At 38.4% G+C, this 72089-nt stretch overlaps 2 protein-coding genes across 2 annotated transcripts; one reads left to right on the forward strand and one right to left on the reverse strand.

Annotated features, from left to right (window-relative positions):
- The first annotated feature begins 2349 nt into the window (after window positions 1–2349).
- On the forward strand, window positions 2350–10532 carry Pgrmc1 (progesterone receptor membrane component 1). The gene is made up of 3 exons (XM_047536976.1): window positions 2350–2770; window positions 6399–6554; window positions 9246–10532. Exons 1-3 carry the CDS (start codon window positions 2443–2445, stop codon window positions 9347–9349), a joined length of 588 nt encoding a protein of 195 aa, XP_047392932.1. The 5' UTR covers window positions 2350–2442; the 3' UTR covers window positions 9350–10532.
- A 4981-nt stretch (window positions 10533–15513) lies between these two features.
- On the reverse strand, window positions 15514–40114 carry LOC124972245 (A-kinase anchor protein 17B-like). Its single transcript, XM_047536517.1, has 5 exons — window positions 39735–40114; window positions 23031–23799; window positions 21425–21555; window positions 19605–19839; window positions 15514–17496 (listed from the first exon to the last, which is right to left on the reverse strand). Exons 2-5 carry the CDS (start codon window positions 23781–23783, stop codon window positions 15865–15867), a joined length of 2751 nt encoding a protein of 916 aa, XP_047392473.1. The 5' UTR covers window positions 23784–23799; window positions 39735–40114; the 3' UTR covers window positions 15514–15864.
- Between the last annotated feature and the right edge of the window lie 31975 nt (window positions 40115–72089).

Consider the following 72089-nt stretch of genomic DNA (forward strand, 5'->3'; position numbering starts at 1 on the left):
TGGCAGAGCACTTGCCTAGCATGTCTGAGGCCCTGGGTTCGATCCTCAGTACCACATAAAAATGAAAACAAAGGCATGCTGTTCATCTATAACCACAACAAAATTTTTTAAATGAATCTGGAATGATCATCTTAGTAATGAAACCTTTGCATTCTAAGTGTTTTCATGTGATATATTCTAAAATTCGAATTACTGGGTCAAAGAGTAGATTTCTAGAAGTGGAATGAATAACTGGAAAATATTTATGTGGATGGCAAAAGTTTATACCAATATCAAATCCCACCAATGGTACATGAGTCTCGCCACTCTGGCCAGCATTTTCCCTTTTATATTTCTTATAAGAAGGTGGTATGTCACAGTGGAATCTCCATGTTTTTATTTGTAGCAAGACTGAACATTTTTCACATGCTGATTTACCACTGGCATGCCCTCTTGCGAACAAACTGCTCCTGCTTTGTGCGTTAAAACAATTAAGTATTGTTTTCTTATCAATTAGAATGAGCTCTTAAAGGATATTCATCTTTTGTCATTTTAGCTGCAAATGAAAATATTTTTCACAAGTTTGTTGGTTTTTAAAAATGTCTTGGTTGATTAATAATATTGACATATGTAAAATTGTATGCAAAACTGAGAACCAAAAAATATTAATTAGAACTTAAATTATATTTACTGGTTATATTTGTATAAAATTATATGTATCTGTGTTGAAAAGAATCAAGACATTTAAGTAATTGCCGCTTAATAAGGGGTTCTTTTTCTGTAAAATATTGATGTGTAAAATAAAGAGTAAAAGATTAATTGTAAATTGGAAAAAATAGTTGTACATATTTTTTCTTTTTGTAAAAAACAAAGGATAATTAGATTCTAACTACAGATGAGTGCACTCAGTTTCGCCATGATTACATTGAAAATATTTGACAAAAGATCTGGGGGGCCATTTTAGCTAATCCTAAATTTAGCTCTGAAAGAAATGTGTGGGCCTAATATAAAGATTGCTCATTACACTTTAAGATGATTTAAGATGATGGAGGAGGGGCGGGAATGGAAGCAGTTGTTGTCAGAAATTTTTAGATTTCTCAGGTAGGAAGCCAATTCTTTTCTCAAGTCTCTTGTGTGTTGGGAGGGGGAGTAAATTATGTGCAAGTGAACGAAACCCTTGATGGAAAAGTACTGCTCTGTGCTGCAGATGTGTGCATGGCTTGGTTTTAATTATTTTCCCTTCTCTCTATCCTTTCTTCCGCTCCCCTCCCCCGCCACAATAAAAAAAAAGCGGCCAGATTAGGCCTCTAAAGGGTAGAGACTACCCTTCCGCCTGAGGGACCTGCTCTGTGCAGGCTGATAGCACATCAAAGGCCGGATGAAATACCTAGGAAAGGAAGGGACCGGGCCTAGAATACTTCCAAACTCCCGCCTTTGTCTGGGCTCCAGTTCAGGGTTATTGTGATTGCCAAGGGTTGCTTGAAAGACTTCAAATAGAATGCTGCCAAACAAAGAAACTTTGGACATTATTCTGAAGGAGGAAAAAACTCAACAAGAGAACGTTACTTATGAATGTCTTGTGACTAAGCAAATCAGTGATTGCAAAAGGGCTTATTTTTTTTAGAACAAACCCAAAAGTAAATTGTGTGATTTGATACCCAGATATTGAGAGAATTGACAGGCCTGTGCACTGACATTAGCTATATCGTGGGTGTCTGCTCCAGGGCATCTGGGATTGAACTGGGCAAAGGCTGTCAAAATGAGCGAATGGGGGTTCCCAAGGTGAAAAGGGAGAGTCCAAATCTCTAAGGAGGAAAAGGGAGTTAAAGAAATGAGTTTCCTAAGACAGCTTCGTGGTCCTGAGGGATGCTGGGGAGAAGGGGAGAATGAGAACGTAAGGAAAGGGAGACCGGAGAGAAGCAAGAAGCAAGGAAAAGGGAATCCGGTTTTGGCGCGCATCAGGTGGCGGAGGGGGCCTCAGACAGAGGCCGGCAAAACCAAGGCCTTCCTGTCGGTTGGTCTGCGTGGAGCAACCGGTGGTGCGGAGGAGCGCCGCGCGTAGCAACCAAGGGTGTGGAGGAGGGCTGCATGCCTGGTAGCGGTTTAGCTAAAGGATGGTGCGAGGGTGGCGTGAGGCTGGGACAAGGGCCCTGCAGGTAGAACTGACGGGTAGGCTCTGCTGAGCAGCAGAGAGGCAGGGCCGGCTCGGGGTACAGAGCCAGGATCCGGAGACTACGTGGGGGGCCTGAGCTGTGACCAGGCGGGACAGAGCAAGGGCGGGGCGCTTAGGTGGCCGCGGGGAAGGCGGGACTGGGAGGCTCCGCCCCGCCTGGCCCCGCCTCCTCCCCTGGGTAGTCCTCGTCCGCCGCTGAACCAGGCGCGCCACTTGCTAGCCGAGAGGGAGGAGAAAGCAGTGAGTTCCGGAGCTGTGCCTAGCCCGGCCCAACCTTTGCTCCAGAGATCATGGCTGCCGAGGATGTGGTGGCGACTGGCGCCGACCCGAGCGAGCTGGAGGGCGGCGGGCTGCTGCACGAGATTTTCACGTCGCCACTCAACCTGCTGCTGCTCGGCCTCTGCATCTTCCTGCTCTACAAGATCGTGCGCGGGGACCAGCCGGGGGCCAGCAGCGATAGCGACGACGATGAGCCGCCCCCGCTGCCCCGCCTCAAGCGGCGCGACTTCACTCCTGCCGAGCTCCGGCGTTTCGATGGGGTCCAGGACCCGCGCATACTCATGGCCATCAATGGCAAGGTGTTCGACGTGACCAAAGGCCGCAAGTTCTACGGGCCGGGTACGGCGGCCCGCGAGGGGGGCGCTCAGACAAAAGAAGGGGGCTCCAGCATGGGGCCGGGCCCAGGAGGGGAGGGGGGAGCGGGGCGCCCCCAAGGGGAGGGAGGAATGGCGGCGCGCCAGGAGGGGCGGGCAGGAGGAGAGTTGGGCGGTCGTGGCAGGGCGGCTCCCTGGGTCGGCAGGAGACGAGGGGTGCACTGGAGGGTCAGCGGGCCAGCGGGGGACGCAGATCCTCACCCTGCGCTGCCAGCACTAGAATGGGGGTGCAGGAAGAAGGCTGAGGTTCTGAAGCCCTGGGAGGAGGAGTGGAGGCAAAAGGCTCAAAGGCGACACACCAGAGTGCTGGGTGTTGGGGAGTTTTCGAAGGTACCAGGTTTGGGGGTTCCTGGAAGGAGGGGTTGGTGTCAGTTTGAGAAAGGAAATGAGAGTGTCTCGAGAAGGAGGGAAATCCAGATTTAGAGAAGACGTAAAGGCCAATGACGCCAAGAGTAGCCATGGTGGAATGTAAGGGTGTGGGAGAAAGAAAGCTCAGATGAGGATTAGCAGCAGGTAGAAGCATTGTGCTTGGCAGAGACTGGTGTGTGTGTGTGTGTGTGTGTGTGTGTGTGTACGTGTACGCGCGCGAGCGTGCGCACTTGTATCGTGTGTACGTATTCAGTGTATGTGATTTGTCAGGTGTGTGTGTGCGCGTGCGTGCGTGTGCTTGAAATGTGGCATGCGTCAGGTATGTGTGTGGCATGTGTTTGGTGTGCGTGTGTGTGTGTGTGTGTGTGCGCGTGCGTGCCGTGTGTGATAGATTGACCTGGAAAGGCTTGAAGGCGAACAAGGGAGGCCCCATAGCGGGTACTAAGCTGGTTGAGGAAAGAATGGGGCTGAATGTGGTGGACGATGGTAACATGGTAATGCTGTATTTAGACTGTAGCAGGAGAGGAATAACTAGAAGCCCCGTCCCCCCAAAAAAAATTTAAACGGAGGGAGGGACAAGTGGGAGGATTCTAGAAACAAAAGGGGTAGGGCTATGAAGGCTGCTGGGTGCAGGGATTTCAAGAAAAGCAACCAGAGGCGAAGTGAGGGATGGATGGATTGATGAATGACTGCTGAGCTATTGGAGGGGCAGTATTGAAAGAATCCTTAGAGATGAGGTTTTTCCAAACCTGGTTGTCTATCAGAATCACCTGATGCTCTTGAAGGAAAATGCAGGTTCCTGGCAATAACTGACCATAAGCACACGAGTATCTGAGAGAGGGCTAGGAATCTGCATTTTAACAAGTTCCCATAGGCAAATTCGAGAAGCCACCAGATTTGGAAGTCCTGACTTTATCGAATACTTGGAGAGAAGAAAAAAAAAATTTAGCTCCTCTAATATGGACTCCTCTAAACACAATGAACTGGGGGCAGGGCCGGTGGGGAGGGAGCCTGTGTGTCCACATCCCCACTGGTCTGAGAGGGGGAACAGTACCCATTTCTTTGTTTTAATCACCCAGTTCAAGTAATCAGAATCAGATGTGTGAAGGTTCTTAAGTAACTCTCCCACTTAGTTCTTCCTCATGGACATTTTAGAATACCTATTTTCTGTAGACATATAACTGCAAAATAATTTGCAAACCACACGTATATCATTTGTTATTATACTAGTTCATTATCAATAAACATTCATGTCAATACCTGTTATTACTAAGTCAAACCATAAAGTAGTCAAAACATGCACATGAGGTATCTTGTGGTTGTAGTTTGCAAAGTCATTCAGAGGAATGTTGGTCTGTGCACAGAACACAAAACTGGAGTCAGGCAACCTGCACTCTAGTCCTGGTTAGGTCACTGAACAGCTGTGACCTGGTACAAAGCATCTCTCGGAGCCTGAGTTTTCTTTCCCTCTGAAAAATTACCAGGATGGCCCATTGTGAGATCTCTAAGTCTCTACCTTCTACCATCAGTGAGTGGGCCCATGACTATGACAACATCATGGTGGAAATGATACTTTATGTTATAAAGGATTCCTAATAATTATTCGTTCAAATGCCTATTACTCTATGCAAGGCATTGTTGTAGGTGCTGGGAATGTAGCAGTGAGCAAAACAGACAAATATGTTTGTGAAGCTTCTGGTGAATGTACATTGTGGTGGACAATATGTATTCTCCAAGACATTTTAGTGCTCCTGCTAGACCTTGTTCAATTATTCAAAGAGGTTTGTTAGGTGAAGACTCCCTCTACCTGTCCAATAAGCATACTTTCTAAGTCGATGAGGTCCAAACCAGTACAATTTGCCTATCTCAAGCACTAGGTGCTACCATTTCCACTAGAGGTATACATTTTTGAAAAATGTGAAAAATTTTTTACCAGCTTTCATGGAAATGGCAGCATGTAATGATGATTAAAAACAGCCATTTGGGGGAAATCTTAATTATACTTAAAAGTTAATCATAAAATTCATCTAATTTGTATTTCTGGAGATCAGGCCACATTGAAACTTGATTCATTCTAGTACTTGGCATAATGGTTACCTACAAGCTTTTTAACCTCAGGGTTGCTATCCAGCCTGCTTTTGGGAAAACAAGACATTGTTTAAAGTACACTGGATCCTTTTCATTTACTTATGCAATAGTTAAATAAGTTTAAATATCCACTTTAAGTGCCTGCAGAATGATTCACTGCTCTTGGACAAAAGTTCAGTACAATATCATATATAATGGCATTCTAAGTTTTGTAGGACTATTTTGAGGGCATTGATTGCCTTTTTTCCATGAAAATTTTAATATTTTCACAGTCTTCAAGTCCACCAAAACCGAGTGATGAAGCTGATCTGTGTTATCTATTTATTGACAGTGAATCTTATGTAATATGTGGATAGGTTTCTGAACCACTGATACTCATAAAATGATTTCTCCTACAGATAACACAAGTTAATATTTAATTTAGTCTCACAACCAAAGATACCTATAACTCTGACTTATTAAAATATGTCAGAGGGACTGGGGATGTGACTCAGTGGTAGAGCACTTGCCCAGCACGTGTGAGGCACTGGGTTCAATCCTCAGCACCACATAAAAATAAACAAATAAAATAAAGGTATTGTGTCCATCTACAACTAAAAATATTTTTTAAAAATCTAAAATATGTAAGCAATATAAAATAAAATAATGTCAGAATACATTTATGAAGAAATGTTTTCATTGACACATTAGTAGTTATTATCTTAAAAGATCATAACCCTCACTGGCTTAACCCAAGGGCCTAGAGCAGAGCAGACTTCATGTTTAAAGTCCCTGAATTGAATTCTAACCTGTGGACTGTATTATCTTTGGTCATTCCTTAATACCTCCACCCCCACACCCCAAAGTAACCATTGATGATTTTTGCATTAACTAATTGCAAATCACAGAGATTGAAAGTGTAGAGCATTTTGATTTAGTTTTAGTTATTTAATAGTTTAATGACAACAGGTCTCTTAGTGACACCAACGTAATTATCAAAGTATCAGTATCACTTTATGGTTTCAGAATGGAATTTGATATTCAAAAAGCAGGCTTTCTGTGTTGGTGGGTAAAGAACCAAAAAAGTTCTTGTTTGTGAACTGCAGAGAAACTTACTATCTAATAAAGAATCGGTCTTTGGTCATTTTGTTTTAAAGAGGGACCGTATGGAGTATTTGCCGGAAGAGACGCATCCAGGGGCCTTGCCACATTTTGCCTGGATAAGGAAGCACTGAAGGATGAGTATGATGACCTTTCTGACCTCACTCCTGCTCAGCAGGAGACCCTGAGTGACTGGGACTCTCAGTTCACTTGTAAGCAGTTTTTTTTTTTTTTCCTTAATTGTGCCTGGATCAAATTTCTACCAGTAATGGGGATTCATGGCAGTACAATAGTTATTACTAAGCAGCCTGAAACTTTTGTGCATTTTGATAGGCTCCTGAATCTTGGACGGATCAAGTTCATGGCTTGAAGTAATTGTAGCAGTGCTGAGTCATTTGCAATGATTGCATACCAATTTTTAGCTTTTCTCTATCAAAACTTAGATTTCTGGTTTTTATTTTTAAATTTTTGCACAGAGGTTTGTATAGATTTTACACTAGGATTTGGGTCTGCACAGGAAAGGACAGTGGCCCTCTTGGCTATAGAAAGAGAGATTTTTATAAGCCCTCTCTTGTAGAGCTTGCTGTTTAAAAGCAGCCCACATCTCTGTTGAAGAATGGGAGACTTGTATTCTGCAAAACAGCTTCTCTTTGAATCTAATTGAGCCTAACTGTAGGCCTCATCTACAAATGATGCTTATAATCTGCCCAGCAACAATGGTGTCTGCATTTTTAGAAAGAAAAAAAACCGAGACACTTGTTTCTGGCTTGTGCTATGGGCTAAGGTCTTGGGAGGGAGTTAAATTCAAATATTGAAACTTCAGGAATTGGCTTCTGTCAGACCTAAGTCCTGAGCATTTAATTATCAGTACAGCAATATTTTACTGACACAAATTGATTAATACCATTTCCCAGATTTTATGAAAAGTATATGAAGACCATTACCATTTCTTTGAGAAAGATTTTTCCTTTAAAATGTAGCTTTCTTTGTTATTTGCTGTTCTCTATAATCAGTTAAATATTACATGTTCTTTTGGCTATATCCAACCCTTTTCTTTGAAAATAATGCTGACCTCACAGAGAGTTCTAGGTTAATAATTATTCAGATGTAGCTCTACCGTTGAGTTTAGGTCTCAAACAGACCACATATAGCTTTCAAATCTAGAGGCAAATATTTTTACTTTGAAAACATAATTCAGCTACCTGACATAGTCACTAATTGCAACTAAGGATATCTTTGTAATGATAAAAATCTTCTATATGAAAAAACTAAGGAATAATTTATAACTTTTGGTTAATGCTAACCTGGTTTAAGTAGACTCCATAGTTGTAAGAATTTGTAAGTATTATTTTATGAACAACTCGTTTTCTGTTTTCTAGGGCTCACTCTCACCAGTGGGAGAAAGATGATTTTCCCCCTTAAACTAAGATGAACCTCAAATACTGTTGTAACATCTCAGTCACACTCAAAGCTGGTATAGATTCCCCTTAAGGCAGGTTTCCCAGGTGCCACCCACCTTTTATTTGTCTTGCACAGTCCCGAACACCCCAGGGACCTTTATGCTATGTTCAAATAGGGAAGTTCTAATTGTTCCCAATGATTATTTCACACAAAAGCAGCTCTGGTTACCTGGTTAGACAGGTTGGTTACTCGTCTCATTCCTAACCATATTCAGAAAGAGATTTGGGCCTTTTGGCTTCTGACATTGAGGCAATTAACCCTATATTAGTTTGGCTGCAATAATGTGGTAGTTTGTTGACTCTAGTTTGCTCTCTTAAATCTCTTGTCTTCAACATCTCCAGTCCTCTCCTGACTCCTTTACTACTTTCTTTAACAGCACATGGGTTTTTCTCCATGCTGGAGGAAAAAAATTGTCTCCTGCTACCCTGTCTATCTACTAAACCATTATTCTTTCCTTTCACTGTCTAATAATTTTCTGGTCATTGTCATCCCTTCACACTGCTTCATTTCTTCTCTCTGCCTCTGTCCTCACAATGGATTGAACTCTAAAAGATTTCCAGGGATCTGCTTCCTGCCAGTACTGCAGTGCCCCATGATCTCCTGTTTTGTGACCCACCTGACTGACTCCCTCTATGGAGTCCTTATTTTGGTCCATGGGCTGTTTAGTTTTCATTTCATTAACTCATGTTTCCAGTTTTTTTTCAAAGTATCTCATATCCTTCCCTTTCCATTCCCATGGATCCCACCCTACTCCTGGCTCTGGTTCACTCACATCCTGGTCTCCCTGCTCATTGAGTGCTCTTACTGAAATCTGCTCTGTATCAGTGACTTTGTTGCCAAAGTGCTATTTTGCCATGTCATTCCTTTACTCATAAACTTTAATGCCCTTTGCCACCTATAGGTTAAGTTCACATTCCTTGGGCTGGCTTCTTAGGGATTTCATAATACTTCCCCACACCGATTAGCCAACTTTATCTCCCACTGCTTCCAAATGTCAGTTCTACTCCTGGCAACTTGGTCTCTTTATTGCTTTCTAGATATGTTCAGGCTTACCTGTATGCCTTTGAACATGATGTTTTCATTGTCTGGAACTCTGTCTCTCCAAATCCTTCTACACACTCTCTAAAGCATGAAAGTGCTTTGCAGTCCTTCTGACTGACTCATAACAAGGTCTCGTTCTTCTAAACACTCCCTACACAATTCATTTTGACATTACCGTGCACATTCATTGCCAGACATAGCTTCCTGTTTTATATTTTTGTCTTTTGAACGAAACTCTAATTCCCTGTTGGCAAGAACTGTGGTATAAACTACCTTTGTATCCTTCACAAAGGCTAATATGTTGCTGAGTATGTTAAAGGTCCTTAATAAATGTGTTAAAAGGAAATGCATTTTTTAATGAAGCATGAAAATGACCTCTGCGTTTTCTTCTCTACCACCAGTCAAGTATCATCACGTGGGGAAACTGCTGAAGGAGGGGGAGGAACCCACTGTGTACTCAGATGATGAAGAACCAAAAGATGAGAGTGCTCGGAAAAATGATTAAAGCATTCAGTGGAAGCATATCTATTTTTGTATTTTGCAGAATCATTTGTAACATTCCAGTCTGTCTTTAAAGCATAGTGATTTCGATATCTAGAAAAGTTTTGAACTTGCTGTAAATTTTTAAATTAACATCACTAGTGACACTGATAAAATTAACTTCTGTCTTAGAATGCATGATGTGTTTATGTGTCACAAATGCAGAAAGTGAACCGCAGTGCTATAATGCAAATGTTAATACTGTTTTTCTTCTATCTGTAGTTAGCATAAGCTGAATTTAGATTTGGTTTTCCTGAGAGACAGGTAAGATATGGCTATCTCCCCAAACAGGTAAAAATGTTAAATGTGCACCAAGAACAAAGGATTAACTTTTAGTCATGTTGTTCCCTTAAAGGCAACAAATCCCTTTTACTCAATTGACTTAACTGCATGATTTCTGTTTTATCTACCTCTAAAGCAAATCTGCAGTGTTCCAAAGGTTTTGCTATTGATTAAAGAGAGCCATCCAGTAACAAAATGAAATCTCAACCCCCTAGGCTCATTGGGGAATATTTACCATGTTTCTGGACCGCTTTGTTGTCCTTGCCCTCACAGGATACACAGACACCTTCACAAACACAGTAATCTACAGTTAGGATTAAAACAGGATCTGAACATTCAAAATCAACTTTGGGAGAAAAAATACATGAAGAAGGTCATAAAGCTGGCCTTTCGGTCCCCATGTTCATGACAGGGCAATGGTCATTTGTTTATTTGATAAAATGTTCAATGTGAGAGGGGCATACAGAACAGGAGCAGGTGGGTGCTTTCCTTAGGGCCTTCATCCATAGTCCTGAAGAATGAGGAAACCGTACATGTCACTAACCAAGTGGTTTTTAAAGTAAAATGTATTCATGAGGTAACAGTTATCCTTCTGTTGTTACAAACCTATAGCCACTGCAAAAGTAGTAGTCAAGTGTCTAGGTCTCAGATAGTACTCTTTTGGTTAACACTAAACCTAGCTTAAGTAGACTCTACAGTTGTAAGAATTTGTAAAAGTATATGAACAACTAGTGAGGTTTCAAACTCTTGTAATTGTAGTTAAATAGTCATTGTATTTTCTTGTGAGCTGTGTTTAATGGTTTTACCTCAAATCAGAAAACAAAATGAAGTGCTTTGGTCAGTTAATAAAATGGTTTTACCCTGTAGAGTGTGGTGGCTTATTTTAAGTTTTTAAAAGCATATTCTAAGAAACTAGATTCAGAGCTGAGCATGTTGGTGCATGCCTGTATTCCCAGCAGATTGGGAGGCTGAGGCAGGAGGATTGCAAGTTCAAAATCAGCCTCAGCAACTGAGCAAGTCCCCAAGCAACTCAGCAAGACCCTGTCTCTAAATAAAACATTAAAAAGGACTGGGGATGTGGCTCAGTGGTTAAGCACGCCAGGGTTCAATCCCTGGTACAAAAAAAGAAAAAGAAACTAGATTCAGTCATTTAGCTTAAAATTCAGTTTCACTTTTGAGTGCATATTTTTTTGTATTCCAAAAGAAGCAAGTAGAATTCGTCCACCACAAATACCACTTTGTCAAGAAATTGTGAATTGAGCCAGGGATGGTGGCAAATGCCTATAATTCCAGTGATTCAGGAGGCTGAGGCAGGAGGATTATAAGTTTGAGGCAACTTAGTGAGACTGTCTCAAAATTTAAAAGAGGGGGATCTGGGGCTGTGGTTCAGTGGTTAAATACCACTGGGTTCAATCCCTGGTAACAAAGAAAAAGAAATAGTGAATTGAATTGCTTTTTTGTGACTACTTTAAGTCAGAACTTTCTTAACTGAAGTCTGTAACAGGGTTATTAAGGAGTAAGGCTACTGAACGCATTGTCATTATCAAATGCTAAGGATGTTTTGTTAATTTGGTTTTAATGTATCAAGAAAGTATCAGAATCTTTAGAGTGAGCTGGGATTGTGGCAGTAGAGCGCTTGCCTAGCACACGTGAGGCACTGGGTTCAATCCTCAGCACCACACAAAAATAAATAAAGGTGTCCATACAACTAAAAAGCTTTAAAAAAAAACCCACAGTACATGACTTTTTAAAATGTGCTTTCGCCCCCACTAGGTTTCATCCAACAAATTATTCAAGTGTCTATTTTGTTATTTTGTGCCAGGCACCTTGTTATGCGTTCTGCTTTGGGGAAGCAGATGGGGGAGAGAAGTTAGGCCACCTTTTTGACCTGAAATCTCATTTAGATGTGTAGATTAGGCTACTCTGTTTACACAGTTAAGCAGGTTTTTCAGAAGCCAAGAGGAAAACATCTAGAGTGTCATTAAAACATCAGTCCCAATATCCTGATTTCCCTCCATTCAGAGCTGAATCAACATTGTGTTAATTACATGTAAAGGGATATAAGGTAGGATTTTGATTCAAAATCTTATCAAGTCTGACTAGTATACATATAAGCCATATTCTGGAAAATGTGCCATTCTAGAAGAGGCAGGGGTGATTGTTAGCACTACCATACACCCAGCATGGGGGCTATCTAGGTGACCTCTGTTTGCTCCCCACCTCCTGTCACCCAACCAGCTGCAGAGATACTTTGTTCTCAGTGCAACATTTTCTCAAGCAGCATTGGTTACATGTTTTCTGTATCTATGGTTCTCAAGCAGCATTGGTTACATGTTTTCTGTATCTATGGTTCTCAAGCAGCATTGGTTACATGTTTTCTGTATCTATCCCGCTTCTCTGAATAGTTTAACACTCTTTATCTCTGAGGGCCAAATTCACTATCCAGAACAAGCATCCACTATTCCTTGCTGTTTCAGGAAGAGTTCTTTGAACCCAACAAGGACCATTTCAGCTGTGAAGTGCCTAGAGTTGAAGGTACAGTCTGTCTTAATTATATTATACCTCAAGGCAGTTTGTTGTGTATTTCATGTACAAATATAGTTAACTTTTAAATGATCAAAGACTTATTATTGAGAACTCTAGCTTCCCTGACTTGACTCCCCATCACATACCCAGTTATTTTTTGGCATTTTGTAAACTTTAACATTTCCACCCAGTGCTGAGGGGTTAAGATGACATTCCATATGATCAATTTCGCTATCTTTTAATAGGACTGATAAAAAGTGTATTGAAGGAGGGATAGCTGCAAAGCAAAATAAGATTTTGATTTATCCAAAATGAAAACAATGATGGTCTTTGGTTCCATGAGCCCTAACAGTTTCCACAAACTCATCATAAAGGGAAAACTGGCATAAAACAATATTAAAATTGGTTACCTATAATTTCAGGCAAAATGTTATTATGGGTGTTTAATATTCTAGCCAATACATGTGGCAAATGAACAAAGACTCAATAGTCACTATGACAATTTTATTTTTAATACATATGAAAATTAAATGTGTACTATTTCTCTAACAATGTGAATGAGGAAAAAGAGCAACATTAGTGCAATGCTGTATTCTACAGGTAGAAACTTCCCCCAAAAGTGGAATCATCAACATTTATTTAAAAATTAACATTTTAAACAGTTTGCAACAAATAAAAAACACAGTTATTTGGTTCTATTTTCAAAATTACCAAGTTACATGGCTTTCTACCTGAGAAATTCAAACAAACTGAACAAACACATGACATTTTTAGCCTTCTTACAGCAGTATGAGCAGCACATACAAGGAAAAACAGGAAAACTCCTATTTAAAAAGACAAAGTTTAAAGTTCAGGCCCTTATTTAATAAGACATAGAAAAAGGATATGAGAAAATACTTTGCACCACTTAAATAACAACACAACAAAGAATAATGTCAATTAAGAAAAAATGGTTATAATAATTTCAGGTCTATTTCATTCTTTACTAAGCCACTTGGTTGACAAGTACAGGATAAGTTGTTCTCGTCCTCATTTAAGGCCTACACAAAAAGAGGTTGTTGACTCAAATCTAGAATGCATTGCCACAAGCTATAAAAATACAGGTTGTTCAGAAAGTCAACATAAAACCTGTATTTTTACTTTCTTCCAGGTCCCAGGATGGTATATAGCAAACAAACCAAACAAGACAAAAATACCATATAGAAATGAATTAGCACCAGTTATATTATACAAAGAAAAACTGCACATGCTATACTCTGCAATTTTTTTAATGTCTGCTTACTGAGCAGTAAATTGTTTCCTTGTCTTAAAAACTGGTCAAAGAACAAAAAGTTATCAAATGATGGGGGAAAATTGAGATTTTTTTTCTCCCAAAAACAAACATTACTCTTTTCCATTACAAACCCATAAAGTTATTTGTTTCAATGGCATAAAGTATGAAAAAATAAAGAGACAGGTTTTTATTGGAGGAGGCTAATAGCCTAGTTAACAAAGTTGTCTGACAAAATATGAGCTGTTGGTATGTTGAAAAGGCTACTCTGGACAACAGCACTTTGAACATGAATAGTCATTGCTAATCCTCAGAGGAGAAAAGGCACTTGCTCCAGGAGCAATTTTTCAAATTTGATAAGCCAAACCTAGTTTTAACAGTGGAGTCACTGGCTTAAAAGTGGGGTTGAGCACAACAGCCAACAAATTACTCATTGGTTTTTATTAGTAATAAACATGATCTGCTATGGTGTATTCACTTCTGAACTTTTGCATGTTCTAACATACCACTATTGAAATACAACTCAATCAATGAAATGTATGGCTCTTTATATAAATGAGATTTTGTAGCTACCTCAGATACCAGGTTGCTCAAGAGGCTGGTTGTGGGCACACATTGTGTGACATCATTCTGGGCAACCACGCTGAATGGCATCCAACCTGTTTCTACTAGCTGGTGCTTTTCTACAGACTATCAAATTAAGACTGTTTGAAATGAATTGTAATATGAAAATGTTGCCTTTCACCAATTTTGTGGATTAAAATCACTTTTTCCTGTGCAGGCAGTATCTAATCTTATTGATATCTTCAGTTGCCAGGTCAGGTATAGCTTTGTTGGGAAAACTAAGAATATCTACTGCCCCTGAGGTCCTAAATCCAACATAAGGCAGAATTCATTGGCCAAGCTTTCTACAGAACATACACTGCACTAATATGTAAGTCTTTATGGTAATCTATAAAACATCTCAATTTTAAAACATATTATAATAACAAGTCCAAGATGAGTAGGTAAAAAGATAAATTGCTTATGTTAAATAGAGTTTACAAATCCTGCACACATACAACTTTTCCACCACCAGAAAACTATGGTCTTTTCCCTTAACACTTCCTAACTCCATGGCATAATCAAGGATTGAGGAGGCACTTATTACTGTCTTATAAAAGTCAGTGTGGGGATATTCAGTGACTTTTTACAAACTGATGTCACCCAACCCTGAGTGAAAGAATTACATAACCTGAAATCATATCTTCTCTTCCCAAGTGCCATTATTGGTGCTCCAGGTTATTGAATATTCATTTTGCAAATCCCTCTAGTTATATCACTTCAATCCTGTTGCTTTTCCATGATGGAAAGACATGGGGTTCATGAAACAAATAAACAAAAAACTGTTAATGGTTCCCTGCCCATTTAAACCACAAAGGACAATCAGAACCCCTTTTAGATTCTTCTTCCAAAACTTTGTCTCTAAAAGGAAAACTCTTTGAGTACCATTGACATATATTAATAAGATGAATTACCTTCTAGTGGATACTCAGAAAACTTTGATGTCATGAAGAAGTCTATGCTGTAACTGTTGTCTCTTTTTTTTTATCCATAATTATTAATAAATAAAAGTGAGAAAGGTCTGTTATTGCACTTGGTGTTTCTGACCAAATCAAAAAACATAAAAGGGTCCTTATTTGTTCACTATTGTCCTCTTTGAAGATAAATTATACTGAATGATGATGTTGTGACAGCTAAAGAGCCATAGAGGGCTATCACAACCTTCTCAATGTTAATCTGCTCCTTCACTGGCGCCAAATTAAAGCATTAAAAAAAATAGTCTGTCCTGGCCAGGTGCAGTTATACACACCTGTGATCGCAGCAACTCAGGAGGCTGGGGTAGGAGGATCTCAAGTTTGAGACCAGCCTCAGCAACTTACCAAGACCCTGTCTCAAAGTCAAAAATACAAAGATCTGGGGATGTGCTCAGTGATAGAGCATCCCTGGGTTCAATCCCCAGTTCCAAAAAGGAAAGAAAGAAAGAAAGAAATCTTTTTAGGGCTGGGGATATAGCTCAGTTGGTAGAGTGCTTGCCTTGCAAACACTAAAGCCCTGGGTTCAATCCCCAGCACTAGAAAAAGAAGAAAAGAAAAGAAATATTTTTAAATCATGAAGATTTGCAAGCACATTGCTTTATCAAGCTTCAGGATTCAGAGGTTTTATATTTCCAAAGCTTGCCAACACACCTGCAGTCATTTTGATCTATGTTTAACACTTTGGCAAGAGAAACAAGGTTTTGCATTTGACCCTGCTCAAGCTCTTGCTGTGTAGTTACTAACTACATAGTTATATTTGGTTTTTAATTTTCTTATTTCCAAATCATTTATTGTAAATAAGAGTGTTCCTGATCAAAGTAGTCATCAGAACATTTGAAAATATAAAGAACTAGTGTAGTTGTTTCCTAAATAGTTTCGATAGTCAATGTGCTCCTGACTAGTATGTCTAAAATAATAATTATCAGAACTGAATATGAGATCTTTAGAATTCTCATGTCTTTTAAGCCTTCTTGCATCCTGGTTATAGTCTGCCTTCCAAGGACTCACTCTTCTTTTGGGAAAATATCCCAAATAGAAAGCATTAGCACTTTTTGATGTTATTGGCACGTGAGAGGTTCTATAGTTCACATTCTGGTCCAAAGCACTCCTGCTAACCCTCCTCTTCCTTGTGATGTCCTCTAATTGATCACTGGAACTGGATTCATGGTAGTAGCTTTCATCAAACAAGTAATTGGGGGCCATTTTTCTCCTTTTTTTGCTGCTGTTCTTCTCATCACTAATGGAATTGCTTTCATCCTCGAGCCATGAACATTTTGATTCATTCCTAGACCTCTTGCCTGGTGTCTTAAGTTTGTGTTTAGAGTATTTTTCCTCACCATCTCGTTTCCGCTCTGAATGCAAGGTCTGCTGACCTGACCTAGTTTTTCGTTCACAAGTAATGACTTCATCTGTATCAAGAGCTCCTTTTTGGGGGAAGCTATGGTATATGGTCACAGATTTCTCTTTCTCCTGTTCTTTCACACTAAGAGTTTCACTGAAGCATTCAGAATCACTACTAATTTCCTCTAAAAAATCTGTCAACTGCACATCTAAGCCTACTGACCTAGAGGGTGAAGAATCTTGACTTTTCCTTTTGGATTTGGAATCTTGGACCTGGTCAGCATGAGTCTTTTCCAAGAGATAACTTTTTCCATCAGTTGGAGACAGTTGATCACCAGTTTCACTGGCTGTATCCTTGCAATCATTGTTAAGTCTCTTAGTGCACTCTTTGGTATAATCCACTTTCCTCCTGTTTTGTGGTTTATCTTCAGGATCCTGAGTACCTACTTCTGACCAGTAATCATCTTCCTGAACCTGTTCTCTCCTTTCCAGGTTTTCTATTTGGCTTAAATTGATTGGGTCATGCCTGCATTTTCTCAAATTTATCTGAAATCCATTTCCCTTAACATGAACGTCCCTCTGCCACTGACATGTGCTCGTTGTGTGACTTGGTTGTAGGCAGAGCCGGGCATATTTTGGAGTCTGATAATAGTTTAATAGATAGTTAATAAATTCATCTGTGTCATAGATCTTCTCTTTCTTGCCATGGTCTCTCTCAGAGAATCTTGAAGAATAGGATTTATTAGAACTGTGGTGGTCTTCTTTTTCAAGAGACTGACCTTGAATCATTGTAATTTTTAAGGAATTCTGGTCAGAGACAAAACTGTATCCATCATTTAATGATTCTGCAGTCCTCTCTCTTCTAGTTGAATATCTTAATTTTTTTCCCCGAAGGCAGTGGGAAAATTGATGTAAGCGAGCCCTATTTCGTTTCTTTATTTTTTGTGTGTGTTTATTGTCTGACTTGGCAACCTGGTACTTTGGCATTTCTTCTTGATTTGGAAGATGCTGAGTGTTGAACTCTTCTTCCTCCAGAATTTCCAGTGTGTTCCCTGAAGTATAAATAGCTTCGGGTCCTGTAGCATTGACCTCCTGTGGGTTAAATTGTGCTGATCCCTTCAAAGAAAAAGATTAAAAATCTCATATGAAAAACTAAATAGATGAAAAAAAATTCCCAAGAAAATTGAGCTCTCTGACATTGTTCTGAAGAGATTTCTAATACCCCGGATAGATCCAAATTAGGACAATATTGCACTGAAGAAATGGGAAGTAGTAAAATAAATATCTGCATCTAATATGAGCTACTTTAGGTCTGTGCCCTTCCTTATATCACAAGGTACCACACTTTACATGACCTTCAAAGCACACAACCCTTCTTCCATTTGTTAAAAAATGGATGAACCTACTATTCTAGGTATCATAATAGCAGATAGACAAAGAGAAATAAACATTCTATAGCCCTCCCAGAAATGTCCTAGCATGAGAAAGGATTGATGGGTTAAATACGTGTCTAAGGATCAACAGACTGTCTCTGTTTCTGTTTTATATTCCAGCCTCTTACTACGGAGTATAGGGGAGAGTATCTTTCAGTTGCCTTACCTCACTTGCTTCATTACAAAGCAAGCCCATGAGGGCTAGGAAAGTAGTAAAGCAATTGCTCAGCATGTGTGAGACCCTAGGTTCTATCCCCAGCACCATAAAAAAATATATAAAAAATAAATAAAAAGCTTCAAGTAGCAAGCATGGCCGTGACCATGGTTCTACCTGAAATCATATCTGTGATGCTATCTGTTCTGCACAACTACAAAGCAGGTAAAAGGTGCTGCCCACGCTGCCACCCCCACAAGTGTTTGTACTGTGCTCCCACTCACACCTATCCTACATCAGGGCACAGTGCCTGCCCATTACCTGGGATTAAAACCAAGGGACCACATAATCAGTACAAATATTTAATGAGACTCGGAATTAGACACTACACCCATTTAAAGAGATAAATTCTTTAAAAGGAGTCGCCCTCAGCTATCATTAAGGTGAACTAAAAAGATGCAGCTACCCTTATTATACATGTAAATGTGAGATTTTTCTGATCCTGATTTCACTGTTTGACTGTTCATACTAAGGAGAAAAACCAAGGTGGCATAAAATTAACTCTACCTATTGACATTCTCTCTTTATATTTACAAATGCTAAATTAGATTTTTAAAATTTTTGTTGGTACTGGGGATTGAGCCCAGGGGTACTTTACATCCCAAGTCCATTATGTATGTATGTATGTATGTATGTATGTATGTATGTATGTATTTAGTATTAGGGGTTGAACCCAGGGATGCTTAACTAGTGAGTCACATCCCCAGCCCTTTTTTATATTTTATTTAGGGACAGGGCCTTGCTAAGATGCCAAGGCTGGTTTTGAGCTTACAATCATCCTGCCTCAGCCTCCCATGCTGCTGGGCTTACAGGCATGTGCCACTGCGCCCAGTACTTTTTTATTTTTTATTTTGAGACAGGGTCTCATTAAGTTGCTGAGGCTGACTTTGAACATGCAATCCTCCTGCTTCAACCTCCCAAGTCACTAAGATTATAGGCATGTGCCACCATGCCTACCTAAACATGAATTTTTAAGTTAATACTTTGGGAGTATTTCTGGCTTTGAATTCAGGACATGAGCCAAGTTTGTCTGTCTTTAGGAACTCAGAAAGGGAAAGAAACACTTTCCAAAAATGAAAATCTCCAAACAAAACAAATGCTCTGTGAGATAAGAAATTCCTTACCAAATAGTTCAAGAATAGACTAATATAAGCTTGCTACAAGGCTCTCCCTTCTCATCCAAACATGTCACAGATGAATGGACAAGTAAAGTTAATAGAAGACTGCAGTCTAACACCCACACCTTTCCATTGCCTCCCCTGGCATTTTTCTGTTACTGAAAAGTCAATTAACTAGCTAAATTGCTCTGGGTAATACAATCCTGAAGTTTAGTAATACAAAGTTATATGTATGGTATAGCAGATTTGGCACACCACTCCTTTAGAGAATGTAGATACTCCTTGTAGAAATTCACAGTTGGGGTTATTAGAGATCAATTGGTTTTAAAGAAACCCCAATGAATGCCATGAGTCTTCCATGGAGTTGATTTTCAATAGACCAGTGCTTAAATGAAAAGGTTGGAACTCAGAAAGGTTAGTACCTACCCAAACTGAAGAACAATTGGGAAATAGTCCTACCGAAATTTTCCTCAGAAGAACCTGTAGCAATCGAAGGGCCTCAACCCTCCTCTGAGCCAGCAGGTGCTTCCTCTTCTCCCATTCTTCTGAAGAGTCCGGCTCCTCAGGTGCCTCAGCTTTGGCCTTCACCTTCTGCTTCCTTGGCCTGTGGCTGTCCCTCTCCTTCAGGGCTCGTCTCCTGACCCTGGCCTTCTTCCTCTTTTCCTGGGCTTTCCTCTCCTCATCTTTTCTTTTTCTGGACAATGATTAAGATTAAACCATTCAAAAGGTATTTATTAGGCATTTGATCTCCTCTCTCCTCCTTCCCCTGTAAGGGGAGGACAGATCATTTAGGTTTCCAGGAATCTACGACTGTTAACCCAAAACCTAGCATAGACAACTTAATATAAATAAATAAATAAATAAATAAATAAATAAATAAATAAATAAATAAATAAAAGTACTGTAAAGCATTGGTCAAGGGAGAAATATACATAATTTTGTTGATCAAATACAAGCATGTAAAGGAAATCTTATGCAAAGATAGACTATCGAAAGAAGAAGAGGAAGAGGAAGAAGAAGAAGGACAGGAGGGCGATTTCAAAGGAGGGACTCCATCCTCCACATTCTCAAACCACAAGCTGTGACAACAGGACCCAGCTTTCAAAGTGATTTCATTTTTCTTGAGAGTGAAACCTTCTGTGAGTTGGTTTCACATAGGCAGTTAAAGACAAGTTAAGGCACTAAGAAAATCTTCAGGATAAAAACTGGCTTCTGGCCCATACTATTTAGCACAGAATATTATCATAAAAACATACTGACTTAAGAGAATATGGTCTTCAATGCCTTTTTTTGAAAATTAAAATTAATTCAGTTAGGTCCCAATGGGAATGTGGAAAGAGGAAAGAAAGAGCAATTACCTGAGTTAGGACTTAGCCAAAAGACAAAGGACTGCCTAAATGGAATGCTCAACCTGAAATTTAGAGGAGGACAGTATCTTGACTGGGCTCAAGTTCCCTAGCTGTCATCTCAAGTAACTTCTATTACCCCACCAGCCAAAAAAGTAAAGGGCACATGGAAGGGTACTGTTAAGCTCCTTTTTTGAATGTTATAATTTACATGCAAGAGGAGGGACCAGGAGGTAAAATTGGTTTTCAGAGTCCTATACTTCTGGCCCATCTGTACCTTCTAGGCAAACCTTTGGAAATTCAATACTGCCTTCTAGGCTTAAGCCCCTAAACTGGGAAACAATGATAAGCTCAAATAAATAAATGTGGAAGCTCCATAAATCCACAGAAAGAATTTAGGCCAACAAGAAAAATGGTCCCAACAAATCCATGACTTTCTTGCCTATGGGTTACTTTGATAAATGTGAGTACATTACCGATGGTTTGTTGACCATTTTATAGAATAGAATCTTTTCTAAACTGATTTATTATTTTCAATTGGTAGGCAAATAATATGGTAGATTATAGGTAAATTGATAAAAATTTCTAACTTGGTAGGTTAGGATTTTTACTATAAAAGTTCCTGGGCCTTTTTTAAAAAATAATTTCTTTTTAGGCATCTTAATCTGGCTTAATCTTTTTAGGCTATCTTAATCATTCCTTATTGCTTGTTCTCCCTTACAGACATTTTTTCAGTCCTTCTTTTTGACTATTTTATCATTTTGGTTTCATAACAGCACAATTTAAAGTCTTTAACCTTCAATGGAATTTTCCAGTCTGTATCAATATCTGTCCCCCACCTCAATATTATCTATCATGTTTAGCTATACACCCAAAGGAATCAATCCACAAATCAAAAGAAAAACCCTCCTTAGTTAAAATCAGACTACTTACCTTTCAGCCACTTCCTCTTCTCTTCTCTTTTCTTTTTTCCTTTCTTCTTCCAGCTCTTGTAATTTTAGCCTTTCCTGATTTCTCCTCTTTACAGCTCCTTCACTGAAGTGTTTGGTTGTGTCAAACATAACCTGCCCCCAAACAGTTTAAGGTTGTATTAGAAAGATTTGTCAGTCGACTGGACATGACCCAGGCCAGAGAGATAAAACAAAGAGGGTACACAGCAATTCAAAACCAAATGAATTTGAAATGTTCTCTCTGCATCCCAGTACCCACATTGTTCCACTGATTCTCAGCTACCAGTTGAACGGTACTTGCAGACACTCAGATTTTCTTTAGTAGAACCCTTCAGTAAGTATATCAAATCAGTACTTGAACTTTTACAATTTAATTTGTCAAACATATTTCAATAAAGATGTTAAAAGAAACCCTTGGGGAGATTAGTTTACATATGGTCATAGACAGCATCACAGTACCAATATCAGCACAGTCTAGAAACCTCTGGTTTGTTATAAAAATCAACTGAGTTACTGCATTTTTTTAATTACCAGAAAGAAAAAATAGCTTATTGGGGAATGGGGATGGGGATGGAGAAATACTACAAGAAAACTGACCTAATGTGATGTAAGATGTGACTACCATGATTATTAAATTACTTTTCAAATCTTAAATAAAGTGAAAGTCAGACTGAGATAAACTGATTTGCTTAAAAAATAAAAGCAGTTCAAAGTAGCTATTTAAATCTATATGAGAATGATAAACAACAAATTTATGACCATGGTTTCCTTTGAGGGGAGGAAGGGAATGATCCAGGTTGGATACATAGAAGGGAAGTGCTCTTTCATCTTTCTAATAATGCTTTATTTTTTAAGCTGAGCAGTGGTATAAGAGTAGTCATTATAATTTTTGGTATACGTTTTTCTTGCTGAATAGCTCATAATTTTAAAATATGCACTTTAATGTAAGTGCTTACACATGGACACACACACACTCACACACACAAAGCTAAAAGTACAAATTCATGTTGAAGATTGACTTAGAGAAAAAGGAAGGTATAGTGACATCTTCCACTGCTGAGTTAAGATTTCCAAAAGTAGATGATCAAAGCATTCAGACATCAATGAGATGACATGACTGGATAGACAGGATGATTTTGAAAGTAAAAGATCCAAATCTGGTAGGATTATGTTTTAGCAGTTACCTGACAGACATGCTGAACATATAAGTTGTGACTCCAGGAGTAATAAGGGAATAAACTGTTCTCTTTGTGGTTATAAACTGCATGCATCCCTCTCAGCAACTTGACTAATATAACAAGCATATGAGATAGTTCATAGGAGCCACAAATAATCTTTTAATTCCCTCAAGAAGCTGCAGCAGAGCCCCAGATTGTAATAACCATCATGCCTGATAGTAGAAGGAGTGTTCAAATCAAGACTATTTTTCTCTCTAGACATCCATTTATCAATGACAACACAGTCTTCACATAGGTTATTAATCAGAGCCTGGTGGAATCTAAGAAAATTTATTCTAACTGCTTCCTCCTATCTTTGAATCAGGATCACCTGAAAAGTGGGAAATAAAAGAAAGTCTGGCTACTTCTTACCTTAATGTTACATGCCAGAGCTTTCCCATCATCTCCTTTAAGCATCAGCTTCATTCCTCGAAGGGACTCCATGGCTTTAATAAAGTCCGTTGACTCCTGGTACTGTATAAAGGCCTCAAATGTCTGCAAGCCAAAGCTAAACCCCCCAATGCTCCCACCAGTCATCACTTCTCTGTAGGGGTCAAGCATGGGGATATCCACATTCTTGATCTTCCCGAAACTTTCAAAGACTACCCGAACAATCTCTTCACATGGCTTCTCCCCACTGGAACCTTTTGGTGCAAACCATTTACAGGGCAAGCCTTCAAAATATATGGAATCTGGGCTCTTATCGTGGTCCTGCTCTTCAGCCCCATCACTCAGTGAGGCTTCTTTTTCCCTGGGGAAGTGTTCCCACTCTCCCAAGGCATCTGTAGCCACTACTTTTAAGTCTGTTTTCAAACCATTTAGCTTGATGATCTTCCCATGTAACTTTGCCTTTAGGATTTGAACCAAACTTCTGGTTTCAGCCTCACCCTCAAATCGGATAAAGTCTTTTGTACTCTTGGAGAGCCGAACTGTGGTGAACTGGTCAGGGCAAATCAGGCTCTTTAGCTGGTCAAGAACTTCCCAGTTAGAGAAGGGCCTCACAGGATCCATACTTTCTGGGAGCAATACACTGATCATCAGTTTTGCTATGGGCTTGAGGTAGAGGTGCTGAGCTGCACAGAGCTCTGTTGCCTCAGAGTTATCATATACCACTGTGACTGTCATGGTATCCTCAGACCACCTTAAACGGCAAAAGAGAAAATTTTGATACAAATGGAGCAAGATACAGATTTGGATTGTGAAACGGTACTTGAATTGCTGGGTTTAGATCTTTACTAGGGGTAGAACTAAAACAATATCTTACAACTCATAGAACTAATAAGTAATCACAGTAGGGATGCAGGATACAAGGTTGATACAAAAAAGTCAAGAGATTTCTTATATGCCAACAACGAGCAAGCAGAACTTGGTATTTAAAACATGATACCATTTATATTAGCATCCAAAACAATGAAATATTTTAGTATAAATCTATCAAGTGTGCATAAGATCTATATGAGGAAAACTGCAAAACTCTGATGAAAGATATCAAAAAACTAAATATGTGGTCCATGGATAGGAAAGCTCAAAGATGTCAGTTCTTCCCAACTTGACCTATGAATTCAGTGCAATTCCCATCAAAATCCCAGAAAGTTATTTTATAGATAACAACTTATTGTAAAGTTTATGCAGAGAGGTAAAAGACCCAGATTAGTCAACTAAATATTAAAGGAGAGGAACAAAGTTGGAGGACTGACACTATCTGACTTTAAGACTTATGGTAAGGCTGCAGTAATCAAGATAGTATGGTACTGGCAAAAGAACAGACAAATAGATCAATGGAACAAAATAGATTCCAGAAATAGACCCACATAAATACATTCGACTGATCTTTGAAAAAAAAGAAGCAAAGACAATACAATGGAGCAAAGACAGTCATTTCAACAAGTGGTGCTGAAACAATTGTACATCCATGTGACCTTGGATATGCTGATGACATTTGGATGCAATGTAGGCATGATCTTTTATATCTGGTGAGTGGAGTCAGTCTGACTGTCTGTCTGTCTGTCTGTCTTCTCTCTCTCTCTCTCTCCTTCCTGATCATCATTTGAGCTGCTTTCCTCCACCACACTCTTCCACCATGGTGTTCTGCCTCACCTTGAGCCCCAAAGGAATAGATTTGACAGTCTATGGACTGAAATCTCTGAAACTGTGAGCCCCCAAATAAACTTTCCCTCCTTAAAATTGTTCATGTAGGTCTTTTGGTCACAGCAACAAAAACAATGACTAAAATAGGCAGTTTTGTTGTTAGGCAAGAGTTCAGGGATACCAAGATGGCAGAGACAGGGTATTAGAAAAGCCACTGGAGGACAAGGAGCCAAGTCTCATCCTTGTTTATAATAAATCCCATTATCATGACAACTCCTGCCACTGAAGACTTATCACCATGACAACTCTTACCGTATGTTTGGTATTTTAAAATGACAAATGGGGGTAAAGTGGGAAGTTTTCTAATTTGGTTTTCTAAAGTAACTAATGGGGGAAATTGTCAATATTCTAATCATGTATCATAAGGTAACCAATGGGGGCAAATGGGGTAAGATCTTCAATCAGGTCTGTATAAGGGAGAGACTGCCTCACAGCTCAGCATAAAATTTCCAGAGATCAGGGCCTTGAGCTCCTCTCTCTTGCTTGACCCACTCTGCTTTACCTAATGGAGTGCTGCAACCACCTTCACCTTCAATAAATCTGAACTTTGCCTGTTACTTGAGTGTGTCTTGCTCAATTCTTTGTTCAGAACACCAAGGACCTGGACCCCAACTGGACACCCTGACGATAACACTATGAATGAGAACATAATGGTAAAAACATATTGTTATACATGTGCCCAAACTCATAGAATGTATAAGACCAAGAGTGAATCCTAATTCAAACTATGAATTTGGGGTGATAATGATGTATCAATGTGTTAGTCAACTGTAACATATACCATTCTCGTGAGGGATGTTCACAATGGTGGAGGCTATGTGTGTGGTGGGGCAGGGGATATATGGTAACTCCGTACCTCCTGCTCTATGAACCTAAAACATCTCTAAAACATAAAGCCTAGTAATACTACTACTAATAATAATATCTAATTTTTATTTAATAATATTTAGTGTGTTTTAGAACTTTCAAAGAGTTTCCATATATTCTATCTCAGTTTCCTTAATGATAAAATAGAGAAAATAGAACTTTTGGGAGGATTAAATAAACAAGTATAGGTAACATCCTTATAATAGATCTGGCACACGGAAAGTTTTCAATAAACATAAGAAATAGCAGTTATTTATTAGTGGTAGTAGTCTTGCTTTATCTCATTTTATTTATGAAGCAGCCTGTAAGAAGTGATTATCATACCTGTTTTACAGATGGGGAAATTCCAATAGAGTCAAGGAAATTAAGTGGCTTGCCCATACATTAAAACTCCAAAATTCCAAATCTTGAATCAATTATACACTTGATCTCAAATGTAAACTTCCATAAAAACTTGCTGGGAGTTGTATACAACAGGGCAAGGGTAAAATACATGTGGTACATTAATGAATGTGCACCCAATTGATAATTCTAACACATACACTTGATTTAGCATGCTTTGTCCAGGTTGGTTTCCAAGTCTTTTTGAAAATTTTCATTGGTACATTATAATTATAAATAATGGTGGTTTTCATTGTGACATATTTTATATGCACATAACATAATTTAATCAATTTCATTCCCTAATAACTCCTCTTTCAGGAATGAGGATTTATGCTCCATTTGTGTACAATGTGTCAAAGTGCATTCTACTGTCATGTATAACCAATTAGAACAAATAAAAACAAGTAATTAAAAAAACTCCTCTTTCCCTCCTTTCCTCCCTCCCCATGACCTCATTGCTCTACTGTACTGGTCTCCCTTTCATTTTCATGAGATTCCTTTTTCCACTTTTTCTCTCTTTAGCTTCCAATTATGAGAAGAAACATATGACCTTTAACCTTCTGACTCATTTTGCTTAACATGATATTCTCCAGTTCCATTCATTCTCTTGCAGATGACATAATTTCATTCTCCATTATGGCTAAATAAAACTCCACTGTGTGTATATACCAAACATATTCTTTATCCATTCATCTGTTAACACAAACCTAGGCTGGTCCCATAATTTGGCTATTGTGAATTGCACTGCTATGAACATGGGTATGCTTATCTCTAAAGTATGCTTACTATAATTCTTTTATATAACTAATGAGGAGTGGCATAGCAGGGTTATATGGTGGTTCCATTCCTAGTCTTTTGAGAAAACTCCATGTTGATTTCCATAGTGGTGATACTGATTTCTAATCCTACTAACAGTTTAGAAGTGCTCCTTTTCCCCCATGTCCTTGCCAACATTTTTATTGTTTGTATTCTTGATGATTGCCATTCTAGCTGAAGATAAAACATCAGCGTAGTTTTGACTTGCATTTCCCTGATAGCTAAAGATGTTAAACATTTTTTCATATCTTTGTTGTCCATTTGAATTTCTTCTTTTGAGAAATATGTATTTAGTTCATTTGCCCATTTATTCAATGGGTTTTTGGATTTTTTATATTAAGTTTTGGAGTTCTTTATATATTCTGGATACTAATCCTCTGTCAGAAGTATCTGCCAAAGATTTTCTCCAATTCTATAGGCTTTCTCTTCATTCTTTTGTTTCTTTTGCTGTGAAGAAGCTTTTTAATTTGATACCATCCCATTTATTAATTCTTGGCATTATTTCCTGAGCCTTAGGGCCCTATTAAGGAAGTCATTGGCTGTACCTATATATTGGAGAATTGCCCGATGTTTTCTTCTAGCAGTTACAAAATTTCTGGTCTAATTCCTAGGTCTTTTATCTACTTTGACTTGACTTTCATGTACGGTGAGAGATAGGGAACAATTTTCATTCTGCTACATATGAATGGATAAATAGTTTTCTCAGAACCATTTGTTTTAAAAAAGGTTCTCACCAATAGATATGTTATCCGGACATAAAATCAGCAAGGATATTTCAGTTTAAAAAATACTATAAATCAAATGGACCTAAAAGATATCTACAGAATATTTCATCTAATAACAGTTGAAAATACTTTCTTCTTAGCTGCTCATGAAACTTTCTTTAAAATAGACCATATTTTAGGACACAAAGCAAGTCTTAGCAAATACCAAAAAGTCAATATAATTATTTGCATATTATCAGATCAAAATGGAATGGAAAAATTATAGAAATCACTGAAACACACTGAGATTGAACAATGTGCTTCTGAATGATGAATGGGTCATAGAAGAAATCAGAGAAGAAACTTAAAACTTCTTAGAATTACTGGGAATAGAAATACAACATACCATAATCTCTGAGACACACTATGAAGGTAGTTCTTTTTTTTTTTTTTTTTTTTTTTTTTTTTTGTACCAGGGATTGAACCCAGGGGCGCTTAACCACTGAGCCACATCCCCAGTCCCTTTTATGTTTTATTTTGAGACAGGGTCTTGCTAAGTTGCTTAGGTTCTCACTAAGTTGCTGAGGCTGGCTTTGAACTTGCAATACTCCTGCCTCAGCCTCCCAAGTTGCTGGGATTACAGGCAGGCACCATGGCACCTGGCCTATGAAGGAAAATTTGTAGCACTGAATACCTATGTAAAAAAAAATCAGAAAGATCCTAAATAAACAACCTAATGATGCATCTCAAAGTCCTGGAAAAATCAGATCAATTACAAAAGAAGTAGAAGGAAGGAAATGGTTAAGGTCAGAGCCAAAATTAATGAAATAGAGAATTAAAAAGGATCAATGTAACAAAGAGTTGGTTCTTTGAAAAGATGAACAAGATTGACAAACCCTTAGCCAAACTAACCAAAAAAAAGAAGAGAGAGAAGGCCCAAATAAATAATCTTAGAGCTAAAAAATGAGCTATGCCACATATATCACAAAAAAATTCAGAGGATCACTAGGGGCTATTTTGAAAATTTACATTCCATAAATTGAAAAACATAGAAGTAATGGACAGATTTCTAGACACATATGACCTACCCAAATTGAACCAAGAGGATATAGGAAACTTAGACCAATAACAAGCAATAAAACTGAAGTGGTAATAAAAAGCCTTCTCTTTTAACTTTGTATACTTCTTGCTTCAATTTTTAAATGTTTACAGTAAGCACTGTTAAGTTTGCTTTAAAATTTTTTTTGATTAAATGCAGAAACATGTAATAACAAGCTATTAGAAGGATGTAAATTACAACTTCTGATACAAACTTGTCTAGAAAAGGTTCAAAACAGATTAATGCAATAGCAACCTCCCCACCGACCAAAGACACCCGTCTATCTGCCATCAGTGTAAATGCTTATAGGAATCTGACCCTATAATCAAAGTTTGTGTGTGAGTCATGACTGAAGCCTGGGAGATTAGAATAGGACTTTTTGAGCAATGAAGTTTCACTTGGCAATTGCAATAGTAGCTGCATCACAAGTTGCAGAACTTATTTATGAAACTGCTTTGTTGAGACATAACTGATATACAACAAACCACATTTCATAACATATACTGTGCATATATCAAAAGTGTATGTTTTAGTAAGTTTTAACATATGTACCCATGCTCATAAAACTATGATCAAGATAGTGAAAACACTCATCATCCACCCAAATTTTCTCATGCTCTTTTGTAAACCTTCTTTAGCCTTCAGCAATCACTGATCTGGATGCAAAATGCTTATGTCCTAACTGACTTATTTGGTAATGTAATAAAAATAGATTTTTCTGGAAAATACTCATACAGTGCTAAATTTCAACAGGTATTTTCCTCTGAATCAGAATGCTTTCTCAATTCCAAACTAAATGTACCAATCTTTATCTAGTTAAAGCTTTGTAGGGTCCTACTTTGCTCTCGAAAATAGGCCTAAAAAGGTTTGTATCTCCCCCCATATGATACCTGTTTGTAACTCTGTTTAAACCAAATAAACATATGATACATTTTAAATTATATATTAAATATATTATATTTAATAAAGTGTATATTAATTATATGTTATATTAATTAAAATGTATCTGCCAAAACATTGAGACCAATTTATTAGGCTATTACTATTAGATTATTTGATTATTTAGAACTATTATTAGATTATTTAGAACAACCTAACTTACCCTCTAATTTACTTTTTAATATTCCTGGGCTTTAGGTGACAGTAATGGTAGAATTCATTAACATTCCCATCATTTTCACCATTGTAATATCCATGATTCATTTATTCAACAACGTTTTCAGAGTCTAATATAAACCCAGCCCTGATGGAAAAGAATGCCATTATTATGACCTTCATAAATTAATCAAAAGGTCAATTTTAAAAAAAAATTACTGGTTCTTTTTAGTTACACTTAACACTAGGGTTAATTTTGACATTGTTATAAAAGCATGGAATATAATTTGCTCTAATTCAATCTCCAGGGCTTCCCCTTGCCCTCCACTCCTCTCTCCCCCTGTTCCTTTCCCTCTACTGTACTGATCTTTCTGCTATTTACTTATATAGTTTTAAAATTAATGTCTTGTGGATGTACGTGATGGTGAGATTCACTGTTGTATATTCATGTATGTACATAGGAGAGTTAGGTCAGATTCATTCCACTGTTCTTTCCTTATCCTGACCCTCCTCTTTCCCCCTCAATCCCCTTCCTCTAATTCACTGACCTTTCTCCTATTTTGTTGGAATTTCCCCTCCCCTCAAAAGGTCAAATTTTAATAAATATTTTTAACTATTTCCCAGTTCTCTTATGTTTCACGTTTCCACCCTCTCCACCCTCCTGCACACATCTTTCTGCTAGCTTTGTGATTAAGAGCGATACTACTAAAATAATTTATTCCTTAATATTTTTAGATAGGCCCTTTAACCTTAAAAGGAGGTTCTTTAACCTTAAAAAAATCACAGTTATTCAATAATGCTTACACTGTGTGCATTCTAGCAGTGTCTTGTGTACATAGCTTTATGAAAATATTTCACTCAACATGCTCCCAATACCAGAACTTTTCTAGAAGATTCTCAGAGAACATACTGCTTTCTCTAATCACCTAGAACCACATCCTCCTTATCACTGTATCTAGTAGCAAAGCTGGCTAAATAACAGTAGACTAAGAGACTAGGGGAAAGGTAACAGATGGAAATGTCCTCGTAAGCCTAAAACAGTTGTTTTAACCTGCAGTGAAAACTCAATAAATTCTGCACAGACCATCCAAAGTCATTCCAACACCATCTCTCATTTCAGAGCATATTAGACAGACTCATCTTATATCTCTCAGGGTTTTAAAATCAAATTAACTTTGAACACTGAAAGTACTTGAGTCATAAGTATCCACCCATTCATTCTCTCTTGTTCTTTCTCACTCAAATATTTGCTGTCAGAGTGTTTAGTGATCTGAATGAGGCACATTTTAAAAACAAAAAATACAGGACAATCTGCATAATTCAATATCCTCTTTTGAAGTAGGTCTTGGCTTTCTTTATTCTCCAGACTTTTGAACCTCCAAGTTAGTCATTTTAAAAGTATTTTAGATGTGTAAAATTATAGTTATGTAAGTCAGCAGGGCAATCAGGTTTTGTTAGGGTCAGATCAACCTAGCAAATTTGCAATTTTCTGGTTGTATAGAACCCCAGGAAACCTAGTGCAGTGGCATATGCCTGTAATCCCAGCAGCTTGGGAGATTGAGACAGGAGGATCGCAAGTTCAAAGTCAGCCTTAGCAACTAAGCAAGGCCCTAAGCAACTTAGTGAGACCCTGTCTCAAAATAAAAAATAAAAAGGGCTAGAAATGTGGCTCAGTGGTAAATTGCCCTGTGTTAAATCCCTATTAACCCCCCTCCAAAAAAGAATTCCAGAAAGTTTTGACCAAATATAAATAGTGCATGGCTCTTTAGTCAAGATGCCATGGATGAACGTTCAAGCATTCTGACACATCATTAACCCAAACAACATTTTAAAAACTGAGGCTGACCATATGCTGTGATCTTTGAATAATTTCAAAATCACATCATTAAAATGAACTGTACTCAGTTTTGCAATAGTAGGAATATGGCCAATATGTAACCATCTAAACAACCAAATTCCCAGATTTAGATGGTATTAAAAGGATTATTGGGCAATGAAGATTTCTGGAAAGAAAAGAAGTGACTTGTGAAGATCCTCGGCCATTCAGTAATGATAATTTGCAACAGTGAAATATTAGGGTTTTACCAAGAGAATCTCTTCCAAAGAAACTTACCTCTAAGGTAGAGTTTAGTGTGGGGATTTTTTTTTCTTGGTACTAGGGATTTAACCCGGGGATGTTTTACCACTGAGTTATATCCCCAGTCCTTTTTATTATGCTATTTTTGAGACAGGGTGTCATTAATTTGCTGAGAGCCTCCCTAAGTTGCTGAGGCTGGCCTCACACTTGTCATCCTCTTGTCTCAGCCTCTCCAGTCACTGGGATTACAGGCATGTGCCACCACACATGGGAAATTTTGATCTTGAAATCAAGAAAACTGGATTCATGTTAGTTCATCTCTCTGGGCAACTTCATTTTCTGTTTTTTTCCCCCCTGTGTCAAAAGACTCTCCTAAGGTTTCCTTTATGTGATGTTTGTGAAAGCAAAGTGTTTTGAGTATTTCTGAGGCTAACAGAAAATAAACTAATGTTAAAAAAAAGGGTTGTATTCAGCGTTTTGATGCAAATGCATTTACATAACTCTGAATGCTGCTGAGCACAGGTGTCCTCCCCTGATAGCAAGAAAGGGAGCTATTTTTAAAAAACTGTATGTACAAAGCAGTGGGCAGACCTGTTCAACCAGTCTTTTAGTCTTTTACCCCTTCTTCAGCACTTTGTTGAAAAACACCTTTTTCCAGACACCTCCAGCCAAGAATGCTGTTTTATACCTTGGATTAATTCACCATAATGCTACTGAAGTTGACTCATTGCTTTCTGCTTTCTCTTCTCCACATGACTCCCTGCCCTCCAAAAAAGAAAAGAAAAGGCCATCATGGATATAAAAGAATGTGACTGAGTATCTTCCATACTTTTCCCTCACTTACTGAGTAATCATAGGATTGTTTGTGGACAGTGCATCTTATGAAATTACCAGTGTTTTGCTTCCAGGTTCTGTCTTCAGTCTGAAAATTCCCCGCTGAATTCCTGCCCACAGTCGCCATCTACAGGAGAGAAGCAACCTTCACACGGGACCCAGCTTTGTACTACCAAGTTTCTGAGTACATCAGCATTTCCCAAGCTTTTTAAAACTCCAGGGTGAATTTATTTGAATACAAGTCCCACAGAACCACATATTACCGAATACCTTCTGTGGAAAATGTGATCAAGGCAGGAAAAACTTGGGAGGTCACAATTCATGTGAACTCTTCATGGTAATCTGTGGAATCCAAACCAGGCAACACTCTGCCAGAAACAGGTACAAAGTCAAAAGTGGATGAAATGGTACAAAATAAGTAAAACAACTGTATATTTACAACCTTAAGCATGAAGAGTCTGAGATTGACACAGTTTTACTTATATACCATCATAATCTGGTTTTGTACCTGTTTTTATTAACAATTCCAGATATTGATATGGTTAACACATTTCTCACTTTTCATGCCTACAGAGAGTTCCTGTAGAAATTTGATAGCAAAATTTTGTAGAAATTCTATAGAGAATTATTACAGATTTGGTTAGAGATATTCCCCCTCCATGAAGATTTGTATTTTCTAATTTTTTTCCTGAAAGACCACTACCTTTTTTAAAGGACTACTACCATAAGAAATAACTACCATGAAATTATTTGTACAGATATTCACAAAAATGATTTCCTCAAAATATATTTTCAAATCTATTTTGTCAAAGAACAAGAATTCATTTATATGGCTCATTAACTATTGTCAAATTGGTCTCCCGAAACATTAAGTCAATTAATCAAGTCATCAGCAGAATGAACATGCCTGTTTCCCTTGCAGCCCTACACACATTGGATCATTATGACATTTATGTCTGCTACCTTTATTAGTATATAATGGAAACTCCAAGTAGCTTTCATTTGCATTTAATTTCATGTAGACAGAAGCTCCAGCCAACCTTGTATCCATATTCCACTGCCTGTTCAATATCTCCAGTTGAATATTTCATTGGCATCTCAGACAAACAAGTGCATCAGAGCTCTTACTTTCCATCCCCCAAAGATTTATGTCAGACTTGCTCCTTCCCACCTAGTGATTACCATCTCCCTAAATAAAGTCACCATCCACTCAGGTGCTTAGACTGAAAACCTAGGGCTTATTCTTCCCTTCCTCTCTGATTCAATCCTTCTTCAAGTCCTTTTGACTTTACCACACATTCCAAACCCAATTCCAGCTTCACTGCTACATCCTAGGTCCAAGCCACCACCACTTGTCACCTGGATTATCGCAATAGCCTCCTCTCTATAGTCTCTTCTTTCATCCTTTCTCCAACAGAATCTATTCTATGCACTAACCAAAGTGATTTTTTTAAAAGTCTCAAGGACTAGAGGTGTAGCTCAGTGATAAAGCTCTTGCCTAGCAAGGATGAAGCCCAGGGTTCCATTCTCAGTACTGCAAAAAAAAAAAAGTTGTTTTTAAAGAAATAAGTAAATAAGAACCTTAAGCCAGACCATGTCACTCCTCTGTTCAAAACTCTCCAGTAAGCTGGGCATGGTGGCACATACCTGTAATCCCAGTGACTCTGGAGGCTGAGGCAGGAGGATGTCAAGTTCAAAGCCAGTCTCAGCAATGTATCAAGGCCCTGAGCAACTAAACAAGATCCTGTATCTAATAAAATATAAAAAAGGGTTGGGAATGTAGCTCTTGGGTTCAATCCCTGGAGGGAAAAAACCCTCTACTGGCACCTCTTTCAACTCATTTCACCTTCTCCCCTCCTGCCTTTGTTCTCTCCATCCAGCCCCACTGACCTTTTTATTGCCCCACTAATGCACCAGGTTCATTCCACAGGGTGAACTCGGAATTCCCCCTGTCTGAAAGACTCTCCCCCCAAGATTACTTTAGGTTGATTCCTTCTCATTTTTTTTTTCAGATTTGACTTGAATGTCACCTCAGAACATCTTTCCCTGAACACTCTGAAATAGAATTGGTACCATCCCTGTCACAGCAACGTATCACCCCATTTTATTTTCCCCATAACATTGAAGCTATGCATTCACAATGTGTATTTGTCAACCTGTTTTTGTCTGTCTGTCCCTTCCCTTCCCAGTCTGTAAGATCCATGAGGGCAGAGTTGCATGTGTCTGGTTCACTAGTATATCTGAGCCTAGGACAGTGCCTGGCTCATATAAAAAACTAACAAGGCTAAATCCTACCTAAAACAGAGACTATTCAAAAGCTGCATTTCAAAGTATGACTTCCATATTTTAAATGCTAAAATTAGCACCTGCAGACCAATAGTAAAATGATAATGCAGATGTACATGCTCTTTGGACTCCTAGAGCTACTAACATTAATGAACATTGAGATAAATTCAGGTATACCTACCAAACACCTACCCAGTTAGACATTTTGAGGACTACAGTGATGAGTCACCCTTAATGAACTAAGTCTAGAAAGAGAAAAGACCTATAACTTTTTTTTCTTTTTTCTTTTTTCCTTGGTACTGGGGATTAAACTCAGGGGCACTCAGCCACTGAGCAACATACCCAGCCCTATTTTGTATTTTATTTAGAGAGGGGGTCTCACTGAGTTGCTCACTTTTGCTGAGGCTGGCTTTGAACTTGCAATCCTTGTGCCTCACCTTCCCCAGCCACTGGTCTTACAGGTGTGCACCACTGTACCCAGCTAGGACTTATAACTTTTAATCAGAATATGAAGAATAAAATGGTGAATGCCATGAGAGGTATAGGGTACTTTGGGCCACAGATAAACAAAAATGGTCTTAACATTCTTCACATGAAATGATTGTTAGAATTCCTGGGAATGTGCTTTGTGGGTTTAAAAAGTACCACTAATGGGACATATATAGTAACAATTGCACTTGTCACAACAGCCAGCATAGGAATGGTCTCCACTGCCATTTGCTAAGCAGTGGGGCAGCAATGCTTAATGCCCTGCAGTTCCTGAACAGACTTGCAAAATAAAGATCTTCCGATGACAACACAGAAAGGACTCCTACCTGTCCATCTAGAAGACACAGAATGTATTCAGGGACTTCCAGATTAATATTTCTAACATGTTGCCTTCTCAGGTAGTCACTTCTGAGTTATTTTCCCCCCTGAATTTTCTATATCATTTTGACCCAGATCCTACAGTCATCAAATATTTAGGGGAAAGAAAACTTGATTCCAAGAAAAGGATGAAGAAGAATAGCAAGGCCCACCACAATGTCTCTGTAGGATCTTAGACTTCCAGTCCCACATCAGAGGAAAGATACCACTCACAGAAAATACTCAATCCCTAGCAGTCAGCCCTTCCCCAATGATGTTCTGCATGCCTGTGTGTTATGATTATTCTCATTTCACAAAGACAGTTCTACTGTACCTCTGATAATTCTGTAATTACACAGTAAAGCAAGAAGCTAATTTTGAATTAGAATCTTCCCTGGTGGGAGCTCCTTTCTCTTGAGCAGGAATTCAGAGCCTACAGAGTCACATAGCTCCCAGGAATGGGGGTTGGGGACTGGGCAGGGAAAGCAGAACACTCAGCCCCTAGCTAATGGGGTCAGTTCTGTCCAGCTCTGCTCTCTGGAGGTGAAACATAATTCAGGCCTTCTAGCATCTTAAGATAGGCTGGAGATTCCAGTTTTTATTGAGATTTTTAGCCTTTTCAATGTTGACCCCTATTTCCATTGCTTTTTCAAATAGAGTGTAGGCTGAAGCACATCATCTAGGCCTGAATTTGACCCAAGGCCCCTAGCTTGCTCTTTCTGCACACTGGACCCAGGAATCTGCTCAGTTGAATGCATTGAGTATTCCCCCAAAGAGTCAGGATATTAAAAAAAAGAAACAGCTAAATGTACAGACAACTAGGTAAGGGACTCAAGAAAGGAGGAGCAGGGCACAGACTCAGGGACCCAGGTAGGACATACCAGATGATTGGTACCACTATTGTCATGTTTTTCCTTGCTTAAAATTTCTCAACCTCCCCTATTCCTTACTGCATCACAAGTTCCCTCCAAGGCTCTCCAAAACATGATCCCCACACCTTGCCAGCCCTATATTTTATCATGTCCCTATGTTCATCCTCCATTCTAGTTGACCAGTCTTCCTTGAATTCCTTCTATGATGATGGTCTGTTCAGTCAAATATCCCCAAATATCCATTGAAATCCTACCCACCCTTCAAAACTTTGCTCACGCTTCACCTCTTTAATGAAACCTTTCCTGTGACAGTAAAAAGCAAAAATGCTTTTGAGTTCAAGGTCTGGTGTCAAGCAGACCAAGGTTCAAATCTCACCTCCACTACTGATCAGCTGGGAGATATCCTTGAGTTTGTTACCTAAATGCTTTGGGCTTCAGAAGATGATTCATGCTGAATATCCCTTATCTGAAATGTTTAAGACTACAAGTGTTTTAGATTCTGGATTTGGGAATATTTGCATAATAGATAATTAGATATCTTGGGGATAGGATTTAAGTCTAAACATGAAATTCATTCATATTTCACATACATGTCATACACATAACCTGAAGGTAATTTTATATAATACTTTTAGTGACTGTGTTTTGACTGCAGCCTGTCACATGAGGACAGATGTGGAATTTTCCACTTGTGGTGTCATTTCAACAATCAAAAGATTTTGAATTTTGGAATATTTTGGATTTCAGTTTTTGGTTTAGGGATAGCCAACCCAAACAGTGTGCATGCCCTTCTCTCCCCCCACCCCACTCTCTCTCTCCCTCTCTCTCTTCCGTACAGGATTTTTGAAGGATTACATAAAATAATGCAAATAAAGCACTTACGCTCCAGCAAGTGACTAATTAATGTGAACTCTTATTGTTATTATAGCTACTCAATTTTCACTGACCTTCCTCTCCTTCTGTAAGTGCTCCAGCCCTTCTGCTCCCTCTTCTGGGCACAGCCCCACAAGATTCCATTTAGTCCATATTTACTCTGTGATCCAGGTATTGACCTGCCTCACCTGAAGCTTAGCTTTAAAGCTTCTTAAAGTGCCAGGAGTATGTTGGATACAACATAGAATCCATAGACCCAGGTGGACACTGAATCAAGAGTTGTGCAACTAACACCACCTCTGAAACAAGTCAGCAGAAGTCCCTCTCTCCAGCAAAGGCAGGAGTGCATGCTGGGAAGATAAGTATGTAGTTAATCTCAGAGGCAGAGAACTGCACCAATGTTTAGATTCCCCCCCCCACACACACACCTTCTGTTATATCCAACATGGCCCTCACTTCTGCCTTCCCTAAACTTCAAGCCTCACCTTCCTTCTGATGCTTGAGATAAACACAGAACCAGTCAAAGTTCACTCTCTTTACATGAGTATATGATGAGGAACCTGAACAAACAGGCTACACTGCAGGTGTGATCTTTGACTAGGACTAAATGGAAAGCCTGTAATCCACTACTACAGAAGCAAGATGGCCACTGCAGGACCTGTCCCCCTCCCTCGTCCCATTGGAGTAACAAGTCCAGCCCCATCCATCTTGTGAGGTATGCAGTAGGTGTGACCCCCTGGGCACCAGTGCCCACAGTCTTATTCCACATCTCACTTTTCTCTCTGTTTACAAGGATTAAAAGAAAAAGAATTTCATGGAACTTACTCCATGCTTCAGGTTACTCCATGTTTCAGGGGACCCTCCGACCCCAAAAAAAAGCACAGAAAAAATGTGACCACTGAAATGTCATATCCTTTAAAAAGCAAACAAAACAAAACAAACGAACCCAGAATCTGAGAATTCCCAACTACATTACCCCAAGAATGGTTTTCCAAGCATGAAAACTGAGCCTTACCCAACTGTGCCTTACCAACTGTGCTGCATGAGTTTACTTTTTCAACAGCATGAGGTTTCAAAGTTAGATTTAGATGCAGGCAGAAATGGACAAAATGGACATGATCTTTGAGATTTGATGTCGTATGGAAAATGAAAAGGCCAGAAGGGTAACCAACTCCCTTACTGGAACCAGTGTTCCAATACAAGTTGCCCCTTGGAGTTAGCAGCATTCAAAAGTTCTCTGGTAATGATCAGTTTTAAAGGAAGTTACAAAAAGCAGGCAATAAAATGTAAAGCAGGTAGGGCTGGGGTTGTGGCTTGGTGGCAGAGTTCTTGCCTAGCATGTGTGAGGCACTGCGTTCAATCAGCACAGCATATAATAAATAAAATAAAGGTATTAAAATTATTTTTAAAATATAAAGAAGGTGGGAGTTCCAAGGACCAAGACTATGATTCCTCTGCGTGCAGGAATGGCAGTTTTCCCCACAAGCATGGGCCTCCCTAGCTTACTTCTTCCCCGCACCCCTCTGCCCACCAACCCAAGCTCAGCACCCAGCAATCCAAATGCCTTGTGGGTGACCCTGCTCTCTTAGTCAAATTAAAAGTCTTATTCCACCCATGCTGGAAAACTCCCAGTGGAGACAGAATGTCTTGAGAAGTCCCTGAAACCCAGGACCTAGTCATCAGGGGGACCGGTAGGGACAGTGGAGCCCTGCTAAATGGATGAGTGCAGAGGCAGCAGGGAGAAAGTTGAGAGCCCAAGCCCTTGGCATGATGATCTAGCAGGAGAGGGCACCTTCAGTTCTCATTAGTGGGATGACACTGCCAACGCACTCTAAGGGAATGCCTCGCGTGACCTCAGCTGTAGCAGCCGCCAGAGTGAGCCCTGGAGTGGGTGCCAGAGCGCCCCCTACTGCGGCGCCAGGGCCAGAAGAAGCGCAGCAGGGTGAAGGAAAAGGACCAAGGGAAGAGACTAGACGCATCTCTGGAAAACCTAACTCCGCTGGGGCTGGAGGGGAAACCCGGATCCCCGGCATAGCCCCTCCCCAATCCCCACCGAGGGTCTGGTAAGGCCCTGTCTGCGAGGCATCCACAGCTCCGGTAGGCCAGGGCGGACAGCCGACACAGACGCAGTGGGACGTGGCTGCCTTCTCTGCGAGCAGAGCGTAGGGCATTTACCGGGAGACTCAGGAGCCGTTGCGTCTCCACTCTGGGCTCCTCTGGGATAGCGGGTTTGCCACCACCACCGCCACTGCCGCCGCCGCCGCCCCTCTCCAGCTGCAGCAGTAGCCACAGTCCACACTCCCAGTCGCTCCCTGCGACTGTTGTCCGCGAGGCCAGCTGTTGAATGGCTCGCGTCGAGCGCACCAGGAGCATTAGAGTCCTCGCTGCATCCAAGTCCGCGACGCAGGCGCGCAGCCGGGTGCCAACGCCCCGCGCACCCCTCGCCCCGCTGCGGCCCTGGCGAGCTCACAGCGACGGCCTCCCGGCTCGGGGCTGCGGGCTGCGGGCTGCGGGCTGCGGGCTCGCCTGCCTGCCCGCTTGCTCTGCTCGGTGGGCTCTGGCCAAACCAATTGCCTCCCCTCGCCGGCTCCGCCCCCCTCGCTTCCATCCTTCAACTTGCCCACAGGACCAATGGCAAAGATGGACTAGTCCCGCCCCTTTGATTTCCCCAGGGCCAATCGCCTTCTCAGGAGGAACCATTCAAATAACCCCGCCCCTCTAGTGCGGCAAAGCAGGAGCCAAAGTTTATCCCAGTACGCCGTTGCCCCTGACGATTCTCAAGCTTTGGCCAGGCTTCCCACCCTCTGGCTCTCACAAGGTTACAATGATTTTAAAGACTGCAACTTACCTGGTCTACCGATCCACGCACACAGTAATGCCTTCGAGGAAAAGAGTATAAAAAGGCTAATGAGAGAGGTGCTGTTGCCCACCTCACCTGTGAGGCGGGACTGCTGAGAAAAGGCCACCCAATCGGCCAGATCTTACACATCGCAAGGTGAGCAGGAACCTCGAAGATCGTCAACTGACTATCTCTGCACTGGTTTTGATTGTTGTCGTTGTCCCATGTAGAGAAGTCCTGCCCTTGTAAACTGGATAACCTCCAGCAACTGAGATTCACTGCGAACTGCAGCGTGGGCCTCTTGGCCTCCTTGATTGAGGTTGAGTGAGACCGCCCCCCCCCCCCCGCCCCGCTGGAACATTTGCCCTTTCGAGGCCGAGCACAGCCAGCCTTGCCCCTTCTTCCTCCACCGTGGTCCCACAATTTGAAGACAATTCTGGCTCACAACCCCTCCAGGCTCTGCTGCTCCAAAGACTGAGTTCAAGTCTCTTCTCTGAATTTAAGCCAATCCCTTTATACCATTTGAAAGTACAAGGCAGGAACTGAGTCTTTCCTTCTCCCTCTCCCTACCCCAGGGTACAGTCCCATCTGCAGGAGCAGACCCAGGGTGGGTCACATCCCTGTCTAGACGAATTTTCAGTTTGAGCTCCCTAAAGTGGCATTCGCTTTCTTGACTGCCATATTATGAACCTGACACTTATTAGATTTACTCTCAACTCACCCCTGGGGGTATTTCTCACAGTGGTTGCTATCCAGGGCTCTGATTACCTATTATGGGGGGGGGGTGTTAATTTCGCTCTCTTCTGTCAAGACATCTTTACTGCTCATTCTGTCCTAAATATACCTCCATCTCTGCTTGTTACCACTGCCTTTGCTCAGAAACCAACCCTGTTTTGCACCACAACTGCCAAAGAGCTTCTCAACTGGTCACCTTGCCTCTAGGCTTTCTCCCTCCTGGCTGATTTCCCAACACTCTTCTCATCCTTTTCACACAGGAAGCCAGAGTTAGATCTAAAACACAAATACAATCATGACACCACATCCCAACTTAAAAGCCCATCCCAGCTGCCCGTCCTTTTGCTCTCTCCCCTCACCCCCATTCCTTTCAGGCTAAGATCCAAAACCCATGGCATAGCATGGAAAACATTTGGTGATCTGGCCTCATGTGCCCAGTTCATTTCTAGCTATTACACCTCCAATCCCAGAGCACTCTATACTCAAGGTAAACCGAACTTCCTGTTGTTACACAGAAGAGACTTGGTCTCAGATACTTTGATACCTTTCATACAAAGTCCAAAATAACCTTCTCCCTACCCTACTATACCTGACCTGTAACACACTGATGTATCTTCATTCATTGAACAAGTACATCGTGCACATCCATCACGAACCAAGTGCTAGGGGTAAAAAAATGTGCAAGAGTCTAATACTCCCAAGTCTTAGGCATGTAATAAATTTTGTGTGTTATTTTTCCTGTAAAAAAAATAAACGAATGAAAATGTATAAGATTGGGTCCTTCCATCAAGTGCTCCTCAGTAGGATTTAATGATCCTGTTTCCACTCACATCGTCACACAGACATCAAAGCACTTAATTGGTTTCTTTGTGAGGGAGGGAGGTACTGACTGAACCTAGGGCCTTAGAACATGCAGGTACACTCTCTAACCCTAAAGCTACATCTCCAACCCAAGGAAGCTAATTGGGATGGTTGCTTTGGACTTCAGACTCATCCAAATAAATGAAGGGTTGAGGAATCTAAAACTGAGCTTTTCTCTCTTGCCGAATATCAGTAAATAATGTTTAAACTCATTCCATTAAGGTTGGCAAATTTTTTTGTTTGTTTGTTGTGTGGTTTTTGGTTTTTGTGGGGGGATTTTTTGTTTATTTTTTTGTGGGTTTTTTATTTTGTTTTGTTTTGTTTTGTTGGTAGTAGGGATCTAACCCAGAGGTACTTTATCCCTGAGCTACATTCCCACACTTTGTTTTTATTTTGATACAGGGTCTCACTAAGTTGCTTAGGGTCTAAGTTGCTGAGGCTGACTTTACACTTGTGATCCTCCTCCCTCAGCTTTCTGAGTCAAATCGCTGGGATTATAAGCGTGTACCACCACCCCTACCAAGACTGGTAATTTGAAGACCAGAGGTTATGACCCTTTTCTTTCATATTCAGTTTAACTTTTAAAAACCCAACTTGTAGGCATGTCTGTAATCCCAGTGGCTCAGGAGGATGAGATAGGAGGATCATGAGTTCAAAGCCAGCCTCAGCAACTTAGGTAAGCCCTAAGCAACTTAGTGAAACCCTGTTTCTAAATAAATTTTTTTAAAAGGCTAGTGATGTGGCTTAGTGGTTAGGCGCCTCTGGGCTCAATCCTCAGTATGAAAATATTTTAAAAAACAACTTGTTAAAGTGTTCTGCATGTGCTTATGGGTGGGTGTGTTGAGTTCTTTTTCCTTTTGATTTTTCATTTTTAAGATCAGATAAGCAATTTGTAACATACTGTTTCTGGATCTGAAGAGAAAGCATATGAAAAGGAGTGTATGTTATACAAATGAACCAGTTGTAATCACGCAATTACAGGACTTTGGGTTTTTGTTTGTTTGTTTTGGTATTGGGGGTTGAACCCAGGTGTGCTTTACCGCTGAGCTATATCCCCAGCTATTATTTATTTATTTATTTATTTATCTTGAGACAATGTATCACTAAGTTGCTTAGGGACTCATCAAGTTGCTGAACTTGTGATCCTCTTGCCTCAGCCTCCCAAATTGCTGGGCTACAGCATGTGCCACCTCACTCTGCAGAACTTTGGTGTTAAAGTGGACTTTTAAGTTAATTTAGTCAAACCCCAACCTTGATGCCTAAACTACTGTGTGGGCAATTTTTCGTTCTTTACAAAGTTCTTAGCTCCCTGGCCTCTGAAAATAAGGTTTTTTGTTACTGTTAAAACATATGGTTCAGCAAGGCCCAGTGGTGCACACCTGTAACCCCAGAGGCTTAGGAGACTGAGACAGGATGATGGTGAATTCAAAGCCAGCCTTGGCAACTTAGTGAGTCCCTGTCTCTTAAATAAAATATTTTAAAAGGGCTGGGGATGTGGCTCAGTGGTTAAGCACCCCTGGGTTCAATGTCTGGTGGGAAAAAAACATGACTCTACATGTCTGAGTTTGCCACATCTGGAGTAATTTGAGGGACACCTGAGATATTTCTCTATTGTCCATTTTTTTCCCTCCAGGGTTTGATGCGTCCTCAGGATCTTCTCTTTCCAAATGTAAGACCTACTTGGAAGAATCACACATTAACATTTACTAGTTATTAACACTTGGCATATGGAAAGAGGCATGGCCTAATGGGAAAAAAATTTAAAGGCACATGTACCAAATTGCAATTTTCAAAGTGTTTTCACTTATTTTGTCCTAATTGATCCTCATAGTAACCTGAGTAAATATCTTTATTTCCATTTTACAGGAGATGAAGTTAAAATGCATCTAGGTTAAATCATTCAGCAGGGTATTTGAATTTTAGTTCTGCCATTAACACTGGGCAAGTGACTATGCCACTCTATGACCCAGTTTCCCTATCAATAAAATCAGATGAGTTGATTTGCAAGTGTCCTTGCAGCTTTGTCTGTTATCCCCTCACTTCTGCTTTTTGTGATTAGAGTACTGGGAGGCAAATTGTTTAGGCATTTTAATGGTTACAAAAAAATCATTTTGGCACTTGAGATACATTTCGGAAAGGATAAGCTCTGGGGAAACGCCAAAGCAAACAGCATGAGAGCAATGACTACTATAAAGAAGAAAATATGAGGGTCCTAGAAAAGAAGATCTGAACTCCAAACTCATCTACTCCCTAGGTCTATAATACAACGACTTCAATTCAAATTTTGAACTAAAAATTCCAATTCATTTGCTTTAATGATCAGAGTCTTTTATGCACACCTTGATTAAAGTCTGTTTTGGCAAACTATTTGATCACATTCAGAGAATAATCAGCAAAAAATTATATAAAGAAATCTATTGTGCATCACTTGCTTATTCCATATAGCAAAGAGGGAAGATAAGAATTAAAGCCTGGGACTGGGGTTGTAGTTCAGTGATAGAGAGCTTGCCTAGCATGTGTGAGGCACTGGGTTCAATTCTCAGCACCACATTAAAATAAATAAAAAATCAAGGTCCATGGACAACTAAAAAAATTACACATATATATCTATAGGTTTAGATATAGATATATATGAAGAAATTAAAGCCTGAGGATATCATTTGGAAGGAACACCAACTGGCAAATGGATGCATCCTAATAATTTATACAAGTCCTGAGGTGAGATGCTTCCCCTTGACCATTCATTCATTTTGCTGAGAGGACTGAAGGAGCGCTGAGATGCAGCTAATCTCGTGACTATGTATTTGCTTAATCTTATAAGAAAATACAGGCTTTATGCCTAATATAATAGTAATTTAAGATGCCAGGTGAGAAGTGGTGATCTTCAAACTGGCTGCATAAGAAACTGAAAGCTAATTCCTACTATAAGAAAGCCTATTTAATAGTCTGTTACTTTTAGAGCAATTAAAAACATATTTAATTTTAGTGGAATTGGCTCATATTATACACATTTAATCACTTTTTCAGTAAATGGCTCTAAAGACAGAATAAATAACTCTAACCTACTTTGCTGAGCTCTTAGCAGAATTAATTATTTGATTTGAAAGGGTTTCAGGAGTTTTCTAAAACAGAGGCCTACAAATTAGGAGACCTAAATTTTAGTCCAGGCTCTGCCTTCAGTAGCTGTGTGACCAAAGAGATTTGTTTCATTTCTCTGGACTCAGTTTCTCCATTTGTAAAATGACAGATAATCAGGCTTAATAATCTGTACATTTTGTATCTGACATTCTAATACTTTAGGACACTATACTCTAGGACATCAGTGTATATATTTTAGTAGCTTAAAACTTCAAGAATCTACTTTTGGTTTTCCTAGAACTGAATTCCTACAAAATTTTCCAAAATGTCTCGCTGTTCCCAGACACAGTCACTTAGGCATGCTGATCCTATAAAAACTATCCAAATAGGAATAGAGCACAATGTGATAAAGATGCTGAAAAAAGAAAAATGGAATCCAGACTTCCACATTCATGAGCAAGTAAATGGAAGCCATTTCTTAGTAACTGCATCCCCTTACATTCCTCTTTCTATTTTTTTCATGATTTTCTCTTCAAGGATTTCATTACTCAGTCTCTTCTCTAAAATGAACCAGGAGCCATTATCACCAGCTCTAGAAACACTATGACTATTTATAAGACTTGAAAAGAGATGCTTTTAAAAGAAATTGGCATTTTATGGAGAGGAAGAAAAGAAAAACAAAACAAAAATTGTGTGCATAATATAGTCTCAACTAGGCTAAAAAACAGTAGTGCATATGTTAAAGACTGGATGGATATATATCAAATAGTTAAATGACTGGTCTCTAACTAGCAGGGTTTCCCCTTCACTTCAGCTTTTTAAAAATAATATTTAAGCCAAACACAGAGGCATGCACCTGTAGTTCCAGCTACTCCAGAGGCTGAAGCAGGAACTCAGCAGTTTGGGACCAGCTTGGGCAACATAGAAAGACTCTATCTTAAGAAAAATAAATATATACTTAACAAGTGTTTGTATGCTTGTAATAAAAATATAGATATGTTTTACATATTTATATATATTCAAATATATATTTATATATTTATATTCAAAATATATTTTTATATATTTATATACTCAAAATATATAAAACATATTTATATAGACATTTATACATTCACCATATTTACATATAAATACATATTTACATACATTCATATCATATATATGTAATCTTACATATTATGTATTCAAATATATATATTTGAATTACCCTCCAAATATCTTCTATCAGTTAAACACTAGTAGTCCCTCTCACCCTTTTCTTGTCTCTCAAGATGCTAGTTAGTTTTTTCTTTCCAGTACTATTTCTTGGCCTCCACCCAATGAAATATCAAAGCTCTGATTGCTTTTTAAAAATATCTTCTCTGTACTGGCATATCTGAATAGGGATTGTTTCTCCTTAAAATGCAAATCTTGGGCTGGGGAGATAGCTCAGCTGGTAGAGTGCTTGCCTTGCAAGAACAAGGCCCTGAGTTCGATCCCCAGTACCGCAAAAAAAAAAAAAAAAAAAATGCAAATCTTCTCTTTCACTCTTACTGATGGTCATTGACTTTTATCCTTGGTCAGTAAGTTGAGATGTAGAGAACTACAGAGGGAAAAAACTGCTATGCACAAAGAATAGTGGTTCCAACAGTTTGTGACAAGGATATACAGTTTTTTATTGGTTCTTTTTAGTTACACATGACAGTAGAATTCATTTTAATATAATTAAACAAGCATAGAATATATCTTATTCTAGTTAAAACCCCATTGTTATGGATGTATATGATGGTGGAATTCACTGTGGTGTATATGTACATAGGAAAGTTATGTTGGATTTGTTCCACTGTCTTTCCTTTTCCTGTCTCCGCTCCTTCCCTTCATTCCCCTTTGTCTAATCCACTGAATTTCTATTCCCCCCTCACCCTGCCCATTATAGGTTAGTTTTCACGTATCAGCAAAAACATTCAACCTTTGGTTTTTGGGAAATGACTTATTTCACTTAGAATGATAGTCACCAGATCCAAGGATGTATAGTTTAACTGTTGATCTACAAGAACTTTTTCAAAAAGAGCTACCTTGCCCTTTGTTAAGTTCTGGATTAATTAATATCTTACCAAGTAGGAGCCATTTCTTTCTCAGTCCATCTTTTACCTTTCAGGTTACCATCTGTGCTCATGTATTATTTTCTCTACCTGGAGCTCTAGCTATCCTGGATTTATGTCTCTGTCCCTTAGGATAATACTTATAATTAATATTTATCAAGCACTTTATGAGACTCTTCATTCACCCAATCCTCATAAAAGCATAATGAGTTTGATATTTCTGCCCCTATTTAATACATGAGGGAAAACTGAACTTCTAAGGGTGTGACATATTCAAGGTAAGTTAGTGGTAAAACTGGGGCTAGAACTCAAATCTTCTCACTCCAGACTCTGAAATCTCCACTCTATTCTACTACATCTCTGAGTTCTTATCTTTCAAGGCAGTGCTCTTAAAGGCTTAAGTGCCCCTTCTATACTGGAGCCCCAGTATGTAGAAACCTCTGCCCAGCCTGCCTAGCAGACTGTATTTGGCCAGGCCCAATCAGTTCTCTAGAAGTGATTTATATTTGAATTATTCTGTAGCTTTAGTGCATCATTGAAATAGTTTTTTTTAAAAAAATGTCTTGGGGATATTAAGCTGATTACACTCACTGAAAAATGAAAATTAAAAATAAATTAGTATATTAAGCAAAAGAAAAATCCCAAACCTTCATCTATAACACTATGTTGAGAGATGGTTTTCCTGTTCAGTGGTGAAGTTTAACTTAAGATAGTAAATTGGATGACACTGAAACAAATGAAATGTGCTTCAAAGAGGACTGGTGAAATTGCAGTACAAGGAAATACTATATATGTTTAAAAAAGAATGAGGCAGATCAGTATGCGCTGATAAGGAGTGCTTTCCAAGCTATACTGTTAAGAAGAAAAAATATATATACAATAAAAAGTGTAAACAGTATCCAATCATTTGTGAAACATATGTATATATAGATATAATAGCATAGATACTTGTATATGCATAGAATATACATATACATTATACATATATAATTTCATAGCTACTTGTATATACATAGAATAATACATTAAAAGATCTCTGGAGGGATTGAACTTGTGGGAAGGGCAATGGGTGACAGGTGCGGAGGAGACTTACTTTCCATTTTCTATCCCTTTATACCATTTGAAATTTTACCATATGCTGATATTGTCTCTTAAAATATTTTTAGTCCTATAGTACTTCACAACTTTTAAATAACTTTACACATATTTTTATTGGATATACATGCAATACAAAGTACTAAATATTGAGCTGTATCTTAGAGACCTTCAAACTGGTTCCAACCTCCAACCTACTTTTCGGTTTCCCCTCTCCCCACTCCCTGTGTGCTCCAGCCACACCTGCGAAGATTGATCTCCACTTTCCCTCTCTCCCTGTCAGCAGGGCCTCCAGCTCCACTCTCTCACTCCCTTCTAATTAATGTAACTAGGCATTGTGTTCCATAATTACAGGGTTTGTCAGTGAAATCAATAGTTGCCTCCCTTGCGACAATGACATTTTAACTCCATCAATCTCCCCGGAGCCCAGCAGCTTCTCTAAGCCAACAAAACTCCCAAGATTATTAACATGTCTCTTTGCTCTCATTTTCATGCATGTGTATAAAGTAGCTGATTCTCAATTCAATGATTTCATACACTCCACCTGTGATTATTTGTAAGAAAAATGACAGTTGAATGTTTATTTTAATGACTTTTTCAGGGTGTGATTTTTGTACCAAAAATCTATTATTGTATGTCTATGATTCTATGATTTTTAATAAATTTAAAGAGTTTCATGAACTTAAATGTATATTTTTAAATGATGATCTTAAGAATCTAACTTAGAATATCCCGCATCAAATTATGCTTCTCATATGACTCAGTTTCTTTCCTCTAACCTCAATTCCCCCAAATTTTCCCTGCCCTACTCCTTAATGGAAGACTTCTACTTCTATTATTTCTTTAGAACCATAACATATACTTGAAAAAGCCCTGAGAAATCATCTAGAGATGGGAAACTGATAGGACAGATAGGACATAGGATCTTCCCAGTCATGTAACAGGTTAATGGCAGAGTTAGAACTTAAACCCAGGATTATTGTTCACAGCCAAATCAACTACCCATGATAGCATAAAAGCTCTTCTCTCAAGCATTGGTAATTGTCCTAGAAATCATTCAATCAATGATCATCAATCAATTTGCCCAACTGACTCTGAAGATTTACTGATGGAGGAAGGGCTTAGTTGGAAGATGGGTCAAAAGAATAACTAGGAAATACAAGATCTTTTCCTTTGTGTTCCTTCTGGGAGAATTTCTTTCTTAGTATTTAGTACAATTAACCAAGAAGATAGGTTTTCTTCTATGCAGAGAAGAATCTTATGGTTATCAGTCAATGATATCTATCATGATTACTACCCTTATTATTGTATTTTTCCAGCATATGTTAGCAAGATGTGAAGGCAGTATGAAACTGTAGCAGATGAAACCATATAAGCACTGCTTCCTGCTTTTGACAAAAATTGTGCTAAAATTAGCCCCTAATCCCCACAGATTTGAGCCACAGAAAGCAATTTAGCTTCTCGTCTTGTTTTTCCAGCAATCAGTCTGTACCAATTAAACAACTGGTGATAAAGAGAGAAGTACCCTTTACATATTTGTGTGATGAGAACTGCAAATGTTCTCTGCCTTCAACTATAGTGGCACCTGGTATCACCCCAGTAGGGAGAAGCAGGCCAACAACAGTTTTGAGGTGATAAACATGGTATTCTGAACTTAAAGTGAAAATGCCAAATGTTCAGATTGACGTGGAATCCCTGTCAACTATTTCCATATTTTTATTAGGAATATACCTCTTTCTTTAAAGAAATCATCTTTTCCTCCAGTAATTTGCATTCCAAGAAAGTATCCATAAAAAGGGAGAGATTTATATACAAAGATATTCATCACAATTTTTATAAATGTAAAACTTTGGAAATAATTAAAACAATTGGAATGATTATATAAAATATAATTCCATAAAAGGGAATTTTATGCAGTCATTAAAAATCACTTCTAACAAAAGAGGTGAAAGACCTCTACAATTCAAACTATAGTACACTAAAGAAAGAAGTTGAAGAAGACCTTAGAACATGGAAAGACCTCCCATGCTCCTGGATAGGCAGAATTAATATTATCAATACGGCCATACTACCAAAAATGTTATACAAATGTAATACAATTCCTATTAAAATCCCAATAACATTCTTCATAGAACTAGAAAAAGCAATCGTGAAATTCAGTTGGAAAAATAAGAGAACCAGAAGAGCCAAAGCAATCCTTAGCAAGAAGAGTGAAGCAGGAGGCATCACAATACCAGACCTTAAACTATACCACACAGCTACAGTAACAAAAACAGAGAAGTAGAGCAATGGTACATAATAGAAGACACAGAGACAAACCCACATAAATACAGATATCTCATACTAGACAAAGGCACCAAAAACATTCACTGGAGAAAAGATAGCCTATTCAATAAATGGTGCTGGTCAAAATGGAAAGCCACATGTAGAAACTGAAATTAAACCTTTATCTCTCACCCTGCATGAAACTCAACTCCAAGTGGATCAAAGACTTAGGCAATAGAACACAGACCCTGCGACTACTAGAAGAAAAAGTAGGCCCAAATCTTCACCATGTCAGCCTAGAATCTGACTTTCTTAACAAGACCCCTAAAGCACAAGAAGTAAAATCAAGAATCAATAAATAGGATGGATTCAAACTAAAGAGCTCCTTTCAGAAAAAGAAACAATCAGTAATGTAAAGAAAGAGCCTACAGATTGGGAGAAAATCCTTACCACAAGCACCTCAGATCATCTCTAGGATATATAAAGAACTCAAAAAACTTAACACCAAAAAACAAATAACCCAATCAATAAATGGGCTAAGGAAATGAACAGACACTTCACAGAAGAAGAAATACAATCGGTCAACAAATATATGAAAAATTGTTCAACATCTCTAGCAATTAGAGAAATGCAAATCAAAACTACTCTAAGATTTCATCTCACTTCAATCAGAATGGCAATTATCAAGAATACAAGCAACAGGGCTGCGGAGATAGCTCAGCTGGTAGAGTGCTTGCCTCACAAGCACAAGACCCTGAGTTTGATCCCCAGTACCGCAAAAAAAAAAAAAAAAAGAATACAAGCAACAATAAATGTTGGCGAGGATGTGGGGGGAAAAGGTACACTCAAACATTGCTGGCGGGAATGCAAAATGTTGCAACCATTATGAAAAGCAGTGTGGATATTCCTCAAAAAACTTGGAATGGAACCACCATTTGACCCAGCTATCCATTCCTCAGTTTATACCCAAAGGACATAAAATCAATGCAGCCACATCAATGTTTTTAGCAGCTCAATTCCCAGTAGTTAAACTATGGAACCAACCTAGCTGCCTTTCAACAGATAAATGGATAAAGAAAATGTGATATATATATATATATATATCCATATATATATATATATATATATATATATCCATATATATATATATACATTGGAATATTACTCAGCTTTAAAAAAGAATGAAATTATGGCATGTACTGGTAAATAGATGGAGCTAAGCAAAATAAGCCAAACCCAAAGAACCAAAGGCTGAATATTTTCTCTGATATGCAGATGCTAAATCACAATAAGTGAGGGGAGCACTAGGGAAGAATAGAGTTACTTTATATTAGGTAGAGGGGAGTGAGAGGAGGGGAGGGGGTTCGGGGGTAGGAAGGGTAATAGAGTGAAACAGACATTATTACCTCATGTACATATATGACTGTTTGACTGATGTGATTCTACAATATGTACAACCAGAAAAATGAGGAAACTATACTTCATTTATGTATGATTTATCAAAATGTATAAATGCATTCTACTGTCATGTACAACTAATTAGAACAAATAAAAATTAATAAAAAATAAAAATAAATCACTTCTCTTTTTTTTGAGTTTAAGTTTTCTGAGATATAGCACACATCCCATAAAGTTTACATCTCACAAGCTTTCATTTAAAGTTTAAAATTCAAATGTTTTTAGTATATTTGAGAGTTGTGGAAATACTACTATGTGTTATTCTATTCTGCATTACTATAATGATATGCCTGAGACAGGCTACTTTAAAACCTTTAAAATGAGATTTATTTATATCCCAGTTTTGGAGGCTGAAAGTTCAAGATTGGACAGCCCCATTGGTTTGGTCTCTGTTGAAAGCCTAACAGAAGATGGTACCACAAAGGTGGAAGTGTTTTTTGCTGGGGAAGCCAAAGATCTGGGTGGGGCCAAGCTTACTGTTTTTATAACAACCCTCTAGTGAGAATTAACCCAGGCTCTCACAAGAACTACCTTAATACCTTTGAAGGGCAGAGTCCCCAATGATCCAAGGACCTTCTACTAGGCCCCACTTCTTAAAGGTCCCACCACATCTCACATCACCACACTGAGAACCAAGCCTCCAACATATGAATCCTTTGGGACATACTCACACTATATCCAAACCATAGCACACCATAGTCTACTTTTAGAATTTTGCATCACACAAAAAGAGAACTTGTACCTATTAGTAGTCACTCCTTACTCTCCAAACTTATAAGTTGATAAATAAAATCACAAATGATCCAAAAGAAAATGAACAAAAGAAAAGCAATTCACCAGCTGGGCATGGTGACACACACCTGTAATCCCAGAGGCTAAGGAGGCTGAGGCAGGAAGACTATGAGTTCAAAGCCAGCCTCAGCAACTTAGTGAGGCCCTAAGCAACTCAGCAAGACCCTGTCTCTAAATAAAAAATAAAAAGGGCTGGGGATGTGGCTCAGTGGTTAAGTACCTCTGGGTTCAATTCCTGGTACCTAAAAAAAAGCAATTCACAGAGGGAGATATGCAAATGAATAAACATATGAAAAGATGTTCAACTTTACAAGTGATAAAGGAAACGGAAATCAACACAATGGGATTTTCCTCCCTCAAATGCAAAAATGAAAAAAATTGACATCGTCTACTACTGGGGAAACAGGCATTCTCATACCTATCTGTTATGAATATGAAATGTTACAATATTTTTGGAAAATAATCTGACACTATTTTAACTCCTTAAAGCACACACTATCAGGACCAGCAACTTCCCTTTGGGAATGTGTCCTAAAGAATTTGAAGAACTGCTATGTAAGGATATTATGTACAAAACTGAGTTTTGCATAGAGAGCAAGTTGCAGAATAACTTGTATAGTATGACACCATCTTTATTCCAGTAACTGCTCTTGCCATAAGAAATACATGCCTGCTTCCAGTCCTCCCAGCAACTCTATGATTGCAGGTAATATTCTCACTCTTCAGCAGGGAAGCTGGGGCTCAAAGAAGGAGAGTAAAAAAGTAAAGACTTTAATTCTTACACACACTTACTAAGTTGCAGAGCCAGCATTCCTATCCACCTAGACCCCAAACCAACACATCTGCCAAGAATGGTAACTTTCTGCTTAGAGTACCCAAAACTCCCTTAGTGTGTGTAGCGAGGATGTTAATCTTTGTGTGTGTGATGCTGGGAGTGGAGCCCAGGGCCTCACACATGCTAGGTAAGCCCTCTGCCACTGAGCTACATCTCCAGTCCTTGGATATCATTTTTTGACAGTACAGAATGAACTCATGTCTCAATGAAAGGGGTAGAAGTTTGTGATGGAATTGGGTGAAAGAATAGTTACAAGGGGAATGGATTGAGGGACAAATGTAAAATTCAATAAATAAAATGTATTGATTCATTCATTTGACAAATATTTATTAGCATTTACTATGTGACAGTCACTAAGGGATTTGTCAATTGATAAAATGGTCAGGGACTAGGGATATAGCTCAGTGGTAGAGCACTTGCCCGGAACACGTGAAGCCCTGGGTTCTATTCCACCACCACAAAACAATAAACAAAACAGACAAAAAATCTCTGCCCTTAGGGATTTACACTGAGGGTGAAGCAGACAATAAACAAATTAGATATAGATATAATATGTGAGATGGTGAATAATGCTAAAATGGGTCTCTTTTCAAAATTACCTGATTATTAACTGAATTAATTTCCTTGCAGCTATAGAACTCAGGGCATCTGGCTTCTTTAGGGCCAAGAATAGAGCAGGTATCTATTTCTAGACCCGCCACTTTTTTGAGGCAGGGTCTCATTATGTCACCCAGGCTTCTCAAACTTCTGGGTTCCTCAACTTCCTGAGTAGCTAGGACTACAGGGGAGTGCCACCACACCTAAACCCCATTTTAAAAGGGGTCTGAATAGGTCACTTGATTAGATCAGGCTCACTCTGGATTATTTCCCATTTCACTAACTCAAAGTTAACTTCAGATTAGGAACCTTAATTATATCTGCAAAAATTTCTTCACCTTTACCATATGACAACCTAATCACCAGAGAGGCAAAATATTCAGAGGTCGCATCCTCATTCAAGGGAAGAGGAGTATACATGGCCTGTATACTAGCAGGCAGGAATCGTGGGGTGGATGTTAGAATTCTGCGTACCACAATGTCTAACAGCAGATGTCAATGAAACAGTTGGATATATGAATCTGAAGTTTAGGGCAGAGGTCTGAAATGGAGATGTACATTATGGGGGTTATCAACATATAGATGTTATTTGAAGCTATGTGATTGGATGGGACCTCCAAAAGAGTAATAGTGATAGAAAAGAAGCCTGAGTCCTGGAGAACACTAATGTTCAGAGGTTGGAGAAATGGAGTAAAAACAATAACAGAGACTGTGAATGTGGAGCCAGTGAGGTAGGAGGCAACCAAAAGAGTTTGGTGTTGTGGAAGTCAAGTGAAGAATGTGTTTCAAAGAGAAGGGAGTTACCAACTATCTCAAAGGCTTCTGCTAGGTAACATAAAAGGATGTTTCAGTCAGCTTTTTCACAATGGTGATTAAAAGACCTGACCAGAACAATTGTAGAGGAGGAAAAGTTTATATGGGGGCTCATGGTTTCTGAAGTCTCAGTCCATAGACAGTAGGCTCCATTCCTCAGGGCTCAAGATGAGCAGAACATCATGGTGGAAGAGTGTGGCAGAGAAAAGTGGCTCACGTGATGATCAGGAAGCAGAGAGAGAGAGACTCCACCCACCAGCTACAAAATATATACCCCAAAACACACCCCCAATGCCCACCTCCTCCAGGCACACCATGCCACTTCAGTTACCATTCAGTTAATCCCATCAGGGGATTTATTCACTGATTGGGTTAAGACTCTCACAACCCAATCATTTCATCTTTGAAACCTCTTACATTGTTCCACACATGAGCTTTTAGGGGACACCTCATATCCAAACCATAACAGATGACTTAGGATTGTCTAGGGAATTTAGTAACTTGAAGGTACCCCTGAAAAAAGCTGTTTAGGTAGAGTGGGTGGAGGGATAGCCAAACTAGAATTTTTTTAAGGAGAAAGAGGAGGGAGAGAGATGTTGGAGTTACCAACTATAGGCAATTCTTTCAAGGAACTTGAGGAAGTCAAGAAATAAGTACATTAGTTGGAGGGGGAAGTGAGGTATCAAGAGAATATTTTTACAATGGAATAAATAACATCACTTAAGAAGGGATTTTAGTATTTTGTGTTTATTTTAAAATCTATTAGGTATTAGCCAGGCATAGTGGTGCACACTTACAATCCCAGCTAGAGTCTGAGGCAAGAGGATTGCAAGTTTGAGGTCAGCCTCAGCAACTTAGTGAGGTGCTGTGTCAAAATTAGAAAATAAACAGGGTTGGGGATGTAGATCAATGACAAAGCACCACTGGATTCAGTCCCTATTACCACACACACACACACACAAATTTATTAGGTAAAAAAAAAAAGTAGCCAGTATACCTAACCTATGTTTTCTCAGATACAGTCTAAATTTAAAATGTAAATGAATTAAAAGAAAATTGTTAACTAAATTGCTGAAGAGACAGAAGGCGTATAGCACAACTTTTAGACAGTTTGCAAATAACTGACCTTTGAGAAAATTGATTAAGGCATTGATTCTGTTGGATTCTGTCTTTCAGAGCAGACATCTCTGAGATAACCCATTTAGCCAGACTCATTCCTGAAATTCTACTGTGAATTAGACCTAGAATCTCAAAACCAAAAGGAGTACCCCCATCCATGTTCTACTAGTTTATATTCAGAGATAGAAAAGTACCACTGAACACTGAAACAGTTCATTTCATCTGGAGGGGCCTTTGACTAAAGGAAAACAGAAAAATGATAAATAGAAAGGTCAAGTTTTTTATATACCTATACAGCAAATATAAACTGAAAGCCAAGAGCAATGCATCATGGGAGATGCCGCAGCTAAGGGAGTTTGTAGATGATTGAGAAAAAAGGTTTCTTCAGGGTAGAGAAATGGAAAATTGTGGTGGGCAGAATAATGGATCCTCCAAGCTGTCTACCTCTTAACCCCCCAGAATCTGTGAATATGTTACCTTACATGGCAAAATGCACTTTACAGATGTGATTGAGGGTCCTGAGATGGGAAGCTTATCCTGGGTTTCCAGGTAGGCCCTGCATAATCACAGGGGACCTCATAAAGGGGAGGCAAGAGGATCAGATTCAGGGAAGATGTTATGACAAAGAAACAGTTGCTGTGATACCTTCTGAAAATGGAGGAAAGGGTTCCAAATAAGGTGACCTCTGGAAGCTGGAAAAGTCAAGAAAGCAGATGCTCCAGAAGGAACACAGTATTGCTGATGCCTTCATGGTAGGACTTTTGACTTCTAGAACTGTAAATAATGGTTCTGTGTTGATTTAAACCATTAAATTTGAGGCAATTTGTTGGAGCAGCAATAGAAAATTAATACATGATGGCAACTTCAACTACTAGGTTGAAAAAGGCTCTCTGGCTAAGCCCTTGGCTCCTGTCTCGCCTATTGTTTCCTAGCAGATGGGAATGAAACAGATCTGAATTCATGGCTAATACAGAGAAACACATGCTAAGAGCCATAAGAACAATATAGAAAATATGCTATTTGTGGGTAGGTTGAATCTGCACAAAGCACAAGATCATGCCCACCTGATGGGCAAGCAGAAAGGATGCTTTGCAAATGCATGATGTTTTTGAGTTTCTAGAAGATTCCCATATATGACACAAGCATCAACACTGAAAATAGAAGGGCAAGAATCATAAGAGGTGTCACAGATTGGAAAAAGGAGACTCCCAGAGAGACTGTAAAAGTGACAATCTGAGTGAGAAAGAGAGGAAAAGGAATAACTACTTGAGAAAGGAAATGCTCTCTCCTTCCTTCCCTTGGAAAAATTGGTGGAGGCTTATTTGGAGTCTTACCTTGAAAACAAGCCTAGAATACTGCACAAATTACTATGTGGCCTGTGGAAGTAAAGCAGGTTAGAACTAAGCAGAAGGTCCCATCCAGCCTCCTGATCCCTACTCCCATCCCAGGCAGCATGACCGGCAGCAATGGAGAAAGAATGTTTCCTACCTACCTCCAGGTTTGCGTGGTTCCTGTGCTATGTAACTGGCTATAACTGGGGAAGGAGAAAGCTACATAACCCACTTGCGGTTTTGGAGGAAGCCAAAGTCAATTTCTTCACCACAGTATCAGGCAAACTAGACAGATGAGAGCAGAGAAAGTGTCACCTCCTCCATTTCAAAGACTGGCCAAGGAGAGAAACAGTGCTCGTTTATGATGGTTGGCAAGGGGATGGGAGCCCACACTCATGTCACCTGGTAATTCTCAACCTCCATGTTCAGGCTACTCATGCACTTTAGCATTTCATGGGCTATATAATTTAGTTACTTATGCTCTGTAAAGCAATTCTGGGAAGAGTGACTACTCTGTAAAATTGCTAGGTCATAGGGTAGTTGTATGTTTAGAATTTTTTTTAAAAGCAACTCCCATGCTTAACAACAATGTACTGTATATTTCAAAAATCTAAAAGAAAAGATTTTGAAGCCAGGTATGGTGGCACATGCCTATAATCCCCGCTGCTCAGGTGGCTGAGGTAGGAGGATTGCAAGTTTGAGGCCAGCCTCAGGAACTGAGGGAGATCCTGTATTCCTAGTAGCAGAAAGAGGGGGAGAGGTGGTAGAGTACCTGTGGCATGTGTAAGGCCCTGGGTTCAGACCCCAGTAACACAACACACACACACAAACGCGCACACACACACGCACAAACACATCAATTTTGAATGTTTTTGCCAGAAAGAAATGATAAATGAGGAGATACAGTTAACATGATTTCATCCTTACACATGTATACATGTATTGAAATATCATATTACCCCATTAATATATATAATCTTTATGTTTTATGAATTAGTTAAAATAAACTTAGTAAATGGTTTGCAAATATTTTCTCCCAGTCTGTAGCTTGTCTTTTCATGTTCTTAAAAGTGTCTTTCACAGAGCAAAAGCTTTTCATTTTTGAAGTCCACTTTACCAATTTTCCTTTTATGGATCATGTTTTTGGTATCAAGTCTAACAACTCTTTGCCTGGCCTTTTCCTCCTGTGCTTTTCCCTCAAAGCTTTAGTTTTATGTTTTACACTTAAGTTCATGATCCATTTTGAGTTAGTTTTTGTATAAGATGTGAATATAATATATAGGTTGAAGTTCCTTTATTTATTTATTTAGCCTATAGCTGTCCAATCATTCCAGTACCATTTGTTGAAAAAGCTATAAAAGCTATATTCCTTCCTCTGTCAAATTTCTTTGCACATTTGTCAGAAATCATTCTGGCATATTTGTGTAGGTATATTTCTGGTTTCTGTGTTCTTTCCCACTGATCTGTGTCTTATCCCTCCATAAGAACCACACCATGTTGATTACTGTAGCTTCACAGTAATTCTTAACATCAGGTAATGCAATTCCACACACTTTAATCCTATTTTCCCTTCATTTTAGATATTCTAGGTTGTGTTCCTTTACATATAAGTTTAAAAATAGACATGTCTGGGTTGGGGTTGTGACTCAGTGGTAGAGCACTTGCCTACCACATATGAGGCACTGGCTTCAATCCTCAGCACTAAAAAAATAAATAAAATAAAGGTATAAAAAATAGACATATCTATGTCCACAAAAATTCTTGCTGTGATTTTTATAGGAATTGCATTAAACCTATATATCATCTTGGGGAGAACTGACATATTTACTATGTTCAGTGTTCATTCATGTTACGTCTCTCCATTAATATATATCTTCTCTATTTCACCAGAGTTTTATAGTTTCCAGCATCAGTGCTGTACATGTTCTGTTAGATTTACATCTAAATATTACACTTTTGAGAGATTACAAATATATTGCATTTTTAATTTGTGTTCACACATTCATTGCTAATACATAGGAATATGATCGATTTTTGTGAGTTGATCCGTATCTTGCAACTTTGCAGAGCACATTTATTAGTTCTAGGTTTTTAAAAGAATTCTGGGATTTTCTGTGTAAGCAATTATGTCACTTGCAAGTAGAGGCAGTTTTATTTATTCCTTTCCAGTTTGTATATCCTTTGTTTTCTTTTCTTGTCTTAATACACTGACTAGATCTTCCTGCACTATATTGAATAAGAGTAATAAGAGCCAGAATTCATACCTTATTTCCAATCTTAGTGGGGAAGCATCTACTTTCTCACCATTAATTAAAACATTAGCTATAGGTTTTTTGAGAGTTGAAGTTCCCTCTATTCCTAGTGAACCTAGAGTTTTTTTTAATTCTGAACAAGTGCTGTATTTTGTCAAATCATATATCTGCATCAACGGATATGATCCTGTAAGTTTTCTTCTGTTGCCCATAAGTATGACAGATTACAAGGATTGATTTTTTAAATTTTGAACTAGATGTATACCCTTAAATAAGTATAGTACATATTTATTTTTATAGATTCTGCACTCTATTTGCTTGTTAAGAAATTTTACATGTATATTCATGAAGGTCATTTTTGTATGGCTATTTTTACTGTGTAATATCTCACTGGTTTTGGTATCAGGTTAATACTACCTTCATAAAATGAATTGGGAATTGTCCACTTCTCTTCTATACTTCTGGAAGAGATAAATAGAATTGGTATAGATTTTTCTTTACAAGTTTGTTATAATTCTCCAGTGAAACCATCTGAGCCTAGAAAAGTTATGAAATTATGAATTCAGGACTGGAGATGTAGCTCTGTGGTAAAGCATCTGCCCAGCTTGTGAGGCCCTGGGTTTTATCCCCAGTCCTGCAAAAAAATAAGTATGAAATTATGAATTCAATTTTCTTAATAGTTTCAGGGCTATTTAAATAATTTGTTTCATATTGACTGGGTTTTGATAGTTTATTTTTTTAAGAAATAGGTTCATTCCACGTAAGTTTTCAAATTTATATGTGTGGAGTTTATTACCATCTGCCTGTATTATCATTTTATTTTTGAAGGAGTCTTTGGCTTGGGTTTGTTGCAGGCTAACTCAAACTCCTGGGTTCAAGTGATCCTCCCACCTCAGCTCCCCACGTGCTGGGATTGTATATGCACACTGCCATACCAGCTTTTTATTATTCTTCTGATGTCTGCAGAGTCTATAGTATTATCCCATTTCATTCTGGCTGTCAGCAATTTGTGCCTTCCATCTTTCTTTTTTGTTAATCTTACTAGAGGCTTGTAATGTTATTGATCCTTTCAAAGAATCAGTTCTCCATTTCATTGCTTTTATCTATGGCCTTTCTGTCACCAACCTCATTGATTTCTGTTCTTACCAATGTTGTTTTCTTCCTTCTGATTGCTTTCAGGTTCTTTTGCTCTTTTTTCCCTAGGTTCTTGAACTGGGAGTTTATTGATTTGAGACTTTTCTTCTTTTCCAATATATGCATTTAGTGTTATAAATTTCCCTCTTGACACTGCTGTGGCTTTTTTCCACAAATTTTGATATGCTGCATTTTCACTTTCATTCAGTTCGATATCGTTTATTATTTATCTCGAGACTTTTGCTTTGACCCATGGATTATTGAGAACTGTATTGTTTAGTTTCCAAGTGTTTGAAGATTTTCCTGTTATAACTCTGTTATTGATTTTTACTTTGATTTCACTGTAGTCAAACACAATTTTTTTTTCTGGACTGGGGATTGAACTCAGGGGTACTTAACCACTAGGCTACATTCCCAGCCCTTTTTATTTTATTTTTTTATTTTGCAACAGAGTCTCACTAAGTTGCTTAGGGCCTTGCTAACTTGCTGAGGCTGACCTCAAACTTGTAATCCTCCTGCCTCAGCCTCCTGAGTTGCTGAGATTACAAGTGTATTCTACCATGCCCAGCTGGTCAAACACAGTTCTTTTCAATTTGCTCACATTCGTTCTATGGTCCAAGATTTGATCCATCGTGTGGTATATTCTGTGGGCACTTGAAAAGAATGTGTGTTCTACTGTTGCTAGATGGAGTATCCTAGAAATATCTGTTAGATTTTGTAGTTGATGTTGTTGCTAATTTCTCCCGTATGCTTGCTTAATTTCTGCCTAATTTTTCTATTAATTATTGAGAAAGGGTTGTTGAAGTCTCCAACTATAATTGTGAATTTATTTATTTCCCCCTTTCCATTTTATCAGTTCTTACTTTGCATATTTTGTAACTGGGTAGTTTGGTATATACATATTAGGACTGCTGTGTATTTTTTGTAGATTGACACTTTGATCATTAGATAATGTCCCTGTCTGTCATTGAATAATTTTCTTTCCTCTGAAGTCTACTTTATCTGATTAATATAGCAATTCCTTCTTTTTCTTTAATGTTTGCATGACATATCTTCCTTCATTCTTATATTTTCAAGTTGGCTTATTGTATTTTAGGTGGGCTTCTTGTAGACAGTATATAGATTGGTCATGTCTTTTATCTCTTAAAATTAATTTAATTGACAAATAAAATTGTATATGTTTATCATGTACAATGTGATGGTTTAAAATGTGTATATTGTGGAATGGCTCAACCAAGTTCATTAATATGCATTACTTCACATGGTTCTGATTTTGTTGTGAGATCACTTGAAATCTACTCTGTTGGTGATTTTCAAAAATACAATACATCCTGTTAACTATAATCACCATGCTGTACAATGGATCCCTTGAACTTGTTCCTGCTATCTCTAACTGAAATTTTGTGTCCTTCAACCAACATTCCCATACACACACCACCTCAACCTCTGGTAACCACCATTCTACTCTCAACTTCTATGAGATCAGCTTTCTTAGATTCCACATATGAGTGAGATTATGCTGTATTTGTCTTTCTGTGTCTAGTTTATTTCACTTAATATAATGTCCACCAGGTTCATTCATGTTGACACAAATGACAGAATTTCCTTCATTTTTTAAGACTCAGTATTATTCCATTTTATGTATATGCCACCTTTTCTTTATTCATTCATCCACTGATAAACATATAGGTTGATTCCATATGTTGACAACTGTGAATGATGCTTCAATGGACATACTGATCTCATTTCATTTGGATATCCCCACTAGTGGGATTGCTGGATCATATTGTTGTTCTATTTTTAAATTTTTGAGGAACCTCCATACTATACAAGGGTTCCCTTTTCTCCACATCCTCCCCAGCACTTGTTACCTTTAGGCTTTTGAATGTAGTCATTCTTACTAGGGTGAGGTAGTATCTCATTGTGGTTTTGATTTGCATTTCTCTGATTAGTGATATTGATGTTGGTAATTTGCATCTTTCTTTTAAGAAAAGTCTATTAAGGTCCTTGTTCATTTTTGAATCAAGTTATTTCTTTTTTGTTATTGCACTATTTCCATTCTTTATGTATTTTGGATATCAACCCTTATCAGACATATGCTTTGCAAATATTTTCTCCCTTTCTGTGGGGTGACTTTTTACTCTGTTAACTGTTTATTTGCTATGCAGAAGCTTTTTAGTTTGATGTTGTCTAGTTTTACTTTTGTTGTCAGTGCTTTTGGGATCATACCCAAAAAAATCCTTGTTTGGACCAACGTCATGGAAATTTTTCCTTTTGTTTTCTTCTTGTCCTATAGTTTCAGACCTTACACTTAACTCATTAATCCATTTTTGAGTTGATTTTTTTATCTGTTATAAGGTAAGGATCCAGTTTCTTTCTTCCACATGTGGAAATCCAGTTTTACCAACAACTTTTAATGAACAGAATGACATTTCCTCATTATGTCTTCTAGGCAAACTTGTTGAAAAATCAATTGATTGTAAATGTGTGGATTTATTTTTGGGCTCCCTAGTCTGTTCCATTAGTTTATGTGTCAATCTTAAGCCAGTTTTTGCTGTTCTGGTTACCACAGTTTTGCAGTATGTTTTGAAGTCAGGAAGTGTATGATGCCTCCTGCTGACTTCAGAATAAATTTCTATTATTTATAAATTCCCCAGTTTCAAGTGTTCTGCTACAGCACTAGAAAATGAACTAAGACGTAGACCAAAAGTAAAAAAAATATTTTCCCCCAGCATCACGGGAGGCTGAGGCAGGAGGATCATGAATTCAAGACTAGTCTCAGCAACAGTGAGGTGCCAAGCAACTCAGTGAGACACTGTCTCTAAATAAAATACAAAATAGGGCTAGGGATATGGCACAGTGGCAGAGTGCCCCTGAATTCAATACCTGGTACCCCTAAAAAATATTTTCCAATTCTTAGTCTCATTCAGAATCAAGAAAATGGGTAGCCTTAGGGTATAAGGATCTCTCTAAGAAAATATTACCTGACTTTGCAGTCTGTTAAGAAATTGGGAAACCCCAAGTACACACTTCAAAAGAGCTGGAACTGCTTGTGTTCATTCCTATTCTTCAGGGTTTTTTTTAATTGAGATCCACAGATCACCATCCTCATAATAACACTGAAATGCTTATTAAAAATGCAGATTATTTGAGGCTGAGGATGTAGCTCAATTTTAGAACACCTGCCCAACATGCATGAAGCCCTAGGTTTGACCCCCAACACTGCCAAAGAAAAATAAAAATACAAATTGTTATCCCATCCATACCTTCTGAATCAGAGCCCGAGACTGAAGAAATGAAACCTACATTTTAACAATCACCTCCCTGCCCCTCCAATAACCTTAACAATGCCCCTCTAATGTATCCTCCCCAATTCTGTGTCATATTTTATCATACATTCCATCATGTAGCTCTGCATTTCCAGCTGGTATGATTTCCCTAGTCTTGCAGAATTTTTTTTTATTTTATTCATAAAGCTGGTCTGCTAGGGATAAGTTACAACTGGCTCATTACTTAAGAGAGTTATATCCTATAAAGGTGCCACACAGGAAATGTCAACATTTCTCTTATTTCAACTCCCACCTGGGGCTCTGTTCCCCCATGAGTCCTCTCCCCACAAAAAAATCTTTTATACAGGTAACTTCAGGCTGAAGAACCAAGTAAAATCTCCAATGTAGAAAATACTCTCAAATTGTTCTAGTATATTCGAGTCCTACAGTTGCCATTTAGGATAACCAACCCACTCTGTTTTGACAGGAACTTTCCCAGAAAAGTCATGTTTTTCAAGAACTGCATAAGTCCTGAAAAATCAGAATGCTTGGCCACCGTACCTCATGTTGCTCACAGAATTCCCTGTTAGTATGGTGTGTTAGTCAGTGTTCCATTACTATAACAAATATATGAGAAAAACAACTTATAAACAGAAAAGACTTATTTTGTCTCATAGTGTGGGGAGTTTCAGTCCATGGTTCTTTAGCTCCATTGCTTTTGAACCTATGGCAAGGCAGCACATCATAACAGAGAGCATAAGGCAGAGTAAAGCCACTCATTTTATGCCCAGAAAGCAAAAGCGAGAAAGAGGAAGGGGCTGGGGTCCCACAATCTTAAAATCATGCCCCCCAATGACCTAAAGACCTCCCACGAGGCCACCCTCTCTTAAAGGTTCCAACACCTCCCAATAGTACCATGTTGGAGACCAAAGCTTTGCCACATGGATCTTTGGGAGACACCTAAGAATGAAACTACAGCAGACATTAATTATAAACATGGTGGGGTATTGTATAGGGCACACAGAAGAATGGTCTATAGCCCTCAAATGCTTTCTTTATTCACAGGAACTGCCACATTGTTCAAAACTTCACTATAAATAATGACTCTGGTTTAAAGCATTCTATCTTTTGGAATTTCCTGATAAAATGCAAATATTGCTGAGAGATATGATACTGAATCATTTCCAATTATTAATATTTGATGAAATTAAACAGATAAGCTAGTAGAAAGCAAAAGCATTTGCGAATGGGACACAGAGAAGATAAGTTTTGATAGAGAATGTGACAAGTTTATAGAAGGCTGCCATTTTTAGTAGGAAATAACACCTCCCCTGCCCAAGTGTTGTGCAAGACAAGTGGTCATTCTCTGAATCATGTCACATAAGTGGATGAGGTTAGGCATCTGTGGAAATACTTTACCTCATAATTGATTTGTCAGGTCTGAACCCTGACCTGGCACTTGAAGCTGGCAGATCCACAATCAGCCCCAATTAGAATGGAGCTTCTGACACACACCTGGTGAGTGATTTAAGTCCTGGATGATTTCCCCTTTCTCTGCTTCACACTCTGCTTTATGACACCTAGTTATGTATCCTCTCTATTGCTTTCAGTTGCAAGCTAGAGGTCATCCCTCTGGTCCCAAATGTGGCTCAACTTATTAAGCACAACATTTATTCACTCTTTAGATCATACTTGTTTTTGGCACCACCAGGAAAGAACATCCCTAGGCTCCCTAGTACTGACTGTTTTGCTCTACAGAAAGGAGCTGACGTTTTATATCAGAAAGTTGTGGGTGCTGTGTCTGTTGTTACTGTTGCCTTGTGCTACAGGACTAGAATATTTAACAGATACATTTAGTGGTACTCATCAGGACCAGTCCCTCAAGACAGGACTATCAAAATAAATAAATAAATCACGGTAATAAGAGCTACCCATTAATGAGTGTAGACCTTAGGCCAAGGAAGTATTCAAAGTGTTTCATGGGATGATCCCATGTCATCCTCACCACAACCCTATGACATAGAAACCATTGATATAAGATGAGGAAACAGGCACAGAAAAGTTAAATAACTTCTTCCAGCTCACCATTACAACAGAATTCAAATCATTTATTCTAACTTTGCAGACCTATGCCTTTTCAACTTTTTATTATGAAAATTTTCAAATACATATAAAAGTTGAGCAATAGTCTCAAGAACCCTCGTGAACTCATCACCTAGCTTAAACAACTAATTCACGGCCAATATTGTTGTATCTATACCCATACTCACTGCCCCTCCATTGGCTATTTTGAAGCAATTCCTAGACATCATATTATTTCATCCATAAATATTTCACTGTATTTCTATAAGTGCTAAGGACTCTTTTTAAAGATCAACCACAATAATGTTAACATACCTAAAATACCAAAAAGAATTTTTTAATATCATCAAAGACCCAATCAGTATTCAAATATCCCTGATAGTTTCATAAATTTTTATAGATTTTTTTTGTTCATATAAGCATCCAAATAAGATCCCCATATTGTAATTGGTTGAATCTTTGGTCTCTTTTATTTTATTTTATTTTTTTAATTTTTTATTTATTTATTTTTTTTATTATTGTACACAAATGGGATACATGTTGTTTCTCTGTTTGTACATGGAGTAAAGGCATACCATTTGTGTAATCATAAATTTACATAGGGTAATGTTGTTTGATTCATTCTGTTATTTTTTCCCTTCCCCCCACCCCTCCCACCCCTCTTTTCCCTCTATACAGTCCTTCCTTCCTCCATTCTTGCCCCCCTCCCTAAACCTAACTCTAACCCTAACATTAACTCTTCCCACCCCCCATTATGTGTCCTCATCTACTTATTAGTGATATCATTCTTCCTTTGGTTTTTTGAGATTGGCTTATCTCACTTAGCATGATATTCTCCAGTTTCATCCATTTGCCTGGAAATGCCATAATTTTATCATTCTTTATGGCAGAGTAATATTCCATTGTATATATATACCACATTTTCTTTATCCATTCATCAATTGAAGGACATCTAGGTTGGTTCCACAATCTGGCTATTGTGAACTGAGCAGCTATGAACATTGATGTGGCTGTATCTCTGTAATATGCTGATTTTAAATCCTTTGAGTATAGGCCAAGGAGTGGGATAGCTGGGTCAAATGGTGGTTCCATTCCAAGTTTTCTAAAGAGTCTCCATACTGCTTTCCAGAGTGGCTGCACTAATTTGCAGCCCCACCAGCAATGTATGAGTGTACCTTTCTCCCCACATCCTCGCCAACACCTGTTGTTGCTTGTATTCTTGATAATCGCCATTCTAATTGGGGTGAGATGGAATCTTAGGGTGGTTTTGATTTGCATTTCTCTTATTACTAGAGATGTTGAATATTTTTTCATATATCTGTTGATTGCTTGTAGATCTTCTTCTGTGAAGTGTCTATTCATTTCCTTAGCCCATTTGTCGATTGGATTACTTGCATTCTTGGTGTAGAGTTTTTTGAGTTCTTTATAGATTCTGGAGATTAGTGCTCTATCTGAAGTATGATTGGCAAAGATTTTCTCCCACTCTGTAGGCTCTTTCTTCGCATTGCTGATAGTTTCCTTTGCTGAGAGAAAGCTTTTTAGTTTGAATCTATCCCAGTTATTAATTCTTGCTTTTATTTCTTGTGCTATTGGAGTCCTGTTGAGGAAGTCTGGTCCTAAGCCGACATGTTGAAGCTCTGGACCTACTTTTTCTTCTATAAGATGCAAGGTCTCTGGTCTGATTCCGAGATCCTTAATCCATTTTGAGTTTAGTTTCATGCATGGTGAAAGATATGGGTTTAGTTTCATTCTGTTGCATATGGATTTCCAATTCTCCCAGCACCATTTGTTGAAGAGGCTATCTTTTCTCCATTGCATATTTTTGGCTCCTTTGTCTAGTATGAGAAAATTGTATTTATTTGGGTTTGTGTCCGTGTCCTCTATTCTGTACCATTGATCCACCTTTCTATTTTGGTACCAATACCATGCCGTTTTTGTTACTATTGCTTTGTAGTAGAGTTGTAGATCTGGTATTGCGATACCCCCTGCTTCACTCTTTCTGCCAAGGATTGCTTTAGCTATTCTGGGTTTTTTATTCTTCCAGATGAATTTCATAATTTCTTGCTCTATTTCTGTAAGGTACATCATTGGGATTTTAATTGGAATTGCATTGAATCTGTATAGCACTTTTGGTAGTATGGCCATTTTGACAATATTAATTCTTCCTATCCAAGAACATGGGAGATCTTTCCATCTTCTGAGGTTTTCTTTAATTTCTTTCTTTAGTGTTCTGTAGTTCTCATTGTAGAGGTCTTTCATCTCTTTTGTGAGATTGATTCCCAAGTATTTTATTTTTTTCGAAGCTATTGTGAATGGGGTAGTTTTCCTAATTTCTCTTTCTGAAGATTCATCGCTTATGTATAGAAATACCTTAGATTTATGTGCATTGATCTTATATTCTGCTACTTTACTGAATTCACTTATGAGATCTAACAGTTTTCTGGTGGAATTTCCTGGTTCCTCTAAGTATACCATCATATCATCAGCAAATAGGGATAGTTTGAGTTCTTCTTTTCCTATTCATATCCCTTTAATTTCTTTGGTCTGTCTAATTGCTCTGGCTAGAGTTTCAAGGATGATATTGAATAGAAGTGGTGAAAGAGGGCATCCCTGCCTTGTTCCAGTTTTTAGAGGGAATGCTTTCAGTTTTTCACCATTTAGAATAATATTAGCCATGGGCTTAGCGTGGATGGCCTTTACAATGTTAAGGAATCTTCCCACTATCCCTATTTTTTCTAGTGTTTTGAGCATGAAGGGATGCTGTATTTTATCAAATGCTTTTTCTGCATCTATCGAAATAATCATGTGATTCTTGACTTTAAGTCTATTGATATGGTGAATTACATTTATTGATTTCCTGATGTTGAACCAACCTTGCATCCCTGGGATAAAACCCACTTGATCATGGTGCACTATCTTTTTAATATGTTTTTGTATGCGATTTGCTAAAATTTTGTTGAGAATTTTTGCGTCGATGTTCATTAAGGATATTGGTCTGAAATTTTCTTTCCTCGATGTGTCTCTGTCTGATTTAGGTATCAGGGTAATATTGGCTTCATAGAATGAGTTTGGGAGGGTTCCCTCCTCTTCTATTTTATGGAATACTTTGAGAAGTATTGGAATGAGCTCTTCTTTAAAAGTTTTGTAGAACTCGGCTGAGAACCCATCTGGTCCTGGACTTTTCTTTGTTGGTAGGCTTTTGATGACTTCTTCTATTTCATTACTTGAAATTGGTCTATTTAAATTGTGTATGTCCTCCTCGTTCAGTTTAGGCAATTCATATGTCTCTAGAAACCTGTTGATGTCTTCGAAATTTTCTATTTTGTTGGAGTATAGATTTTCAAAATAGCTTCTAATTATGTTTTGTATTTCAGTCGTGTCTGTTGTGATATTTCCTTGTTCATTCCGAATTTTAGTGATTTGAGTTTTCTCTTGTCTTCTCTTTGTTAGTGTGGCTAAAGGTTTATCAATTTTGTTTATTTTTTCGAAGAACCAACTATTTATTTTGTCAATTTTTTGTATTGTTTCTTTTGTTTCAATTTCATTGATTTCAGCTCTGAGTTTGACTATTTCCTGTCTTCTACTACTTTTGGTGTTGGTCTCTTCTTCTTTTTCTAGGGCTTTGAGCTGTAGTGTTAGGTCGTTTATTTTTTGAGTTTTACTTCTTTTATTAAATGCGCTCCATGAAATAAATCTTCCTCAAAGTACTGCTTTCATAGTGTCCCAGAGATTTTGATATGATGTTTCTTTGTTCTCGTTTACCTCTAAGAATTTTTTAATTTCCTTCCTAATATCTTTTGTTATCCATTCATCATATAATAGCATATTGTTTAATCTCCAGGTGTTGGAGTAGTTTCTGTTTTTTACTCTTTCATTTATTTCTAACTTCAATCCATTATGATCTGATAGAATACAAGGTAGTGTCTCTATCTTCTTGTATTTGCTGACATTAGCTTTGTGGCATAATATGTGATCTATTTTAGAGAAGGATCCATGTGCTGGTGAGAAGAAAGTGTATTCGCTCTTGGTTGGATGGTATATTCTATAAATGTCTGTTAAGTCTAAATTATTGATTGTGTTATTGAGATCTATGGTTTCTTTGTTCAATTTTGGTTTGGAAGATCTGTCCAGTGGTGAGAGAGGCGTGTTAAAATCACCTAGTATTATTGTGTTATGGTCTATTTGGTTTCTAAAATTGAGAAGGATTTGTTTAACATACATGGATGAGCCACTGTTTGGGGCATAGATGTTTATGATTGTTATATCTTGCTGATTTATGCTTCCCTTAAGCAGTATGAAATGTCCTTCCTTATCCCTTCTGACTAACATTGGCTTGAAGTCCACATTATCTGAAATGAGGATGGATACTCCAGCTTTTTTGCTGAGTCCATGTGCATGGTATGTTTTTCCCCATCCTTTCACCTTTAGTCTATGGGTATCTCTTTCTATGAGGTGAGTCTCTTGCAGGCAACATATTGTTGGATCTTTCTTTTTAATCCAATCTGCCAGTCTATGTCTTTTGATTGATGAATTCAGGCCATTAACATTCAGGGTTATTATTGAGATATGATCTGTATTCCCGGTCATTTAGTTCATATTTAAAATTTTATTTATTCATTTATTTATTTTTTGACACATCTTGGTTCCTCCTTTATTTGACAGTTCCTTTAGGATAATTCCTCCCTTTGCTGATTTGCTTCTTTGGTTTTTATTTCTTCCTCATGAAATATTTTGCCGAGAATGTTCTGTAATGCTGGCTTTCTTTTTGTAAATTCTTTTAGCTTTTGTTTATCATGGAATGATTTTATTTCATCGTCAAATTTGAAGGTAAGCTTTGCTGGGTATAAGATTCTTGGTTGGCATCCATTTTCTTTCAGAGCTTGAAAAATGTTGTTCCAGGCCCTTCTAGCTTTTAGGGTCTGGATTGAAAAATCTGCTGATATCCGTATTGGTTTCCCCCTGAATGTAATTTGGTTCTTTTCTCTCACAGCCTTTAAAATTCTGTCTTTATTTTGTATGTTAGGTATTTTCATTATAATGTGCCTTGGTGTGGGTCTGTTGTAATTTTGTGTATTTGGAGCCCTATAAGCCTCTTGAACTTGATTTTCCATTTCATTCTTCAGATTTGGGAAATTTTCTGATATTATTTCATTGAATAGATTGTTCATTCCTTTGGTTTGTTTCTCTAAGCCTTCCTCAATCCCAATAATTCTCAAATTTGGCCTTTTCATGATATCCCATAGTTCTTGCAGATTCTGTTCATGATTTCTTACCATCTTCTCTGTTTGTTCAACTTTGTTTTCAAGGTTAAATATTTTGTCTTCAATATCTGAAGTTCTGTCTTCCAGGTGCTCTATCCTATTGGTTATGCTTTCTATGGAGTTCTTAATTTGGTTTATTATTTCCTTCATTTCAAGGATTTCTGTTTGGTTTTTTTTTTCAATATCTCTAACTCTTTATTGAAATGATCTTTTGCTTCCTGAATTTGCTCTGTTAACTGTCGATTGGTGCGTTCATTCAATGCCTGCATTTGCTCTTTCATCTCATCATTCAATGCCTGCATTTGCTCTTTCATCTCATCGTTTGCTTCCCTAATCATTTTAATTATGTACGTTCTGAACTCCCTTTCTGTCATTTCTTCTGCCATGCTGTCGTTGGATTCTATTGATGTAACATCTAGATTTGTTTGGGGCATTTTCTTCCCTTGTTTTCTCATATTGTTCAGGAATCAGTGGGTCACTAAGATATTGCAGATTTCCTCTATCAACTTATAATGTCCCTGAAGATTGCTAGTATATCCCCTCTTATCCTTCAGTAGCCTGAAGTCTTGGAGGAAGTTGATAATGCAGAGCTGCACGAAGAAGCTGCCTCTCTAGGGTGGTGACCCTCAG

This window comes from Sciurus carolinensis, chromosome X (genome assembly GCF_902686445.1).
Source record: "Sciurus carolinensis chromosome X, mSciCar1.2, whole genome shotgun sequence".
NCBI lineage: Eukaryota > Metazoa > Chordata > Mammalia > Rodentia > Sciuridae > Sciurus > Sciurus carolinensis.

Excerpts from the sequence above, each read along its gene's own strand:
- Pgrmc1 (XM_047536976.1), top strand. The coding sequence starts at position 2,443 with ATGGCTGCCGAGGATGTGGTGGCGACTGGCGCCGACCCGAGCGAGCTG. Across the intron at positions 2,771-6,398 it reads CCGCAAGTTCTACGGGCCGG|AGGGACCGTATGGAGTATTT; the intron begins GTACGGCGGCCC and ends TTTGTTTTAAAG. Across the intron at positions 6,555-9,245 it reads CTGGGACTCTCAGTTCACTT|TCAAGTATCATCACGTGGGG; the intron begins GTAAGCAGTTTT and ends CTCTACCACCAG.
- LOC124972245 (XM_047536517.1), bottom strand. The coding sequence starts at position 23,783 with ATGACAGTCACAGTGGTATATGATAACTCTGAGGCAACAGAGCTCTGT. Across the intron at positions 21,556-23,030 it reads CTCTGGCATGTAACATTAAG|GTTATGTTTGACACAACCAA; the intron begins GTAAGAAGTAGC and ends GTTTGGGGGCAG. Across the intron at positions 19,840-21,424 it reads GAAGAGGAAGTGGCTGAAAG|AAAAAGAAAAGATGAGGAGA; the intron begins GTAAGTAGTCTG and ends ATCATTGTCCAG.